This window comes from Clupea harengus, chromosome 10, assembly GCF_900700415.2.
Source record: "Clupea harengus chromosome 10, Ch_v2.0.2, whole genome shotgun sequence".
NCBI classification, from domain to species: Eukaryota; Metazoa; Chordata; class Actinopteri; order Clupeiformes; family Clupeidae; genus Clupea; species Clupea harengus.
The window spans coordinates 18,797,839-18,869,927 of NC_045161.1; the positions used below are offsets into that span (position 1 = coordinate 18,797,839).

At 44.6% G+C, this 72,089-nt stretch overlaps 3 protein-coding genes across 3 annotated transcripts; all 3 read right to left on the reverse strand.

Moving 5' to 3' along the window:
• Window positions 1–12,753: 12,753 nt before the first annotated feature.
• oma1 (OMA1 zinc metallopeptidase) lies at window positions 12,754–28,558 on the reverse strand. Its single transcript, XM_031574280.2, has 8 exons — window positions 27,496–28,558; window positions 26,707–26,935; window positions 26,201–26,374; window positions 25,760–25,867; window positions 21,948–22,076; window positions 20,348–20,422; window positions 18,423–18,572; window positions 12,754–14,269 (listed from the first exon to the last, which is right to left on the reverse strand). Exons 1-8 carry the CDS (start codon window positions 27,918–27,920, stop codon window positions 13,991–13,993), a joined length of 1,569 nt encoding a protein of 522 aa, XP_031430140.1. The 5' UTR covers window positions 27,921–28,558; the 3' UTR covers window positions 12,754–13,990.
• Window positions 28,559–28,649: 91 nt separating this feature from the next.
• On the reverse strand, window positions 28,650–37,136 carry mysm1 (Myb-like, SWIRM and MPN domains 1). Its single transcript, XM_012836136.3, has 20 exons — window positions 37,032–37,136; window positions 36,421–36,508; window positions 36,142–36,212; window positions 35,946–36,011; window positions 35,747–35,819; window positions 35,404–35,502; window positions 34,806–35,277; window positions 34,470–34,650; window positions 34,042–34,172; window positions 33,640–33,743; window positions 32,946–33,023; window positions 32,714–32,796; window positions 32,300–32,354; window positions 32,027–32,077; window positions 31,851–31,925; window positions 31,405–31,593; window positions 30,553–30,685; window positions 29,931–30,036; window positions 29,556–29,613; window positions 28,650–29,380 (listed from the first exon to the last, which is right to left on the reverse strand). The coding sequence occupies exons 1-20, from the start codon at window positions 37,100–37,102 to the stop codon at window positions 29,069–29,071; spliced, it is 2,496 nt and encodes an 831-aa protein (XP_012691590.1). The 5' UTR covers window positions 37,103–37,136; the 3' UTR covers window positions 28,650–29,068.
• A 14,544-nt stretch (window positions 37,137–51,680) lies between these two features.
• Window positions 51,681–60,012, reverse strand: LOC105907771 (paired mesoderm homeobox protein 1-like). Its single transcript, XM_012836150.3, has 4 exons — window positions 59,022–60,012; window positions 55,562–55,737; window positions 54,915–55,093; window positions 51,681–53,208 (listed from the first exon to the last, which is right to left on the reverse strand). The coding sequence occupies exons 1-4, from the start codon at window positions 59,266–59,268 to the stop codon at window positions 53,076–53,078; spliced, it is 735 nt and encodes a 244-aa protein (XP_012691604.1). The 5' UTR covers window positions 59,269–60,012; the 3' UTR covers window positions 51,681–53,075.
• Window positions 60,013–72,089: the final 12,077 nt, after the last annotated feature.

Genomic DNA, 72,089 nt, shown 5'->3' on the forward strand with positions numbered 1-72,089 from the left:
CAGTATAAGTAGGCCTTATTCTCAACCTTATTCTCAAGCTCAAGGTTATTATCGTAAATTGAAACTTAAACTAAAAACTTATATGAAAACAAATGGTTTTGAGACATTTTCTTAAACTGGTAGAAAATAATTTACCTGAAGAAAATGTTAAGCTTAATTAATCTGAATCCATGCAAAGGTGTCACACTCCCAACAATCTGTAGTCATAGCAACCTTAAGATGGTGATATGGTCAGTATAAGTAGGCCTTATTCTCAAGCGAAGAATTCAGATATATGTGAGTGTGTGTCCTAAATGGGACTATTTTAAATGTTATAGTGAAAGCGGTACAAGCGAATGCATGGTCAATTCAGATAACAGCATCTGTGGTGTAGGTGTCAAGCAGACACAACACTGTGATGGGCAGGGAACTGATTCTGATCTGTGCACCATTCTAGGACTGACAGTGGACATTCACCCAAACATTCACAGCATAATTAAAGTTCTGCTTACGATGCCTCAACCGCTTGGGTGGAAAGGTCATTCGGCCGCTTGAGACATTTAAAAACACGCCTGAGTATGACAGTATGACAGAGACATTGGCTCTAATAACAGGATTGGGTCTAATGAGCATTCATAAAGACTTTGAGATCAATACGGAGAGAGTTCTGAGGGAGGTTGACGTAACAGGGACCAGGAGAATCGATCTCCAAGTAGACCGAGTTTCATTCTTTTAACAAGAGCATGTCAAACCAGGGTTGGGTTACACTGTTGATGCAATTAAAGAGCAAGTGATCGAGAACCACATTTGCTTCAGTAGGCCTATCTATCTGATCAGCGTTTATTCTTTCTTTAAAATACATTTAAAATCCATGGATGCCAACCATCCATCATTGGGTTCAATGCTAGCAAGCAAGTTTATAAAAAAAATGTATGGAGTACATTCACTCCAAACTACGGCAAAATGAAAGCCAATTCATGTTTTGATGTCAAATATTGAATCATGTTCTTGCCTGTTATGTCTAGGCCTATTGGAGGTGCAGTCTGCAATTGTAAACACATACACTTTTTGTCAAATTCATCAAATTGCCCCTCACAGTCCTCTAGCGGTGCATTCAGTGTTTACGCTCAAAACAAACGCTGGTGTTCATACACAGTCCTGATTCTGTAAATGGAAAACAAACATGGCTCGCCCCAAGCCATAAACAATCCCAGCTAATCAACACAGTGCTTCAGAAAGAAAGGCAATTTTACAAGGAGAGCTTGAGGTAAGTATTTATACCGTACATAATGGTGCGTACAGGTTTGGCACCAGTTGATCAGTGCATCATTACATGCTGCATCCCTATTGGTTGGTTGGAGCACAGAAGGGAGGGGTGTCATTTGATTGGCTGTTGAGCACAAATATCAACAACCTTTCATGAAACCAAATTGCAAACTGCACCTTTTACGAGCGTTTTAGTCTGAAACAAATGTAATGCATATGTTAGTTACGTTTAGTCTTGAAATGCTGATATTGTTGCAAGCCACAAACTTGACAAATGGAACAACAAATCTGACAATGGAAAACTATTATAACTTTGCCTGTCGGACTTTGAATTTCTTGAAAAGGTTGGGAAGTTTGGCCAGGTTTGACGTGTTGTCTACCTTTACGAGACGCACTTTAAAACAGCTGTGTTTAGGGGCTCGCCTTTTCCGTCCACTTTATAGCTGTATAGATCTCCATATTCCACTTTGGCCCCCTCTTTGCCAATGGGGTCAGGTGGAGCTGAAGCTAAGTTCAATGGGGTCAGGTGAAGCTGAGGTCAATGGGGTCAGGTGATGCTGAAGCTGAGGTCAATGGGGTCAGGTGGTGCTGAAGCGGGGTGACAGTGGTACAGGAGGTAAAGAAGTCGTTTAGTAATCAGAAGGTTGCTAGTTCGATTCCCTGTCGAAGCGTCCTTGAGCAAGACACTGAACCCCTAATTGCTCCTGATGTGCAGTGTGCCGTAAATGTAAAATGTGTATACATTGTAAGTCGCACATATGTAAGTCGCTTTGGATAAAAGCGTCTGCTAAATGACTAAATGTAAATGTAATGAAGCTAAGGTCAATGAGGTCAGGTGATGCTGAAGCTGAGGTCAATGGGGTCAGGTGGTGTTGAAGCTGATGCCATCTCCTCAAGTCTAATCTCTGAACAAACAGTGGTCTGCTACCTTTACCGTTCTTCTCAACTCACTTCACGTTTGGTGCGGCTCATATCACAAACTCAGTCAGGGTTGTCAACGTCACACACACCACTAGCTCAATGCCACCGCTGTCAGCGTTGTGCTTAAATAGACAGATTCCTATTAGCCAGATCAAAAAGCTATTTGCATAATGAAAGCATCATTTTCTCCCAAATGCTGGTATCATACCGTTTTCAAAATACTTGCACTGCTGCACTTCTTTAGTGTCAGTATACTGTGTCAGTCAATCTAGTCATCCTTGGACAGGTCCATCCTTTCTTTTGTCTCCCCATATCCATAAAGAAATGCATCCACCCCCCCCGCCTCCTTTTCCCACTCTCCCACTCACTCCATCCCCCCCCCCCCCTCTAGGACAATGCAGTGGTGCTCTCCCAACCTACGGGGTAAGGTAAGGTCACTGACCCCCGCACCCCCCTGTCAGTGCGTAATGAAAAACAATTGTCCCCCAATGATGAAACCTGGACAGACTATCAGCCGGGATCAATGGAAGGGTCAGGGGGAGCATATTACCTCCCCAAGACCTGTTTGCCCCACACGCATACACTCAAACTCACACACACACACACACACACACACAAACACACATCGGCCAAACAAGCAGAACTTTCCATTACTGGACAAAACAAATGGGGTGGGGGTGAGAAGAGGTGGGGGTCAAAGAGGCTGGAAAAGGGCCAGAAGAGTGCAACCACGCCATCCCACCCACCCCACGCAATGAAACATGCTTAGATTAGACTTCACTGCTAGATCCCTCCACTGAAGAAGACAGCAAGCATGCCATCCATTCTATCAAGCAAGCCTGCCGCCAGGCAATCTTGCCAGCCACTGTATGGAAAGAGTGCAGTAAGCCATTGAGTGAGTAGGTCCACAGGTCCTTATAGAGTGTGTAAGTTCACAGTGTTCAGGGAGGTTTAGTGCAGTAACTCTTCAACTCCAGCATCTCTGGCTCCCGCTCCGGCTGGGGCTGTGTGGAGGAGAGTAGGGTGGGGCTGTCTGGCTATGGCTATGGCTGTGTGTGTGTGTGTGTGTGTGTGTGTGTGTGTGGGGTTGTCTGGCTATGGCCGTGTGTGTGTGTGGGGTTGTCTGGCAGTCTTTGTGTCTCTAGCTGAATGGAGGGACTGGTGTGGCTCTCTGGCATGTGTGTGTGTGTGTGTTGGGCTGGATGGGGTGACCTCGGGTGCTGACTACGAGGCATCACTCATTGCACACACACACACACACACACACACACACACACACTCCCCGCTGCCAGCTCCCCGGCCAAGAGCGATGTCTGAGTCAGCCTCTCCCGGCTTTGTGTGTGTGTCTGTCGGGTCTCTCTCTCTCTCACACACACACACACACACACACACACACACACACACACACACTCACACACACACACACACACATACTCTCTTTCTCTCCATCCTACATCCTACATCCTCACTCTATTACTCTCGCACACACACACGCACACACCTGCATACCTCCACGATCACTCATACACACGCACACAGCTCTCTTCTGCTCTCTGACTTATTCAGATACACTCACTCACTCTCACTTATATCCCCATACCAGGGCTCTGCACGGACATAAATTATAATATTAATTATATATATGTTATTTATAAAGACATAGTGGAAGGAGGAGATGTAGGAGGTAGAACTCTTTTCATTGGAGATTGATACCATGAGCCAAATTAGAAATAGTTTCAAAGTAGAATATTAAAATAGTTTAAAAGTAGAATATTAAAATCAGACTTAGACAAAAAGAAGTCCTACAAAAGGGACTTTAAGTCCGAGGGGATAAGGGGAGGGGCTTGAGCGTCACCTGGGGTCTATCTGTGCCTGGCCCATACACACACCTTCATTCTAACTTGACATCCCTGCCAAAAACCTGAGAACACACACACACACACACACACACACACTTCAAATAACTCCCTCCACTCACTGACTCACAGCACAGCTGGTCTGCTACAGTAAAACGCATTCTCCAGCCCCCTCCACTCTTTCTCACGTCACCATGCTTTTAACTCCATATCTCCTTATCTCACACCACACACACACACACACACCACACACACACACACACACACACACACACACACACACACACACACCATCCACATACTGAGAATCTCTCAAAACGGAGTGCAATTTGGGCCCATATTCACACTGGCGTACCGTATAGTTATGCATACTTTCAGATCATCTCAACATGAAACTCCACCGTGAATGCCGCTCAGTCTCTCAGAAACAGAGTGGATGACAAACGTAAAATGGCAAATCAACACAAGAGTTCACCAAACTGAGAGGCACAACAGAAATCACATCTGGCTTGTGGCTCTGTCGTGTAGGTGACGTGAACCCGATGAATAGTGAGTGTGTGAGTGCGTGTCTGTCTGTGTGTGTGTGTGTGTGTGTCTGTGTGTGAGTGTGTGTCTGTGTGTGTGTGTGGCACTGCGTTGATGACGTGAACCCGATGAATAGTGAGACTCACATAACAGCACTTATCATTGCTTTGTCCTTCACATTTGAGAAGACAGTAAGCATGCTGGAAACCATGGCAACGGAGCTGAACTCACACAGACAGTATTGACTGAGGGGTGTTTGTGATTTGTTAGCGACTTAATAAACACTTGCGGAGCCTCCACTGACAGCTCTCACTTTTAAATGCAAACCACCGGTGCTACATGTCATTGTGTGCGTCGCCGTATTGTTCCACACCTATAATCTATCGTGTTCTTCATCTAATGAATCTGAAGAACACATGGACACGCAGAGAGGATGGAGAGAGAGAGCACTCGACTTTCCCTTCAATTACACAGCCTTTGATTTTGGAAATGAATAACTCCTCACCGAAGGAACCGCCCTACCGCTTTACTGGAACAGGAAACTGATAGCACCCTCTCCACCCCACCCTCCCCTCTCCACCCTCTCCTCTCCTCCTTCCCCACCCTCTCCACCCCACCCTCTCCTCTCCACCCCACCCCACCCTCTCCACCCCAAACACGCACCCATGGCCCTCTCAGACACGCATTGATTCTCCATGGATCTGAGAAGTAATCTATCACACATTTACTTGTCACGCTTAGCTGTGGTGCCTGAATACGGACGACACAGACAACTTCAAGTGTCTTCAAATTGATTACACAAGCGATCAATGGTGCACTCGGAGATCCCAGTTTCACTATCGGGGGGGGGGGCCTTCGAATATCAATCCTGTCGTCTGCGGAGCCACAGTTCCTTGCAGAGTATTTCACTCTCGGCTGTATTTCATGCAACTCTCAGGCCATTAGCCAACTCATTTCCTAGCTGGATTTATATTGCGGTCCCTACTCCACCAGTGTCCGCACTCTCTGTACAGCCTACCACGGTGCTGTCTGTGTCTCATTTGGGAGTTTGTTCCATTTCCTCCGCAGAAAAGCACTGCAGCATCCGTCAGCAATGCCAGTCAGTGTGTGAGGCAGGTGTGTGTGTGTGTGTGTGTGAGGCAGGTGTGTGTGTGTGTGAGTGTGTGTGTGTGTGGTAGGCAGGTGTGTGTGAGTGTGTGTGTGTGAGTCAGGTGTGTGGTAGGCAGGTGTGTGTTTCTAGTGTGTCCCGCATGGCTCCTCTACAGTAGTCAGTATACAGGTACAACCTCACGTGCGTTCAGTGTTCAAAGTACACATATAGTCTTGCAGCCTTCTGTCTGTGGGTATTTGCTCTGCAGTGTTAAGCGTTTCAAGTCTGTGGCGTGGCTCTGCTGTGTCTCTGTGTAATTTAGTGTGGTGTGGTGTGGTGTGGTGCGGTGCGGTGTGGTGGTGTGGTGTGTTTTATGGTGTGGTGTGGTGGGGTGGGGTGTGGTGTGGTGGTGGGGTGCGGTGCGGTGTGGTGTGGTGTGGTGGGGTGTGTTGTGGTGTGGTGCGGTGCGGTGTGGTGTGGTGTGTTGTATGGTCTGCATCCAGTTGGCCCAGTTCTCTTAGCAGAGCGCCGTAATTAGAGGCAGGGGGATTTCAGAGGCTCTCCAGCAGCAGGAGGTCAGCCCTGCCTCATCCTGCCCATTAATGAGGGCTGCTTAATACCCAAATTAAAAATGAAATAAATGTCAAGACGTAGTTTCCTGCTCCTGCCGCCTGCCTCCTCAGGCCGAAGGCATTGCATAAATCAGCCACGAGTTGGAGATTAAATTTCCTCCACATGGAACTGCGGACTAAATTATTGTGAGTTGACGCAAGCTGAATTTTTAATCAAGCAGATGAAATGTATCGCTGCATGGTGGCATCTTTAATGCAAAGGATGTTTGGGCTCGGTGTTCTGTGAGCGTCAGACCAGCTTTTTTAGTTTTTTTTCTGCTGCATGCAACGTCGAATTGCAGTGTCAACACCACAATGCACGCACTAAACACGAGCAGAAGTTGTCAAAAGGTTAATGTGAAATTATTCAAATGTATTTCACCGTGTAAATCCTCAAGCCATTCCTCCGACATAGTTAACAACCCAGTGTGTATTCACAGGGCCCAGACCACAGCAATGCATCACCCAACTACTTCCTCCTCACATCCAACCCCGAGTCATGAAGAAAAAGAAAAAGAAAAGAAAGAAAGAGAGAGGGGAAGAAAATAAGTTTACTGAATAAAGATAAGGCCGTTATTATTGAGCTGGGAACCTGAACATGACTGATGATTATTATGGGATGCACAGTAGCCAACAGAGCCATGATGAAGTGACTGAGCGCAAAATCCATACGTGGGGCCGGACTCAGACTGCCAAAGCTACAGACACACATACACACAGAAATTACACAGATTTGGGGAAGAGGGGTGGCAGTAGAATAGACACACAGACACACACACACACACACACACACACACACACACACACACACAGAAATTACACAGATTTGGGGACGAGGGGTGGCAGAAGAATAGACACACACAGACACACAGACACACAGAAATGACACAGATTTGGGGAAGTGGGGTAGCAGAATGGGTAGAGACACACACACACACACACACACACACACACACACACACACACACACACACACACACACACACACACACACACACACACACACGCGCGCACACACACACACGCAAGACTGTGTTTAGACAATGCAAAAAGCTGTTACTGCATGCTGGCACAAGTCCAAGCACACCCACTGTTTCTTCAAATTATCAGCATCAATTTCCCTCCAGTTTGAAAGTGTGATAAGTAGATAAGCGCACTGTTTATGAGGCCCACGGAGGGGAGCGTCGCGTTTGTTTATTCAGTTTTAATTTTCTCCCACCCCAGAGCCTATTTCAGGCCGCCTGCAAATCTAACTCCCGATGGCAGAAAGAAGATTGATATCGCCGACACGATGAAAGCCAGCAACTGTTCTCGACTCGAGTAAATGAAGTGATGTGTATTCTGCACCAAGTTCCCTCTCTTTTTTAATCAGGAGGAAGCTCACATTACTACGTCTAGGACGGAGACATAAAGACGTTACAAGCACTTGTGTCCCGACAGGCGATGACAGACTATTCTTATTGCCGCCTCAGAGGAGCTGTTTTTTTTTTTTTTTTTCAACTTGGAGCAGTAGACCAGTGTGCCTTTTTTCCCATTTCAGACATCATCTCAGTGAACACAGCAAAACAGAATCACACGTAAACCCCGGCCACTGACCCAGGACTCGCTTTCACAAAATGGAGCCACCAAAGCAGAGAAACCATCGGGAGAATGGAAGGCTAGAGATTAGAGCCACAGATCATTTTGAGGATAGGCTGGTGTTGGAGTAAATAAAGAAGAGCTCGAAAAATGGAAACTCCGGGAGCTTGTGTTTCGAGTCGGAAACAGTGAAGTGAAACGGAGTTGCCTGAAGTGAGTTGATGTGTTCTGGAGAGCAGGGAGGAGGGCATTGGAGGCTTGACCGGAGAGCCCGGGTGTAAACATGGTTGAGTGGCCGTGTTTGGAAGTGATGGACGGCAGGTCTGAGTGGCTGTACCACGCTCGCCATGCGCTCGCCATGCCTCTGGCCAGCCGGCCCTGCAGTGTTCCGGAGAGTTCCACGCTGTGCTTCGCTGGCCAAGTGTGCTGGGATAAAAACAATAGATTCAAAATAAAAACAGGTGCCTCTCTAGTGTTGTTTTGTCCTCCAGCTTCACAATACAAAATCCTTCACCACCTCAGTGCACACACACGCACACACACACACACACACACACACACTCCCTCCCTCTTTTCATTGAAATGTTATAAGCAACATTATCCCCCCTTTCTCTCATTTCACAGTTTAATCCTCATGTCACATTTATACAATTCAAAATCTCACCAACATACTTCAGAGAGCGCATTTGAAATGATGTCATTAACTGAAAGTGCCGCCAAATAGTAGTTGAATTGGACGGTCAGTTATTGGCAACACACACCTGTCCCTCAGTTAAAGAGTGGAGTGAAATATGGCAGGAAACACTGCTAAAGCTCAAACTGTATCCACATCATTAAGCTTGCAAATAATGTATTCCCCCAGTAATCATTTGCCAGAATAAATACTCCAAACTCTTATCTGTGGTTGAATACCCAGATATTTCCATTTAAAACTCCATGGCCATTTACAGAAGATAAGAAGTCAAGTCTTTTTAAAAGAACCATGAACCATGGAACCATGCATGTTAGATATGTGTGTTAACCCATTTATCAGCCAGAGAGATTCTTCTTTTGACAACAAAATAGCAGGAGAGAAAATCTGATTAAATAATGAAACAGATAAAACGAGGCATAGAGAAGCTCTCTGGAGAATCAGCAAGAATAAGTAGAAGAAGACAATACAGAAGAAAGTCTCATAATACACGAATCACACAAATGACCTATTTTGGATGAAAAACGGTGAATTTCGCCGAAAGGTGACGAGTTTCACCCCTGATAATAGGCAGATAAATGATGCAAATCATAGCCACCCATGGCAGTTATTTCAGTGCCCTTACAGTAACACACATCTTTGAACTGGTTGTGATAAAACACACACACACACACACACACACACACACACACACACACACACACACACACCTCATGCCCTTACAGTAACACACATCTTTGAACTGGTTGTGATAAAACACACACACACACACACACACACACACACACACACACACACACACACACACACACACACACACACCTCATGCCCTTACAGTAACACACATCTTTGAACTGGTTGCGATAAAACACACCAAGCACAAGCACACACACACACACACACACACACACACACACACACACACACACCTCATGCCCTTACAGTAACACACATCTTTGAACTGGTTGCGATAAAACACACCAAGCACACACACACACACACACACACACACACACACACACCTCATGTCCTTACAGTAACACACATCTTTGAACTGGCCTCATGGGCGCAGCCTCTGAAGGAAAACCTGCACATCATGAATTTCACTCCACTGATGCAGAATTCATTGATTTGCCTGACGTGTAAATAAATAATCTGCTGAACTGGTCAAAATATCAGACTGAGAACAGCACAGGATGACTCATCTGGTTTCCCCAAAACCGTTTTTTTTTCTTTCCTCCCTCTGATGAAATTGTGTTCAAATCTTGTATTCGGTGTCCACCTTTTCCCACAAGGTAGCAGAAATAATAATTATGTTTCAAAGGATAACCACAGCGCATGGCTTTGCCGTGTGCATTGATTTCAATGCATGAGATGATTTGCAAGAACATTGCCTCAAGCTGCATGCTGCAAAAAAAAAAGAAAAAAGAAGAGGGAAAAAAACAACTAAATTCTCTTTTTCCACCTTTAGAGGCAGCTTTCTAGGGAGAGAGGAGTCTATTTATACGGCTCTAACTGGGTCACACTCCTGGCCTCCAGGCCACATCCAGGCTGTTTAATTACCTAGGTAACACACACACAGGAAGAGGCAAACTGCAGTGTAACAACAGAGAAGGACTCATCACATGCAGACCAACAGAGAGACCGCGAGTGTGGAATTGAGTGAGAGAGAAAAACGGAGAAAGAGAATTAGGAAAAGACATAGACAGACAGACAGAGATAAAGGGAGGAACACAGTGAGGGTTATGAAAGATTAGGGGGGAGAGACTGAAGAAGGGAGAGAGAGAGAGAGAGAGAGATAAACACTCTCAGATGAAAAGCCTCCCCCACCTCCTTTGGGTGGGATAACAGGATCTGTGAAACACACAGAAATGCTACATCAGCCTCCATTTTTCTCAGCCAGGGGACCGAAGGGGGAAGCCGCCACCAAATAACACATGAAGCCAGATAATCACCTCAGAATGGACAAAACACTGCGCGGAGGGGACCTGCTCTATACAACCACAGGTCGAGTCACATCACAACTATGACGGCCCGACATGGAACAAGAGAACTTTCATATGACTGTGAAGGTTTATTTATTCATATTATGTAGAAGGATAACAGTAATAGTAAATATAATAGAGAGCTCAAAACGATGAATGAAAAACCCTGGCACTTTCAAAGTTTCAGATGCCGGTCAGTACCAAACGTGTAATGGGCTCATCACCTCCCTGATTACCTGTGAAGAGTTCCATTAGACTGTTGGTCTGCACCGTCCGCCATGGCAGGAAACCAAACATGTTGTCACAGAGGCATTTAAACAGAAACATAATGGTTCTATTCAGAATAATGGAAAAGAAAAAACATCAAAAGCACCACTTCTCCTGTTTGCTGCTACTTCCATGGTATGCCAGGTGGGGCATCTGTTGTGTGGGTGCAACTGAAATAAGCTCACCTGGAGGGGTATCAGGGGTCAAAAGCAAATGCATTGTGGGTAAACAGCTCCACCCACGCACTGGCCCAAAACTCAATCCCATCAGCCCACACACACACACACACACACACACACAATCCCATCAGCCCACATGCATCGCTGCTGTGCTTTTTGTTGTGCAAATTACACTGAGCACTACATTTTCAGCACCCATTGAAATTCACAGGAACATTCACTCACACACACACACACACACACACACACACACATCCTTGAGCTCTACTCCTACCTGGCAGCTCTCAGCATGTCTCCTTCCATCGGCGCCGTGGAAACCGCCAGTGGGCGGGAGCGAACTCAAACACCGCCGTCTGCTCTGAGCATCAGAGGCCCTCCATGGCGGAGGATCTATCTCCCCTCTTCCTCCTCCTCCTCCTCCTCCTCCTCGGCGGTCCCGCGCCTCTCCCTAATTACTCGCAATTACACCCAGGCTGTGGGGGCCAGTGTGCGGGCAGGACAACGGTTTTGTCACAATTAACTTCCGCTGAGCTAAACACGCTCGTGCTCCCACACACACACACACACACACTCAAATTTGATTACTTTTGAAAAGTGCCGAAGCAGAAGATAGCAACAACTCCAACTGGATGGGGGGGGGGGGGGGGGGGGGGGGGGGGGGGGGGGGGGTCAGAGAAGAAAATGCCGGCCACATATCAGTGATGAGTCAGGCGGCCTAACGTAATGTTTGAACACTCCAATGACAGATATGAGTTCTGAGCCCATGAGTCCCAGGGCAGAGGGCCTGATCTGGGATCAGCTCTGTCCATTGACTGTGTAGAATGTGCTTCATGTCGATGCGAGTGGCCTGATCCCTGTACGGCGCTCTTACTTTCATTCTTCCGCTTTGTGCGAGCGGTTCTGATGTTGTCTCTACATGGCAGCTGTTCTAGTGGGCTTATTTCAAAGCCCATTTCAAACCCCATGCGTGCGACACTCTAATGCTTCCCCCATGCGTCCCACACTCTAATACCTCCCCACGCTGGGGAATACCTTCAGACAGTCTCACTGTCTGATTTCATTAGAAACTATGGGGGAAATAAGCTTTTCATATCCAATCATTTTCCCCCATTGAGCACCGAGAGACGACGGGGACACGTGCTCCTCTTCTCCACGACATGAGGACGGTGAGGCGTCTCCTCCATCCACTCCCTCGTTCTTCTAACCCACCCCGTTTTTTTCAGTTTTTTTTTAATTGGCCGGGAGAGTGATGCTGGGGAGCGTGAGCAGCTTGGTGTGTCTGTGAGAATCAGACCAATCTCACATCTGGTAATGAGTTTCTTCTGCTCACGTCCCAACGGACGACTCAGGGCAGGGAGAAGTGTGGCTACTGGAATACTGTGGAGGGAGACAGAGAAGACGGAGAGAGAGAGAGAGAGAGAGAGAGAGAGAGAGAGAGAGAGAGGAAATAAGGGTGAAAGAGGGAAGGAAACAAAGGAGGAAGGGCCAGAGAGCCAGTCAGGCAAGGAGAATGAGAGAGAGAGAGAGATAGATAGAGAGAGAGGCTCACGTGATCACAGAAAGACTGCAGCTCTGACCCCACTCAGGTCTTACTCCCACTTCACACAGACGACAGCAGCAGCCTAACTGCACATTACCAGGGGAAATGCAGTTTCACACACACACACACACACACACACACACACACACACACACACACACACACACACACACACACACACACACACACACACACACACACACACACACACACACACACACACACACACACACACACACACACACACTGCTCAGAGGCTACCAAGTTTCTTAAGGTAAAATATTTATTTATCTCCCTGATGTTACATCAGTACAATGACATTACACTTTTGAAAGACAGCAACATATTGCTCTTTGGTTCATAGAAAATACTTTACAGTTTACTATACAGCTTCTTATTCATAGTAAAACAAACTTTAACCATTAATGAAAATATGATGAAGCTCTTTCAGTTAAAGTCCCCTTAAAAGAATTCAAATCAGTAGTAAAAATCATTGTGCGTCCCTTTCCAAATCAAAAGTGTAAAAGTTTACATTCCCAAACCCATAGTGTGGGAAGGAGTGCGTCCCTTTCAAAATCAAAAGTGTAAAAGTTTACATTCACAAACCCAGTGTGTGAAGGAGTGAGCAGACCCTGACCTAAATACTCTTCTCCTCACACTCGTCTCCACTCAGCTTCGGACTACCGCAGCGTCTGCAAAAAAAAAAGCCTCAAAACGGCACACTGTAGCGCTCGAGTTCATCGCTTCCTGGAGGCTGAAGCGAGCCGAGCCGGGTTCGGAGAGAGCGGCGCTTGCTTGCGTCACCGCACCGGAGCCTATAGCACACATTAAAGCGAGCGCCAGGGCCCTTTGATGAATAATGCACATCATAATGCTACTCCCTGTATGGGGGCCATTATGCTAATCAGACGATTACAGCTAATCGCATCCACATTTAGAGCGGTTTCATTATTAACGTGATAATATTGCGCTGCGAAATGCAGCCGACGTTACAAGCGCATCCTGAATCATTTTACACTCTAATGAAATAGGCTTACACTTATGCCTCATCCATCTGACACAAAAGCACACACACATACACACAAACACACACGCACAATAACAGCTGGCTACATCAGTACCGGCACACTAGCACTGAAATGAAAGACTGCCCCATCACACATTATGTCAGGATATTACTGTCTCAGAGACTCCAGTCCCAGCGGCCACGCCTGCTTATGCGTATGAGGCTGAAGGCCAGACCCAGTTTAAGAGTCTTCTTGCAGAATACATGCAGAAACCAGAGCTCTACTTTAGCACTAGGCTAACTTGAGGATACAATGATACACTCTAAATGCACCTAAACATAATCTCTCATCAGACGAAAGGCGTATTTGACAGGTCCCTGGAGTGACAGTGGGGGAAGAAGGATGGTTAAGATAGATACTCTGGTACTGAGGGCCACTGGTGGGTGTTACTGTAGATCATATGGTTGAGGCAAAGCGCCCCGCCTCTCCTGAGCCTCACTTGCTGGCGAGGGCCTGAGGCGCAGGGGCCAGCACTCCACCCAGCTGCACAGGAGGCGCAGGGGCCGGGGAGGAGGGGCCCTGGGGAAGAGGCAGGAAGACACCACTACCGCGGCCACTGCCATCACCTCCAGACGCTTTCCCATCCTTGTCCTTCTGGGCACGCTCTCGCTCCTTCACACTGTCCAGCAGCAGACGCACGCTCTTGGAGAAGACGGCCCGTGGGTCAGTGGCGGGCAGCGCCGGGCAGTCGCAACTGGACCTCAGCTCCAGAGCCTGTGGGGAAGGGGGGGAGCACACAGATAACCTTTCACCTCTGACCTCTCACCTGAAGCAGACACATTTATATGTGCTCAATTACCCAACAAGGATATTCACATGAATTTGAGAAGTGAAAGCTTTCATCCAAAGCAAGCCGTGTCATTTTGCACAGGCACATGATGACACATGCTATCTCCCACTCTCCTTTAAATGACATACTGCACAATGTATTTCTTTCCCACGGCAACATTTTCCATTACATTTGCCCATGCTGAAAGTGCTGTTGCTCCTTGTAAATTGTGCTCCATGCTAATGCATAATGTGGTCCGTACATTCAAGTTGCTTTCACCCCTCAATTATAACATTACAGCAAGCCAGCCTTGAAACCTCTTATCAGCTTGTCTAATGTGTAGCCAAAGGCAGGTTTGCACGTGTGCAGAAGGCAGATGGTATGCTGCTCAGGTAAAGGCAAGCGCTTGATCATCCAGTGAGCTGCTTGGGGGATGAACCCAGTCCTCCTTGGTAGTACCAGCATCATGCTTCTCCCAGCTATGCTGCATGGAAGTCCTTTCTAACGCCCCTATAGTATGGTGGAATGCACTCTGGAAATCCGGGTGTCCATTTGGTCATTTTCAAAGTCTGGCCAGAGGAACAAATGGCTGTTTAAAGCAACACCATGCAACAATTTGACACTTTTTGTGTTATGGTTTTATAGGCAACTAGTTGTGGTACCATCCTCAAATTCATTTTGATAGCATATGGTCATGTGAAGGACAGATAAACACCTGTGTTTTTCCCACTATCCATCCAGGATATGCACTATGCAGTTCTGTGTACCGGGCTGGGACACCCGGCAAAAATGGAAGAAAAGCTTTCACAGCATGGCATTGCCAGCTATACTGCCAAAAGACACCAGTTAGTGTGTTGGCAAGCTTCTATCAGTGTCAAAGAGATGCTGAAGTGATGTTGAGTGACTGTATCAGTATGGTGATGTAGTGATCACAATAGAGATGTATCTATTCATCCATGTGTGTGTGTGTGTGTTCTTTTATAGTTTGTTCAACATAAGGCTTCAATTCCCATGGCTAATCCGTGCGGTTACAGTTAGCGGACTGCTACTGAGCAATCACACTTTGCATTTTCCTGCTCAAATGCATCTCTACTTAAAGCTACTCTCGTTCAAATGCATCTCTACTTAAAGCTCCTCTCCTTCAAATGCATCTCTACTTAAAGCTACTCTCGTTCAAATGCATCTCTACTTAAAGCTCCTCTCCTTCAAATGCATCTCTACTTAAAGCTCCTCTCGTTCAAATGCATCTCTACTTAAAGCTCCTCTCCTTCAAATGCATCTCTACTTAAAGCTCCTCTCCTTCAAATGCATCTCTACTTAAAGCTCCTCTCGTTCAAATGCATCTCTACTTAAAGCTCCTCTCGTTCAAATGTATCTCTACTTAAAGCTCCTCTCGTTCAAATGTATCTCTACTTAAAGCTACTCTCGTTCCACTATTATTAAAACAAATCACCCTGAGGGACTGCAGTGCAGGAGGAGCCTTCAGCTATTCCACTTCAACACGGCCGTGCTGAAACACACATCCACGCAGAGACAGAATCACACACACACACACACACACACACAGTGACACACAAACTCATATACACAGACATACATATATATATACACACAAATGCGAAGAGAGAGACTGGCGCACACACACACAGACACTTTCTAAATGCATCATCACCACCACTCTCGGGTAAAAACAGATTACGAAACATACAGAGATGTTGTTTTTTTTCTTTTTAAACTTTTCAGGCTTTAGCGGCATCCACTCCTCCCTCTTCCTTCTCCCTCTCCCTGTCCATCCTCCCTCTCCCTCTGCCTCTCTCCGCCAGCTCACACACATCAACTCCACTTCAGCACACCGCAGGCCACCACGCACTACAGCCCCTCTCAACGCCGGGCCCTTCCCTTGGTCTTTCCACCCTTAAACTCCATTTGCACATCGATACGTGCGAGGTTTCCGGAGAGATCCGTCCAGCTGATGCAAAGGCCTGAAACCTTGCATTCCTGCCTGCAGAAGCCGACAAGGATGGTTTGAGTCAAGGTCAAAGAAGCCCCCTCTGGGAGGAGTGTGTGTGTGTGTGTGTGTGTGTGTGTGTGTGATGGCTGAGCAGTAGCCATGTTGTTAATTGGCACTACTAAACAGAGGCATGCCCTGGGTTAAAGAGGCTTTCAGAAATTAGACAGTCAAAGTGTCTCACAGTGGAATGAGAAAAGTTGTCCTAAGGGTGTATGCTGACAAACTGACAACAAGCACATACATAAACACATGAGCACATGCCCACACACACACACACACCGGGCTCAGTCACACACACAGATACACAGTTGATGAACAATTAGTTCCTTCACCATCTGTTCCCTCTGCGTTTGACGCACCTAACTGCCAGTAAGGATGCAGGATTCCTCTCTGCAGCTTAAAGTTCACGCTCAAGGTTAAGTGAGCCCCTGTGTGTGACAAACCTACACACACACACAGTGTGTGAGAGGAGAGAGAGAGAGAGAGAGAGAGAGAGAGAGAGAGAGAGAGAGAAATAGAGAGAGAGAGAGAGAAATGACAGCTATTTTGGAGGGTGGCCATGTTCTCCCCTCCTGCCCTTCAGTCTTGATGTTAGCCAAGTAAGGTTTTGGTGATTTGTTTTTTTTCCAGAGACAAAAAGCTACCTTTAAATAATGATGTATGCTGCAGTAAAAGGAAATCTGCTGAAGGCATCCGAAGAAAGAAAGTACACCATAAGAAAAGAGTGTAAAAGCAGAGAAAGCCTGTGGGCTCGTACGTGCAATCACAGTAAAAGCTTTACGCAGAGGGCCAGAACGAGGAAAGAGAAGGAGGTGGAGGAAAGGAGGAGGAGGAGGAGGAGGAGGAGGGAGGGAGAAGAGGAGAGGAGGAGGGAGGGAGAGGAGGATGAGAGGAGGAGAGGAGGAGGAGGGAGGGAACGAGAGGGGGAGGGGGAGAGGAGGAGGGAGGGAACGAGAGGAGGAGGGAACAAAAGAGAAGAATATTGCAGCCATGGAGATCAACCCAAGCATCATAAACGCAGAAACTTTTAGAAGAGTACAGACAGATCTGAGAAGCTGAAAGAGCAAATGTTCAGCCTAATTAGCGCTAGCCGGGAGATGATTCCATCTGAGGAAATGTCTTCTTCAACAAGAGTCTGCAAGTACAGTCTGGATGATGCAACCACACCGACGAGTACGTTAAGCAGAAGAAAAAAAAAAATCACATTTGAGGAGCGCTTAGTGCAGTCTGCCGACAAAAATACCATTAGGCCATCTGGACTGGTCTGGTCTGGTCTGGTCTGGTCTGGTCTGGTCTGGTCTGGTCTGGTCTGGTCTGGTCTGTGCTGGAGGCAACTGAGCACGCTCCGTAGAGAGGGGTGTTGGAGTGGGGGGGGCCACGACCTTCCCTACCTTAAAGCCTCCAGCATCTCCTTAGATGGGTTACTGACTCCAGAGGTGCTTCTTTGTACTCTGACAATTTACCTGCAAGGAATGTCTGTATCTGTGTGTGTGTGTGTGTGTGTATTTGTTTGTTTGTATGTTAGCATATGTGCACCTTTCTGTGTGTAAGTTTGTGTGTGTGTGAGTGTGAGTGTGAGTGTGAGTGTGTGTGTGAGTGTGTGTGTGTGTCTGTGTGTGTGTGCGTGAGTATATACCATTCTACCCTCACAGCCACAGGTCTCCATTAGCAGTAAAATCTGGCAGTCTCCTGGCGTCTCGTTAAGCTAAGCCTTCCTCTGCAGCGCTAATCTAACAGCTGCTCTTTAAAACGCTGCCGTCTCTCCTCCTCCGTCTACCACTCTCCACTTCCCCCTCTCACCGTCTCTCCTCCTCCGTCTACCACTCTCCACTTTCCCCCTCAGTCAAAACAGAATCCCACGGATAGCCCAACTACCTCACTGAGCCGGGCTGCCAACATCTCAACGAGCATCCCCTCCTGACTCAAGAGTGAGTGTTTGGGGTGTGCGTGTGTGTGTGTGCGGGTTCAGGTGGCTGGTTGCTCAGCTGAAGGTTTGAGTTGGTTGCTGTTCCAGGGGGAGTGGGGTTAATGGACTGCAGCAGGCCTGTGGGGAATGAGGAGGAGGAGGGAGGTGTGTGTGTGTGTACCTGAGGGATGAGGCGGTCCAGCTGGTTGACCCGGTTCCGGTGGGACGGGTGGGTGGAGAGCCACTCGGGCACGGTGGGTTCGCCCCGCAGCTGATCCGAGATCTCCATCTGCTGCCAGAACACGGGCCCGGCCCTCACGTCCGCACACGCCTACGAGAGAGAGAGAGAGAGAGAGGGAGGGAGAGAGAGAGAGATTATATATTAGGGATGGAAAAATTGGGAGCATAAAAGAGGAGTAAAGGGAAACATTGAGGGAGAGAGATGTGTGGAGAGAGAGGGAGATAGAGAGGGAGGCACAGGGGGAAAGAATAGACAGATAGGCATACTGAAATAAAATAGCCAATGGGAGAGTCATTCGGGATGCATGATAACGGATTTTTTCAAATATCTGAAATGCAGACACTGATATATACGGTTTCATCGAAGAGAACACCAAATCTCTCCTGTACCACAATGAACCCATTACTCTTGTTGTAATGGACTACTTGTTGTGAAAACAGATATAAAACGTTTCCTTTGATTCTACCACACATGTATACTTTAATAAATGTAGACATTCACCCATGAAAATGAAGGAAATCATTCCAACCTAGACGAGATGTGAAATATGGCACATTTATTTTTGAACTAACCTTTTCAAACTAAAATGTAATTCTCATCCTGGTTCGAACAGGTTTGTGTGATGCTTCCCAAAGACAGATATTCTTCTATCTGCCGATGCTAATAATTATCATCATTTCCACAGCCGATCCTGATGTCATGCTGATGCCATCCTGCATCCCCAATAGGAACATAATTCACCTGAGCGGACATCCTGATACGGACGAGGCACTTATGCTGTCATATTTCCCATAGTCTCCTGGGGCTGTTTGTGGGTCTCTTTGTGTGTAAACAGACATTAGACTGAACAGACTTACACAGTTCTGGTAAATACCTCCTTTTGTCCCAGGTTTGACTGCTATCCAGGAGCACAGTCTACATCTACTGAAACCCCCAGGCTGCACACATCTCACACAGGAGAGGCCTGCTCAGGAGAGGCCTGCTCGCTCCAGCACCAGAAATTAGGCCAAAATACTCCAATTTAATTGAGCTTAAACTGGGCTTTCTCCAAAACGGGTCACATTCCACTGTGCCACTTATGAGTGCTGCTGCAGGTCTCCGGAACCGTTGTCTAGGTAACCGGCTCTGTGTCCTTCACTCCGCTCCACATGTAATGTGGGCTTTTCCAAGCATGTGTTATAGCAGGAGCTCTATCTCTCACACACACACACACACACACACACACACACAGCTACGAGAGTGACTGAAAATGGCCATCTCTCTCTCCACCAGACACGTTTGAAAACACTGACCAGCTACACACACCCCCCCGTCTTTGCATCACCTCATGCCAAGCAGAGGAGGAACGCCGGTCAGGATGTCTGGAAGCAGAGGAGGAACGCCGGGCAGGATGTCTGGAAGTGCTTGTCAACATTGCCACCTAGTGGCACTTCTGGCACATGACCATGGAAGTAAATGGAACGCTGGCAGAATGAGGCATTTGAGCAGTGTGTGTATGTGCAAAGATCCATGACCCTTTTTTTGTGTACGAAATGCAAATAAACAAATAAACAAATAAACATAGCTTGTCTTGATCTAACACAGGGGTTCCCAATCTTGCTCCTGTCCAACCCCCAATGCCCCCCCCACCCCGGCCCCCCCGCCAGTCATACATGGAGATGTGATCACATAGAGGACAGCCCCACTGTGGTTCTTCCCCAAACAATAGCATGGACTAACAGTGTGGGAGTGAGTCATCAGTAAAAGGGAGCGCTGCCAGTTGAAATCGGCCCTGAGAGATGAAGACAGTGCTGGGGCGGCTTTGAAGGCGCCGGAAACAGCTACTTGAGACATCACCGCGGCGACGGCAGACGCAGCAGCGTTACCTTGGCAGCCAGCTGCAGTCCGACCTGGTCCGCCTCCGCCTCCAGCTTCCTGCTGTAGGGCCGATCAAACATGAACTGGAACACAGAGGCAGAAGAACACACACACACGCACACACACACACACACACACACACACACACACACACACACACACACACAGGCGCACACGCACACGCGCACGAGCACACAGACACCCCATCACACACACACACACACACACACACACGTGGGCGTCAGGACGACAAGGACTCAAGACATCACTGAGGAAGACAAGAGGGTTAAACAATGGAATAGACTTTTACAATAGAGTCCCATTTCAAAAACTCACTTCCTGGGAACATAAAAAAACTGTTCTGTTGCCAATGCATTTAACAATTCATTTAAAAACCTGTCTATTCCCCACACTCCTAATTCGACTCTTGTGAAAAGGAATAAAAACTATTTTTAAAAAGAATTTGCGACAGCAAGGCAGTTCTTCTTGGAAAGGATATCTGCTGGCTTGAACAGCCTTATAAGAATGTTTTGTTTGTTTGTTTTTAACAGTGAGGGCTTTCTTATTCGTAGTCTTTGCTGTGGAGGAATCGGAGAGTTTTGCAGGAGGAGGCGGAATAACTCAATTTTACTGAGTGAAATACTCAATAACAGATCAATATCAGAAAGTGTTGGTTGCTGCAGGATTAACACAAAAACAATAATAAGACTCTGCTGTACTGTCTCACGCACTCCACAGCCACTCTGCACTGAACGCCAAACACAACCCACACCTGGAGAAACACAACACACACACACACACACACACCTGCATAAACAAACACAACACACACCTGGAGAAACACAACACACACACACACACACACACACACACACACACACACACACACACACCTGCATAAACAAACACAACACACACCTGCATAAACACATCACACACCTGCATAAACACAACCCACACCTGCATAAACACAACCCACACCTGCATAAACACAACACACACCTGCATAAACACAACACACACCTGCATAAACAAACACAACCCACGCCCAGACCTCCCACAATACCTTTCTGAATGCAGGTGGAGAACGTTCTAGAAGCGCAAACAGGGCTGAGGTTATGTGAGCCTTCTTTAAGCCGCTTCCATTAAAAAAGGCACAAGGCTGATAATGACTATCTACACATGCTTAGACAGCATTCCACGAAGTGGGGCCATTTGCAGGGATCACATTAGAGGGTTGAAGGGTCACCACACCCCATTTCTGCGCCCCACTCCAGATTAACCTCACACAATAGGACCTGCTGCTTTAAAGGCAGACCCTCACAGACCCATAACACTCTTGTAATTAGAAAAAGTGCATGGTCATCTTCTTTTTTTTTATTATAGCCCTCCACCATTAGCAGCCAGGTCATTTCAGGAAAAGGAAAGTGGCCATGAGAGATGGTCATCTATAAAGGAGCATGCGGAACCGTGCGCTCTGGGTCACTCCTCTTAAAGGCAATGTGCCCAGTGAAAACAGAGCGTTCAGCACACACATATATTCACGTGGCGTGGTGCCATTTCCCGGGGCGAGGCCCTGATGTTCTGGTTCTGAGTCGGCGGGCTCACCTGCACCAGTTTGCCCTGGATCCAGTGGCCCAGCGCCGCCAGGCTGTCCCGCGGACACACGGCCCAGATGGCCGTCAGGAGGATCAGCGACAGGAAGTCCACCACATGGGACATGCTAGCCTGCTCAGCCTGGGAGAGAGAGAGAGACAGAGAGAGAGAAAGAAAGAAAGAGAGAGAGAAAGAGAGAGAGAGAAAGAAAGAAAGAAAGAAAGAAAGAAAGAGAGAGAGAGAGAGACAGAGAGAGAAAGAGAGAGAGAGAGAAAGAGAGAGAAAGAGAGAGAGGAATAGAAACATATAATACAAATACATGTTGTATAAATTGCCTTGTTTTTCACGTGCTTCAGCAATGCAATACAGTGCTGAGAAAGAGAATATGTGCATATAACACAAATACATTTTGTATAAATTGCCCTCCTTTCACATGGTTTGTGTACAGTGTTGTGGTCATATTGGTAAAGCTTCTTTGGGTATGAGAGAGAGGGGGAGGGGGAGTGAGGGAGGCGGAGGAAAGAAAGAAGGAGATCCATAGAGAAAATAAGGGGGAGGGGTGTGAGGTAAGAGTATTGCCATGGCCAGATGCAATCTCGTCTGTCCTACTAACCTCAGACTTGCTTCTCTACGTACGCTTTAAGGAACGAGAGTTTTCAAATCCCAAAGGCTATCTTTGAAAAGTGCTTCATCAAAATGAAAATATTACATAAATCATTAGAGACCACTGGTGCTCCTAACTACCCGTGGTCATATATCCTGCCTTGAACATCACAACAGGTACGTTGCACAGTCCATCCTCTGGGAAAGCCACGCACAACACCAAAGTGCTCTAACACACTGAAATGCAAGTGATCTGGCACTAAATGTACCTCAGTAAGGAGGTTTTTCTCATCAAACATGAACCCCCAGCTGCATTAAAGCATCCATCACACAAGGCGCACACACACACACACACACACACACACACACACACACACACGGCAGATACAGACTGCTCCACACACTGACACACACACACAAACACACACACACACACACACACACAAGGCAGATACAGACTGCTCTCGACACTGACACACACACACACACACACACACACACAAGGCCGATACAGACTGCTCCATTCACTGACACACACAGCCCAATCAGTTCCAATCTAATATAATATAGTCAGCCTATTGTTGAAATCTCATCCACTAGATTGTGAATTCTGATATTCTGTCAGCCTTGATTAAATTACAGATGAATGTGGCAGCTCCTTCATGAAGCTCTAAACCCACAACATCCTTCAGTTGGCATGCCTCAGGCCAAGCCACGCAGCGCTTCGACACCATGTGACATTAATGTCTGCGCAGTCAATCTCTATAGCAGTCTCTTGATGTCTGAAGTGTTTGCTCCTAATGACATCTCCATCCTCCGCACATGAATATGACATATAAGAGTGTGTGTGTGTGTGTGAGAGAGTTAGTTATTTTATGCGGTTTGTATTCACTGCACATACCCTTTCTATCACCCCAGTGCACTAGGACACATGCAAAGCTGGCATGTTGTGCATGTGTCACACTTACTGGATGGTACTGGAATGAACGCAGCACCAAACGGTCCAAAATGACTTTAGCCTAGGCTGGTCACAAGAAAGCTCCCGAAAATACCTAAACTTAATGTCAAGGGGAATCACTTTGCTACTTCTGTCTACATGGAGCCTGACTCAAGTCCTTATTTCCATAGACAGCAACCATCGCAGCGTCCTACCCTCCCAGGAGAGGGGGAACAGCAGGGGGTGGAGGGGGCGGAGGGGCTGATGAGCACACCTGACATAAGGTGCACGGGATGAAACGAAGAACGACACGAGCAGCCCTGGGATGGGAGCGGATGGGAGCTGCTGCCTTAGCCCAAAGCCAACATCAGCGATCAGCGCGAGAGAGAGAGAGAGAGAGAGAGAGACACAGAGAGAGAGAGAGAGAGAGAGAGAGAGCTGAGGGCTGCCTCAGCCCAAACCCAACATCAGCGATCAGAGAGAGAGAGAGAGCTGAGGGCTGCCTCAGCCCAAAGCCAACATCAGCGATCCCCCAACCATGCGGTGGGGCCCCTGGGTTGACACCCCTGGGTTGACACCCGATGGCCCCCCGTGGATCGAAGCTGACTGATGCAATGAGTCTGCAATTAATGACACCCTCCTTTAAAATTCACCAGCAGCATGCCCCCCTTCCTCCACCCCTGTCTGAATGCTGGTGTCATCTTTATTTTAATTCAAACCAGCCTCTGATATGCAAGCTGACGGCAGACATCAACAGAGATGAAACGGTTTTAAAGGGCCGCTTAGGAGACACGCTTTCACTCGCATGAATAGCCGATGCCAGGAAGACGGGGTGGCCGTCCTTCATTAGATGAAAACGCCTGCCAAACGGAAGAATCTAGAAATTCCTTGACATCTCAGTTCAGCAGAGGGAGCAGAGGATTACCAGTTCCCACCGCGTTTCAAGAGTCCACATGAAAACTGAACAAACAAGACGGCCTCGGAGACGGAGACCTCACAGCACCCTTAAAAGCAGACACCCCCGCCCCCGCCTCGCTGAGGTGAAGCAGACACCCCGGCCTCGCCCCGCCGAGGTGAATTACAAACAAGCCACCAACAGAACTGTGGGAAATGACTGACTGTCATTTCTTTCCCGGTCTGCTGGAAGAACATTCAAGCCATTTCACTTTTATTGCGCTGGTGGAGGACACTGAAATGTGCTCTCTTGTGACCGCTCTGTGAGGCATTTTAAATTAAACATGTAGACATTCCAATACTTTTCAGTCTGTGCAAGATAAACTCTAGCACATCCCTTGAAGGCCAAAAGGAGAATAATAAAGGCAAGGAGAATAACAAAGACAATGAGAATGTCTCCCAAGGAACCCTGGTCTCTCCACAGCACACATCCAGCAGTCCACAGGCAATCAGCCAGGGTGAGCACTGACTCTCTTCCCCATGGTTCCTCAAGAACATGCCTAGGAGAGACAATATCCTCCGCGTTTGCCCCACTTGCCAATGGGAAATAGGCCTCATGGGAAATGTAGTCCTGACATGAGCCCTCTTCTCATTTCACCTCAAGCCCTCCTCTAATACAATAACCAACTGGACCAACTTTATACCAATTTTGATATATTGAGGTTACAATATATTGGGAATTTGTATTTCACGTTATAAAAATGAAACTCAAAGTCCAAAACATTAAGCCATAAAAACAATGACTGTCAATAGGTTCAATTTTCATTTAATATACACATTCTTTAAATTTTTTAAATGACAGGGCTCTCACTATGCAATAAATCATCAAGCCTCAATTTCAGAATTGTCAACAGACATGACACACTCCCCTTGAGTCACCCAGCACACCCTGGCACAACACCAGACTCCAAGACTATGGTTTCAGCACAATTAGCACAACCCGTTGGCCCAAATACTAAACAATGATGTGCACATGAGGACAGGACCATACTGTAACTGAAACCTATTTATGTGATATGTCACTATCAATTCACAGTAAAACATGTCTTTAATCCACTGCCAATATAGAGAGAGGTAGCTTAGCTTCAATTTCAGCGCCTCTCCTCAGAGCCCTAATATAAAGGCTGAAATGAAACAGGCTGGACACAACATTAAAGATCACTGAAGTGGATTCAATTAGGTGTGGGCACAGTATGCCCTGGACCAGTGGTTTTTAACATGTTCATCAGTACGTTTTGAAAGACCCATCTCCCACGCCAGATTTGATTTAATATGTCTACATGACATAACATGCTTGAATTGTTCAGTCTCAGTGTGTAGCTGTACTCACTGAGTGTCCGATGAGGGCGTGGGCCATCTCATGTCCCAGAATAAAGGTCAGCTGATGAACGTCCGCCACAGCCTCCAGCATTCCCGTGAAGATGAACACCTTCCCATTCTGTTTCACACATATCACAGGACAGTAGTGTCTAAGAATTGTTGAGACGTGTCATTTCATGTTCACTAAACTATTCTCAACTTCTGAATTTGACAACAATTTCCTCTCAACTCTGTCTGTTGCCTCAATTTCACAATGAACGGAACATATTATACCATTTTGACTGTGTGAACTCACAAAAATGTCAGCATATTTCTTACACATGGCATATAGCATTCTCTTAGCAGGAATAGAAGGCACCGTTCTGACTTGACAAGCCTGTAGGTCGTACCGGTAGCACAAAGGCATTGAATAGAAGGTAGAGTTCTGACTTGACAAGCCTGTAGGTCGTACCGGTAGCACAAAGGCGTTGATGACGGGACTGTCCACCACATGGACGCTCCAGGGCACGGTGGAGATCTCAGCGATGTCCTGGTTCCTCTGGGCCAGGTGCTGCACCACCTGTTCCACCACCTGCTGCCGGGGGTCTTTTGGGGAGATAAAGGAGTCTTTAAACTCCTCCATGTACTGAGGGGGGCGGAAGGAGGTGACGCAGGCAGGGTGGGGGGGGGGGGGGGGAGAGATAAAGATTCACAAGTGAGTTAAAGACCATTGTGAGTTAAAGAGCATTGTCAAACTTGTTTGATTTAAATTGGAAGATTGTTTGGACTGAAAGGACCCACAGTCTTACGCTATGGAATAAACTGACATACAGTAACAGAATAAACTAATTTAGCGATGTCCTAGCTCATGACGAAACTAAAAGATCTACATCAGTGTCCGACCTAACAATGAGATATGTCATAGATATGTACAGAGCACCTAGATCTTCCCCTACTGTATTTCTTAGACAATCTCACCCCCTTTGCGGTTATGTCGGCCAGCTCCAAGAAGTTCTCCCTGCTGAACACAAGCAATCTGGTGCGGCCAGTCACCGGCGATTCATCCAGGTGGGTAAGCAGGAAGACCGCCATGACAACCAGCAGCCCCGCCGCTCCGCCTGCCAGGTGCCACCTTCGTCGCCACGCAGCCTCGCGCAGAAGCAGCTGCTTGTTGGGAGGAAGTGCTATCCACCATTTCCTGATGCTCCTGAATGAGTAGCGAGACAGTTTCACCTGTGTGGAACTTGACCAAGCTTAAACTAGAGGGCCCGTATACATCCAGATAGGGAAGATTCTCTTAAACTAGAGGGCCCGTATACATCCAAATAGAATCACCCTTCATGGTACTTCACAATAAACCCTTCAGTGGAGACAAAGAGAGACAAAAACTCTCCAAAGCACGGCACTCCTCAGGTTAAAATGTATTAATTAGCCTGCATGGATAAAGACTTTTGTAACCAATGGAGTGCCTTGGTTTGGAGAGGTTTTTTTCTCCTTTTTTTCACTGGATTTTTTTTACACCAAACAGCACCCGACTTGAACAACATTTAAAAGAAATATATTTTAATATAGAGCATGTCTACAACTATCTTTCCAAAGGATTGCCCTTTGCCAGAGCTCCATACACTGCGTAACAGTAAGATAATCCTTCATGAGTAAAAAATATTTCACATGTTTTTCTCAGAGTGAGCGTTGGTAAATTGGGAATACCACTAATGTCTATACAATACAAACACGGGCAATATAACCCTTCACTCATAGTCTTACCTGCCTAGTACAATAGCCAGGAGCTTTTGAATTGGCTTCAAGAGAAGCCACAGCAGGGGAGCAGGTAAAGCTTGCAGACGCCCAGAGGTATGGAAATGCTGTTTATGTAAAGTGACAGCTGAGAGGATGTTGTCTTTCCTTTTGAACTGATGGCTGCCCAAGGTTTTGAGGTTTGTCCTTATATTCTGACACGTGTTGGGACGAATCAAGAACAGCGCTCTTGAAGGTTGACCTGTTTCGTTTATCCTCTCAAACCCCCGGATGCTTCGAGACGTGTAAACACTCTGTAAACAAGGTATGCTGCGTTCCTGTTGATGACTTCTACCGACGCCATACCATCTAAGCAACCTAACATTCAGACTAAAACTTTGTCTGTTCGTTGGAATTGAACGCAAAAAATTGAGACGCACACACATCAACTCCATTCTAGTTCTCCAGACGACTAAAATGTTAGGGGACGGTACTGACAAAGTAAGATTCTTGGCAAACACCAAACATAAGAGTTATCTATGGTCTGAGGACAAAAATTCGATCTGGTCAATTTACCTTGCTGTCAAAAAACGAGTTTGCACAGCTCAGTGTTCCCGTCGTTTTAACAAAACATATCGATAAAAAAAGAGGTATTCATTTAAGCGTTATCCTGGGTAACATTTACATTTAGTCATTTAGCAGACGCTTTTGTCCAAAGCGACGTACAAGGCTATTGAGAGTTCACGTGTCTGATGCTGTGCCCAGTAGAGCTCCGTTCAGCATAGCAAGACATGTCAGGACAGACTCAGACGCAATCACATGCAACTTCTCTCAACACGTACGCTACGACGCTAGCTAGGTAGTACATTAGAGCAAAGGTTACCCAATCTCGACATCTTCCTGTCCATAAATACTCCTTACTACGATCTAAAAACGTGCACGGTCATTTCCATTGTGACCTTATCAAAACTTGTTCGGCAAACTGTCCGAAGCGGCTCAAGTATGGATGTGGGTGCCTCCACAATAACATTCCCCTGCAATCAAGACCGGCAACATTTGTTCCGGACATCTCTCGCTGTTTCGCCGTCTTCACTGACTTTTTCATAAAAAAAATATATTAACGACTGTTCTTACCTGGCCATCACACGTGCTATTGAAACAATTAAGTTCAAACAGTCAAAATATGATGGACTATTCCAGTTTTATTTCATACAGTGTAAATATTACATTCTTTAAGTATAGCTATAAGATCTATTATATTTGTTATACACCACATTCATTTATAAGGTTGATATCACTTAAAAAACAACAACATACTTTGCATACGTATTTTATCTGCTACCAATTTTTAAATTTCAGACGTTTATTAGACATCTTCGTAATATCAACTCTATGAACTCTAATGTCATAAGAGTAGTTTTTTGTTTAATTTACAGTGATGTTTTGAGGGATACAAAAACCTCTGTTTTAATAACAGTTCCATACTGAACTGAGCTGCTGCATGAGAATGTGATCTGGAGGCTGGTCCTGCGGTAATGGAAGACAGTGACAGGCTTCAACATGAGTGTTTTTCTGACAGAGCCTGCTGCCCTGCACATGATGGTCAAGACGTCCCTGTATTGCATTGGCTATCAAAGTCAGTAGGTTTTGGGCTTGATTCTTCCTCCGTGTACACTTCCTGGGTATCGGACATCTCGTTGTCATTGACTCGCCGAGGGGAGGCGAGGGTGTAGCCGTGGTCCAGCATAACTGGTTCATCCAGGAAGACAGCCGAGCCGCCGCCATCTTCTCCTCCGTCGGTCCCCTCCGTTCCACTGGTGAACTGAGTAACGAAGAGAGTCTCTATCTGGACTAAGAACGTGTTGACTTCGACATCTGGTAAGAGTTCTAGATAGGTCTTCATTGACGCAAGCATCTGAGGGAGGGGCAAATAACCAATTTAAAGACTGAACATGAGGCAAACCACATGACATATTGTTGGGGGGGATGACTGTATACTGACAACAACAAAAACAACATTGCTATTCATTCACCCGTCATCAAGTAATACACAGTGTTAAAGATGATATTTGAAATTCTCACTCGCTTACCTTTTCTAAGCAAGTAAGCTGAGAGTCTCTGCGGAAGATCCTCTCTAAAGGTACAGCTCTGCAGACCAGAAATAAATAGTGATTATGTATGCGTACCATGCCATAGCATTTATTGAGTAACATGCATTTTGAAAATGGAAAAGTCCTGTGAAAACAAATGCATACACACATTTTGGAAATGAAATAAAAAAACATTAATGCAACATCCAAACTAAACAAGCTGTCTATCTCACAGTCACACATGGGTATAGTTATGATGACAGTGACTCATGTTATGACCCTCATCCCTCCCTCTGCAGTATGTCACTGACTGACCCGTGGGTTTGCCCCTCATCCCCCTGTGTGTGTGTATGTGTGTGTGTGTCACTGACTGACCCGTGGGTTTGCCGGTACTTCTGCACGACCCACTCGGCTCTCCTCATCACCTCCTTCCAGTCCGGTCTCTCAGAGCACTGCTGCAGCTCAAACCTGTAAGGCAGCTCTGCAACACACAGCAATGATATCAACACACATCACAGTGTTGCTACAAGACATTTACATTTAATCATTTAGCAGACGCTTTTATTCAAAGCGACGTACAAAGGACAAAAAAAAATCAAGCTACGCATGCAAGCAGCACTAAATGGAGTTATGTATTTTGTTGGTTGTAAATTATAAACACATATATTTAGAGGTTAATACTTCAGGTAAACCTACGATGCACGTCTTGCTGCGAATACAACAATGTCTCATGTGGTCAATGCGAGCTTTAACACTCAACGGTAACGTAAGCTACGCTTTTTGGAACAGCCAAAAGGTTTTATATTCCGATAGCCAGCACACCTACACTCTCCTAGGCTCTAGGACTAGCATCCCTACCTGCCAATTCACCATCGTGCATCCCTACCTGCCAATTCTTTCGTTTGAGTGTACTCTCTTCACGAAGAGGAAACAAGTCTTTTTTTAGCAGTAAACGTGTCTTTCAGCATGGCGGATGAGATGAATGATGTATACATACTCTGAGTGCCTGATGGTCCCTCCTCTTCGCTCACCACCAGACAGGTGGTCTGGGACACGGGGGAGGGGTTGCTTGGGTTGTAGGGGCTCACAATCATCCCAATGAACGGAGCTCCACCTCGGGAGAAGTAGCTCTGAAAGAGCCGAGAGCAGATTAGAAATGAGCGAGAGCGCCCTCGTTCCCTGGAGATCACCGCTCACTGAACAGGTGAACATGAGCCTACCATCTCCCTGACTGGGTAAGAGAGTGAGTAGACAGCAGTGAGAGAGTGAGAGAGTGAGTAGACAGGAGTGAGAGAGTGAGAGTGAGTAGACAGGAGTGAGAGAGTGAGGAGACAGGAGTGAGAGAGTGAGGAGACAGGAGTAAGAGAGTGAGATAGTGAGAGAGTAAGAGAGTGAGTAGACAGGGGTGAGAGAGTGAGAGAGTGAGTAGACAGGAGTAAGAGAGTGAGAGAGTGAGTAGACAGGAGTGAGTAGACATGGCGCAGAGGCCAGAAGCCAAGAGTTTCAATCATTAAGAGAGTCAGACAGAGGAGGGCAAAAATCCACAGAGGGGGCAGAAGGGGGTGAATAATCCTGTGGAATCCGATCTCTCTGCTTTGATCTGTTCAAATATACAGCTTCGAAAGATGTTAAAATGATACCACTTCACTCATATTTAACTTTGCTCTCAAGGATTTTGTGGAGCAAGTCTATATTTGATAAGAGGCTAAATGATTTATTTTCACTTTTCAAGTAAAATTCACACACACATGGTCCTTCTTTCTTTGTGTGCTGTAAGTAAACAGGGAGGGCTATCCTAAGGAAACACATCATTCCAAAAGCTAAAATACGACAATGTGTTCGTTCTTACCTGGTATTTGGCCTGCGTGTCAATATCCCGCACCGAGGGGTTGGGGTCGAAGGCCGGGTGGGAGTGGTACCAGCCCACCACGCTGAGCCCCTTGGCTGCCAGCCGCTCGGAGGCCTGGGTCTGGGAGACCGGGTCCATCTCACACTGCATGCCTGTGCTCAGGCTGTTACAGGGCTCTGCTGCGCTGATCTGAAGCACACAGGGGACGTCACGTCACGTCAAGCAAGTCAGTCACAGTTTGATGTTTTATGAAAGCACCCTCACAGGTACAACTGACATCTGTATGCGTCGACTGTGCTGTACTTCAACAGACTTTGGACGAAGCCATTTGATTCAACGCAAACGGAAAACGTTAACAGTGGCGTCAACCCAAACGGCAGGGACAGTACAGCCTACGGCCTACGGCCAGTGTCCGAAGAGTCCGCTTTTGCACACCGCTCGCTCACCTTCAACACTTTCTCCTCCTCGAGGTAAGCCCCGCCCAGCAGACCAATCACCTCGGCCATGGACACATGAGCATGCTGGGTAAAGAGGCAAAAACAAAACACAGATCAGTTAGAGACGCCTCTTAAGAATATAGTGGGGATGATGCACTAATCTGCCGGAGAATGTGTACGCTTACCATATCCATGACAACCAATGCTTCAGCACTGACGATCACCTGGAAAGGTTCCTGTAGAAAAGAGAGAAAAAAAAAAAAAGGTTCTTTTAAAATTAAATTAAATTAAATTAAATTAAATTAAATTAAATTCTTACTGTGTTAAATGTACTATTGACTCATTATTGACTCATAAACCACTGGAACTTTAAAATATTATTATTATTACACTGAAACAAGCCATACACTTTATCTTGGGAGTTCTGCATCATGGAGGACCAAATAAACCAAACCAACCTGTTTGTCTTCACCAAAAGGTTTACATGGGATGAGCTGGAAGGGATCAATAGACCTGAAAGGAAATTATCAATCAATCAATCAATTCGATCTTATATAGCGCTTCTCTAAATACCCGAAGTCGCTTTACACCGGTGGTGGTAAGCTACATCAGTAGCCACAGCTGCCCTGGGGCAGACTGACAGTGTGATGAGTGCTGACAAATGATGAGTGCAGTGATCATTAGAAACGCCATCCAGTCCATCATAGTGAAGAAATAACCTGAGCCCAATGTCGACACATACAGGTCTACCAGTAATACGGTCAACATCTGGATCTAGCGGTCCAGAACAGCAACCCAAATGTGGAGGTGATGAGATGTTCTGGAGCGAGGCTCATGATGAGTAAGGCAGTCAGCTAGAGGAACTCACTCACCCCTTTAGTCTGGCCTGTTTAAAGGGTCTGGGGTGCTTCTTCAACTCTTCTCTTCTCAGGGCCAGCTCTTCAGCACTGAGATGCTGATGGAAATGAACACACAGACACACACACACACACACACACACACACACACACCACCTCATAAATAAAGCATATCACACAGCCACGCTTCCTCCGCATGTCTGATCGGCCCACAGTGGTGCTGTGTGAGCGTCTCTCTCTTCATTACCTCGTATGTCTGCCCTTCAAGGTCTTTGGCGTCACACCAGTTTCCCCAAACGTCCCGAACTCTGCGTTTCCTCGTGCGCTGCGGCACAGAAAGAAAGCAATGTCAGCAATACATGACTACATTTAAATGAATGCCAGTTAATGACTGATGGAGATAATTTCCAAACACTGTTAATGACTTAAGAATATAATTAATCAAGTGCCTTGTATTATTAATTACCTTATATGAATCATGTACTTATGTAAGCAGGAACATGGCTTTTCTGTGTTTCTGCGTGTGTGTAACTTAGAATATTAGGTGCCACTTAGTCTGCATATGTACTAGACCAGAAGTGATAAGAAGGGACAAACTGTGCTTCTTCCGACCTTGCAAAACTTCCATCCTTGCCTCGGACATCAGAAATCCACCACGTGGTTTCCCTGCTGAATGCTCAACTTCTGTCTATATAAACCTTGCGCGATGTGTTTATCATTGCTTCACTTTCAGCCTTGTGCTGGGAGTGAGCCCGATTGCAATTGTTGTCTGTCTAATAAATATACTTATATGCAGCTCCGGAGTCCTGAGGTAACTAGGGTGAATTTTCACCTAACAATGACTATTACACATTACACAGTTCTAACAGAGAGAGAAAAACTTGCAAAGTTTTAGGTATCAACGAAGAGGGCACCAGGAAATAAAAGGCGCTCTATCTTACCATAGACTGCAGCCGATGGGCCAGCTGATAGGCCTCCAGTGTGTCCTTGCCCTCCTTCAGCCGCGAGCGGTCCGCCGGCCGGGGTCTGTTGTAGATGGCCTGGTCTGGAAGACGAGATTAGAACGAGACTGATGAGGGAGTGGTAGACACACAGATTAAGAGAGTGAGAAAAGAAAGGGTAGATGGTTGTGGTAGTGGTAAGGGAATGAGAAAGTACAGAGACTGATATGATGTCAGAGATTAACTTGAAGACAGAGCATCTGAAAGGAAGGTAAAGTGGGGTAAACAAATCTAAAGACAGCCAAGGCCGAGAGATGGAAAGGCAGAGACCAGAGAGAGAGAGAGAGAAAGAAAGAAAGAAAGAAAGAAAGAAAGAAAGAAAGAGAGATCAGGGATATTTACCACAGTTGAAGTTGACAGCACCGATGAGTTCCAAGTAAGTGTGCACTCTGCCGATGCAGTTGACATCTCCACAGTTCTTCAGACCAGGCCTCACCGACGTCTTGTTCAGATATTTGGGTTTACATTTCTCCCTGGTGGAAAAATACAGTCATGTCACGACATCATCACAGGGGGGAGGGGAGGGGGGAGTAGGAGGAGGAAGATAGTAACATTACATTTAAGAATGAAAAAAGACTGCAGACCTTTCCTACCACCAGTAAGGTAATTAAGCAAATCTCACCAGACAAAGACACTGGGAACACACATACACACACACATACACATACACACACACACACACACACACACACATATATACATCACTGCCTACATTCACAGGACCCCCAAACCAATAGAATATCATTTCAGCCAAACATGTTAAATCTCACCATTGCTCCAGGATGTGGTTCCGTATTTTAAGGTATCTCTCTGGGGTCTTTGCCGGTCGTCCCTCAAAGAACTCTGGGATAGCCTGCTTCTCTTCCTCAGTGATTTCATCTTTGTCTAAGGTCACTTCCTGTTCAGGAGCCCTGATCTCATCATCCTCTTCCTCCTCCTGGTCCTCCTCATCTGTACCCATTACCACAAACTTACATCAGCTCTCTGTAAACACTTATCTAGGGAGAACGCTGCATTCATATTTACAAGCAGGCATAATCAAATTAGCTAAAAGAGTTGAATCCATTTTTCTTCCACTAATGAAGGAGAAAGAAAATACACATTACCTGTGTCATAATGTTTCTCCTCTTCTTCTTGAGGCGTCCTCCCAAGGCTTGCTGATTCAAGGTCAGTTTTACCTTCCTCTTCAGAGACACTAGGATCAAACTGGACTGCACTGCTTGGACCACTGTCCACTTCCAGTGTCCCACCATAGGCGCTTGCCTCTGCTAGTCTGGGTGGTGAGGCTTTGGGGCTGGGTGGTGTTGGGGGAGACTGGGGACTGTGGCTGGCCTCTCCCTGGCTATCCTGCTCCTCTACTCCCTCCTGACCTCCACCCATCTCTGGTGGTTGGTCAGTCTGCGAGCCTTCATCGCTGAGGTCGTCTGTGATGTCCACATCCTCGTCATCGGACAGCGTCTCGATCCGCACTGCGTTGGTCAGTGCAGTGATGTGGTTCTTCACTAGTTTTTGCGGAGTAGTGGGCTGGAGATCTGGGGGCTTGTTGGAGGATGCAGGAGGAGGAGGCTCAGATTTAGCCTGGGGTCAAAGGTCAAACACAACAGTCAAGATTGTTCATTGATTTGGCTGACAAAGGAGGAGGACGACCTCATCTTCAATTCGGTAGCTGTAAAAACATAAAGAACCAGCAGGGGGCAGCCTTACCTTGTTCCGAAAGTACTGCCTGGCATAGCTCTTCACCTGCAGGACCGTGCGGCTGCCAATAAGCTTGGCAATTTTTGTCCATCTACGGCCATACTGGGCCTACGGTCAGGACACAAAAAAAGAAAATAAAGAACAATTATAGAAAAAACATCCTCCACAGAGACAGAAGTCAATGTACGGTGAATTTCAAGATGGGGTCTCAGATATGGCTTGCAGCAATGGTAAGAACCTTTACAAATTCTCAATTTAATACGGTTTATTGTGAAAAGACTAGTCTTATCCTTATCTACTAACATCCAAATCAAGTTTGTGCAGTTCTGCACAGTTGGTATGAAGGTCGTACCAGTCCTTTCTCAAAGAGCTCCTTCTCCTCCTGAGCCCAGCGCGCTGGTGGTGCAGACGTCTTCACAGGGGACCTAGTGAGCAGAGAGCAAAATCAAATGTGTTTCCCTCCATTGTGCAGAGAGCATTTATTTCCAACTGTGTCAGTCCTGTTTAAAAACCAGAGCTGCAGGTTCAGTTATTGAGAAAATAAGACTTACTTTTTAGCTTTAGGCTTCTCATTGGTCCAAGCAGTCTTCGGTGCTGCTTTACCAGTGAGATAATACCTGGACCCAGTCAAGGTCGACATAAACATTTGGATATTTTCTTTACATAATAAATATCAGAGCAACCCCCACTTCTAAAGGTTGAATTTAATATTCAGGGATTTTTCCGCAGGTTCGTTTTAAAGGATACTGTTCCTCGAGAAGCATGTTCTCAATGACCTCCCTGTTCTCGGCACTGATGGAGCTGTCTAAGGTCCAAGGCTGAAACAATTAGTAGCAGTATTAATTCAACAGATTGGAATATTTTGGCAAGATTACAAAAGCAGCGCCCTTTATATGCAACTAAGCAAACGGTTATTCATTCGGTGCCCTGCGGTCGACATAAAAAGTATTACCAGTACAAAAAGATTTTAAGTGACGTTATGAAAAGAATAAAAGAAGAATTCTGATTAACTGTGCTGTGCGTTACCAATACACTGCTGTTGTTCTTCCACGCCGATTGCAAATATTGATCTTGAAGGATACCACCATCTCCTCCACCATCTCCTGCAAAGTCACTGTGATAGAGCCAGAACCAATAACATATTTAAGACCACACAGCTCAAAGCCAGGCAGGTCTCTAAACAAAACACACAGCTTAACATAGCCTACTCTGCATTAGGGTGTTTTAACTTCTCATTTTCAATAGACTTGATGTTTTTCAAGTGCCTGCGGAGGTGTCGACCGTCAGAAAGAGCACATGGGGCATGTATTTCTAGTGATGTGTCAAACTATATTCCATAAATATAAGAGGATCTCAATGCGACAATCGAGTTGTTTTATGCTTTACAATTTACCACACAGTGTCACAACTTCTCTAGAGTTGTTCAACGAGCATTAATCGCGCAATATTTCCTTGTTGTAACGACAAGCTAGCTGGCTAGCTAACGTCTTGCGATCGGACTATCACTTAACAACTGTGAACAGTGGGTCTTCCGTAGCCTCTTATTCGCTCATTAACAACGTTGACCAGGCCACGCCATTTTAAAACGATCTCCCTGATCATATGACATCAAAGAAACGTGAAACAACAATATTTACCTTAAAGTTCCGTCGTTTTCATCTCCTTCGATATCGACAACATCAACTTCGTCCGCCATGTTGCTCATCATAGATTCAAGAGCAAGTAAATACTACCAAGAGGTATGACAACACTCCAAATATGCCCTATTTTTGTATAGCGACCCCTATAGGATCGCTACACTGACTCCAAATTACTTGTAAATTGATGATAATTTTATGTCCTGATGTCTGTTTTGACAAAGCGTAGTCTGCTGATGTGTAGCCAAACATGTGGCAGGACAATTCACCCTCCTGCCATCTGGCAGACAGTAGGCTACAGAAGCATACGGACCCGTACCAGCAGATTCAGAGACAGTTTCTACCCTGATGCTATCAGGATGCTGAACTATCCTACATCCACTAAATGTGGTCAACCTCATGCGACTTGCACTTGGCACTTTAATTGATATCTTCTTCATCCTGTCTTTCTTACTTTCTTTCTAGCATTTAAATTCTAGGAATTCTAGAATTTATTCTTTTAAGTTGAGCAGACACTTATTTAATTACTGATAAATGCCCTTTTTATGAGTACATGATAATACACTTGAACTTGAATTGTCCAACTTTAAAAGTTAGAGGATTTAGCTTTCGGCTATGTCTATAATGCAAGAAATTGTCTTAATAATGCCAAATGAAAAGGTGGTCGTGTCCAGTAGCCTATTGTGTCAGATCTTTAATGGAATCAAAATAGAACCTGGCAAAATTCGAAAGAAATCGTTTCCCCAGAGCAAAGAGTCGAATATTCAAATATATACAGACGCAAAGATATTCGCAGCTTTGATAGCCCACAAGGCGCATAGTTTTCTACACAAAGAAGAATAGCCCTAGTCTAGATCCAGGAGAAAAAAATAATGATGTTCTTATAGCGTGTATCTATAGGCCTTGCCAACTGTTTTCTTCGCCATTGATAGGCTATATCAATTCTGAGAATAACAAGCCTATCCTACGCTACATAAACTCCAGACCAGAACATTTGTGGTGAGTAGCTTACCCTATTTGCTAGACTGAGTACAGTTGAGACATGTGTACAGTTGATACACCCGAAATAACTTGCGTACGCAGCAATCCTGAGACGTGATTTTTAGTTTGCACATTCATACTAATGTCTTCTTTGATCCCGGGAAATTTGAGCACCTAACCCATCTCCCGTACGGAGATATTGGCGAAAAATGTTTTTACCAACGTAAGATCTTGATTGTATCATGTCCCTTCTATGAATATGTTATTAACCATACCCGATCAACAAACGCAACTTACATCATTGCAAACGTTATTCTGTGCATTCTGTACCAAGCAAATTCATGTTTTATATATATATTGTTGATATTAGAACTGTCCTATATTAATAGGTGTCTTTTCAAACATGAAAGTAATAAGAATGATTTATCTTGGGGTCTAAATAAGCAAGGTGGGAGATCGGGTACAGTTGATAGAGCTTGATTGTGATATAGCCTATGCTACCTCATAGTAGAAATTAAAAAGGCATGCAGTGTGTGTGTATATGTGTATGTGTATATGTGTATGTGTATATGTGTGAGTGTTTGCTGGCCATGTTTTGTAGCCTGTATGGATTTATGTTTGTGCTATATTTTGTCCAGTTGTCTTTTAAAAGAAAGTTTAATGTATTTTCAATGCTTGGTCAGTCACCATCAATGGGTGTCTCAACTGTACTAGGGTACAGTTGAGACAAAATCATGTTTATGAGCCAATTAAAAAAAAACAAAAATAAGTTATGGACATTATTGATTGATACTATTTTAGTATACAATCAAAGGAAACGGCATATAAAATATCACTTCTTTAAAGTGTCTAGTTTTTGTGCAGTAGTGAAAAAAGCAAAAACTGTAGTTTACCAGATTAACTAATTATTCATACAATCTTCATTCAGTAACCTATATTTAGGTTACCTGTTGACGGGGTGCTGGGACAAACATATAGGCTACATTCAAAATACAATTATAACGTAAAGGTAGTCTTTCTTTCCCCAGCCATGACATCACTTCGGCGTAGGCAGATTCGTTCAGCTGCAGATGATGAAGACTTTCTCACGACGATCCGAAACTTGCATTATGAAATTTGTGCCCTGGTAAACAGTGACTTTTGTGGCCTTACAAAGTTATTTAAAATGCAACAGCATCATACATCAAGACATACAAGACATTTCGGTAAGGGAAAAACTAGCATATGTAGCTAGAAGTTGATTATTTTGTATACTGTTGCTTTGTTGTGCAGGAGATGGAAAACAGAGAACTGACTGAGAGAAGAGCACAGCTGCATCAGCAGGTAAAACTCTTGAATGGAAAGACCAACATTAAAACAACAAATACGGAAGGGGTCTCTGACATGACAAGTGCGTGTGTGTTTCTGTGTTTAAGCTGTTTGGAGCGGAAAGAACTGAGGACTGCTCCCCTGTGAATGAGAATAATCGCCCCATGTTTGAGGTGTGTGTTCAGTAAGATCAAAATCTCTTGGATACACACAAACCATAGAGCAGTTTGAGGGGGTTGGGAGTCGAAGGTGTCTTCTTTTTGAAAGCGATTGTACATCCAAAAGAGCGAGACAGCCGGCTCACATAAAACACTGAAACACACACACACACACACACACACACACACACACACACACACCACACACACACACGTTTGCGTGAGTACACCTTCCGCAGAGTTGGGATGAAGAGTTACTTCTTTCCTTCCCCTCCACAGCTCCGAGCCCAGACCAGTCAGTTCCTGACTGCACTAGCCGTAGAGGAATCATCACAGGTAGGAGTCACCAACCAACAGCTGCCTTTGGCCTATGTATGGCAGTAACACAGAATGGAGGACAGCCTGTTATGTTTAGAAGTAATATTTGAAGAGCAGTGAAAATGGTAATATAGTAAGTCCTGTGGCGGGGTATAGTTCAGCTTCTGGTTTTGATTGAGCACGGGTCTGATGGAGGTCGTTCCTCTGCTGGTACCCCAGCGTTTGCGAGACACTCTGAGTCGCCTGCACTGGAGACTGATACGCGAAGAAGAGTCAGAGGATTCAAACTCGCCCGAAGAGATGGAGACAGAGGAGGTGACCAGCCAGGAGCCAGACGGTGAAGGGAACCCTCAGGAGGGCCCTAAGGATGACGAAACACATTCAGGTAACGCACCGTGGCTTCAGACCGACACAGAATAGACTACAACGCTCACTAAAAACAACAGCATACTGGGGCTGTCCCGGTATTGTGCCTTTGGTACTACATATTTTAGCTTTCATCAATTCAGTGTCTTATTTCCTCTTTAAACAGAGTCTGGTCAGGATGCAACAGGGAAAGGGAGTGGCAAGTGAGTCATTTTTAATCAACTGTTCATTAAAGCTTTTTTTAATTTATTGTTTACTTTGATTTAGCATGGTGAACAGAATCAAATATTTGAAAACTGAATTGAACCCAGTATTTCTCCTTCCCAAAGGATCTGTGGCTGTTTCGCTGCTGTGTGGAGATGTGCGTGGGATTAGAGAGGTGTCTGTCAGGACAGCAATGTCCCTTCTCTTAATTTTCCTCTACATATTTGATATAATTTGTTACTATCATTATACTAACCCAAACATTGTGGATCCACTAGTTATTACATCCTTATTAGCCAATAACGTTTTTAGTTGTCATAATGGGGAATGGCAATGACAAGTTTTTCTGTGCATTTATTATTAGGTTTTGTTCGATGGGACACAATATACGTGTTGATTAGATTACATTCATTTTAATAGCATGTCTTTGTGGTAAATGTAGTCTTACATTTTTTTCCAGACCCTAAGAGCAATTAGCTGTCAATTGTGACTGTGAGATGTATTAAATCATCAACAACTTTGCATACTCCCAGATCAACCTTGTGTGCAGCTCTAGCTGAAGACATCACTATGTACTGCCATGGCTCACCATCACATTAAAACAGACCTATTTACATTTACATTTAGTCATTTAGCAGACGCTTTTGTCCAAAGCGACGTACAATGGAGAGAACAGTCAAGCTAAGAGCAATAAAGAACATGGTGTAACAATAAATACTACTTTACATAAGAATTAGAAAAACGACCTAGAAAGGAAAAAGAAGTGCAGGAATGTAACTGCTGAAGTGCAAGTTAAGCGCAAGTTAAGCTATACTTCCAGTTTATGGAGAAGCCCATTCATCAGGGATTTGCCTATTCTTCTACAGGATCACTGAGAGGGAGACCTTACAGTGGCATGACAATATACACAGATGCAGAGGACATCACAAGATATCCATGGGCAGAGAGGGGGAGGGGCATTTATCCTGAGGTAAGATTTACTAATAGAATCCTACTAAAACTCCTTCCCTTGTCAGGCACAGGTATTATGTATATTAATGGGGTTTTTTGGAGGAGAGACCAGTGGCCACAAAAACAGAAAAAACAAACAACAGTTATGAGTGAGAGAACATTAGAGTAGAACATAAAGCTGCTCTTTTATTGTTACAGGTTGGGTGGACATAATGACAGCCCATGAAGAACAGGGCAGAAGAACTAGAGACCCAGGGAGGTAAAAGTGTTTATTTGCATTTTCATAAAATAGTAATGCAACTAGACGTTAAATTACATTCAGAATAAGCAATGGAATAATGGGATGCGCTTTCCTATCTGGAGGATCTGATTAAGTGTATGTGCTTGCTACAAGTTTTGGAGTTTGTGACTAGCAGACCACTGTAAAATCATTGGGACAGGAGAGGAACATCAGAAGAAAAGGATCAGTGCTGTTTCTGACAAAAACATGCACAACCAAAAGTTCATTTTGAAATTGAAATGATTTGGAATGCATTGTCCATTACCCTAGTAATATTGTATTAATATGTTGTCCATTACACTAATATTGTATTATTGTATTAATATGTTGTATTTTATAAAACTGAACTTTCCATGTCATGAATATTGTGCAGTGAGGGGTGGACATTGAAGATGTGTATTTGACATCAAATAAAATACAGCTTCTATTAAACATAATAAATATTGAATAGAAACAGAGTGAAACGTGCCATTCTCAGTTTCATAGTGGTGTGAGCTGTTCTTTGAGCTGGTCTCTGCGGGGACAGGAAACAGAAGAGAACACATGTAGATTTCAATGAACAACTCAAGCATAACTCACTTCATGTCATGTTCATATGCAGGCAGGGCACCGAGGACTTGAAATATGGAGTACATCATATTACACCATGGCCAGATCTCGTCTTGGGATGGATAGAGAGTAGGATGTCCTTATAAAATACATTATTTTGTCATAATAAACTATCTGATAAATCATTCATATGTCTGTTTTATATTTATGCATTAAAACCATGAATATATAAAAGATCTAGGAGTAAAAAAACTTGCAACAATTGCAGAGAGTGCTGCTATACCTGTTCACAGTCATGTGTGTGCCAGGCTTGTTGCAAAGTGCTTTGAGGTAGATATTTATATATCCATAATAATATTATTAATATATAAATAATATTTAGATATATTTAGATATAATTTGCACCATGCGTTTGTCCTGTAACAAATAATTCAGGATAGTTATGGACCTGTTTGATAACTAGCATGGAACAAATATGGTTTAGGCTGAATCTTTTGTTGGTTTTTTATGTGAAATTAGAAAGGTGTGAACGTTATGGTTCAGCCATTTTTTAAATGTACACCTTTCATTTTTAAGCTGTTGTTAAAGATAAGGGGCATCCGCAGGATTCTTGTCCATGGTACGCACACTCAAGAAAGTTGTGCCACCATAGTGTGCCACCATAGAGTGTGCCACGCACAACATTATTAGTGGCAGCAGCTCATTTTCAGTAAACGCAGAGAAACCATCTATTGACGTAAACAGAAGTGTATGAGAGCGCATGGGAGAGTGTGTCAAAGACTGCACTGCAAAACAAACTTCCTTTGATGAGAAATCAGTTCATTGTAACATTATAGGCCTATAAATATAGAACTTAACCTTAAGATAGTTTAAAGGACTGCTCCAGCCAAAAACATGATTTGGCTCTCATTTTGCCGCAATTTTGAAGTAATAAACTCAGCCGTATATTTGTTATAAAAACGTTTTCTTTCCATTTTAGGTCACTCAGATGCCAGCTACCTAACTTCCTAGCACTGAAGCCAACGACGGAGGGGCTAGCATCCAGGCTAGCATCCATTTTAAATGCATTTTGAAGGAAAGAATAAACGACGACCAGATAAATACTGAAGCAAATGTGTATCTTGGACGCTCGCTCATCACGTGTACCGACAGTAACCCACCCTGGTTTTACATGCGCTTGTTAAAAAGAATGAAACACAGCCTACCTTACAGTGAAAGGTAAGCCAATTTCTCTGTCATACCATTCCTCAGGTATGTCTTTAAATGTCTCAAGCAACTGAATGACCTTTCCTCCAAAGCAGTCGAGACAGGCATCGTCATAGTCTCTCTTCTCTTGGGATGGTGCACAGATCAGAATCAGTTCCCTGCAGCATCGTTATGTTATGCCAGCTGGAGTTACAGCTCCATATCTGCCAGACTGCCAGACCGAGTTCAGACCGGGCACCACTGTGCCAATTCAATGACGGCTAAACTGCTTGTTTTATTTGTTTGTTTGTTTTTTGTTTTTTTGCATTAAAACGTTCAATTTATCTACATTACTAATCCGTTCCTTTTTTAAACTTTAAACTTTCACGTCATTACATTTCACTTGCACCAATTCCAAGTTCTATGTACTTCTGTGCCTTCAGTAGGCCTATCTATGCTACCAATCAAAACTGCCAGCCCGCCCCATGCCACTGCTGGGGTATGCCGTGTGCATATTTTGTGTACAGGTGGGGGCGCCACTGCCAATGTTTTCAAGCATTTATTGAAAACATCTTTTTTTCCCACCCCCTCAAAGCTTAATGGAAAACACACTTTCAGCTGCCTCATATTAAAATGCAGTCACTGCTCATTGTGAGAGAACTGATTGTATTCTGCATCACATTGGTCCATACAGCCACCTTGAGTGTGTGAGTCAGTTGGTTATTCATGTGCTCTCGAAACAGAGTGCAGCCCATGACCACGACCTCTGTAAGGAGTCAGTAGAAGTATCCTGAGAGGTTTGGGGATATTTGGATAGAAACTCTTTCAAAGTTCCTCAGCAACTGAAGAATAACAAACATCAGAAAGTGGCTAGGTTTTTTAAAGGACAATACAGACAGCACTAGCGTGGTGCATTAGCGTGCGCTTACAAGGACTTACCAGCATGTTCATGTCAGCTAACATGTAGCGAACACGTGTGTGTGGTTTCCCTGCAACCTCTAACCTCGCCATGGACCTTTTTAAAAGCCTCTAATTCAGAGCAGAAGCATCTTCTGCTCCTTGTTAAGCTCCTAATCTGTTTTCAATGTGAACAGTATATAAAAGGATCCCATGATCCCATTATTTACTTTCCTCGTGGAGTATTCGGCAGGCGGCCGCCGTGTTCTGGTTCCCCCGGGAGATCTGGCAAACACGAGAGAATAAACCACGGCACGATAATGAAGCCATTAGTCCGTACTTTCCTCCGAACTGTAATAATTCCATAAAAAGTATCTGGCATCGCATTGTGTTATTCTGGCGTGTTGGCAGTCTCTCTGAGAACACCGAAACCTCACTAAATATTTTAATACATTACTTGAGCCATCATTTAACGTTGCTCAACCATTTATTTAACTTTATACAGCATTTAACAGCCAGCGTAGCCTTAATTTTATTCACCAAATGAATCCCCCTGTGAATAAAAAATAACCTCAAAATTCTCTTAGATCGGCAGAAAAAAACAAACAAAACAAATTATACACCTACTTTAAAAAAAAAAATTGGAGTGAATAGCCTCTAAACACAGATACACACACATACTGGATGCATTCCATAATTGCCTCTGTCCGTGGCTGCCTGCAGGTGGCGCTGCAGATACTCAGCTACATGGGATGTGTGTTCGGGGTTAGGGTTAGGGTGTGTTTGGGGTAAAAGATGTAGACTAGAGCTGTTGCTTGAGTAAGTCCCGTGTGTATGCATCTGTTTGCTAGTGTCATTTCAGGCCAATTCATCTGCACTGCATCTGTAGTCAGTACACACTGCATCTGTAGTCAGTACACACTGCTTTTGTCCCCAGACTCGGACTGAGCTTGGCCCTACGGTGTATGCATGGCTTTGTCTGTTTGAGTTTGACTCTGGATGGCAGCTGACTGTATTATGGTTGGGCTGGGTTTGGGTCGGGTCTGTCTCGGCGTCCCCTGTCATCTGGGACGTGACCCTTCAGACTTCTGTCCCCTGTCATCTGGGACGTGACCCTTCAGACTTCTGTCCCCAACTCAGCTCTGCTCTTCTTTGCTCTGGCGCTCGCCTTTCCAGGAGCCTTTGGTGGGACGTTCTGGGCAGAAAAACTCCACACAATTTTATCACTTCGTTACACGCTCTTGGATCTCTCGTCCCTGACATAGACACGTCAATCCCCCTCCTCAAAAATGGCCCTCCATCTGGCAAAAAGTTAGTTCCAGTATGTCTGGTTGTGATCTGTTAGTTCCAGTATGTCTGGTTGTGATCTGTGCTCAAGAAGGCCTAAGGAAAAAAAGGTTCCTTTCCGAGTAGAGTGGAGAGAATAAGCCTTTCTTGTTCCAGGCAGACTTCTCAGATATAGTTCAGTTATTCATAGCCAGGGCAATGAGTGCTTCTCAGCGCTCTGAAAGACTTTGATCAGTTCCATTACGGAGTTGGCCCATTACATACAGTTGGCATTTCCAAAAGTGAATGTTTAGTTGAGAGTAAGGCACTCTCCCACACACACACACAGAGAGAGAGAGAGAGAGAGAGAGAGAAAGAGAAAGAAAGAGAGAGAGAGAGAGACTCGGAACTGTACAACAGTGTTCAATGTTCAGTGGCTCCTATGGAAATCACTGGAGACACACTGTGTGTGTTTGCCTCCGCGTGTCACCATGAAGATGATCCTGTGGTTGTTGATAGCAGCTCACCAATCATTGTGTGGGGAAAAAATAAAGCCCGTCGTCGTGCCTTTTTCACTCTGTGGTGAAGTCGAATTACAAGGCCTTCCCCTATTCACTCTGGGACTGGCACCATAATGAAAAACAAGACGGAGCCAGGGATTCTTTCCACTTTGAGTCAGAGGGCCCTTTGACTTCCTCAGCACTTTTAATTGAAACTGAAAAAAGGAGGCGATGAGAAGGGTAAAGGCCCAATAATGGCAGAGTTGGTGCCACAGGCAGTCTTTTTGAATAACCGTGATTCTTTTTTTCTCTCTCTCTGTGGGATCAAACCTCCCCCCTGGCCACACAATGGCCGACCTCAGCTACCCTCCCATGGCGTCACTTCTGGTCACCACAATGCGCAAGGAAAAGGTCACTGCTCTCATTTATGAAATCTGAGACGAGGTCGCTTGGTATGTGTCCACAGGCCACATCCGAAAGGCTCCATCTCACTCCTCACGACTCTTCCCTTCCCCGAGCTGTGGAGCTGTTGAAGCCGTGACACTCTTCCCCGAGCTGTGGAGCTGTTGAAGCCGTGACACTGTCATCACTACTCGACTGGGAGCAGACCCAACAACACTATCTGTTATTTGGAAAGCCTGTCAGCAGATGTCTGCCTCTTTTGTCTGGCATTATGTTTTGCCAGTCATGATGGACATGTGGACACGACCTGTATGTCTGGGTGTCCTCTTGGCAAATGAATGAAGACGTTTTGGAAACGCTCATTTGCAAACGCAAGAGATACGTATATTTGCTCTGAGAGTAGTGCATGTGGGAAACTGCTGCCTGGCTATGGGAGGCCTGCGCTGCGCTGCGCTGGAGTCTGACAGGAGAAGATGCTTGTGGTTTGGTGGCTGATGTGTCTGAAATGTGCTGGCAGAAGTCCTGGATCAGCCCTAATCAGAACCATGCCACGGCCCAGAGGAGGGGAGAACATCATTAAAATACTATCCAGAGCAATTACGGCCTGATTCAAAGCAGATGACTCAAATATGTTTCTTGTGTTCCTGGGACTATGTGCACTCTCTCTCTCTCTCTCTCTCTCTCTTTCTCTCTTTCTCTCTCTGCACAGGCAGGATCCAGTGCAATGTAGTGAGAGTGATTATTTCTGTGGTGTTTTTTAATATTCTGGGTGAGATTGTAGGGTTTTCAGGCATGAGAGAGGCAGGGTGAGTGATGTCACGGTTACCATGGTGACAGATTAAACAGCACAACGCCCGGGTCTATCAGCACTTCATCGGCCGCAGGCTGCATGGTTAGGACCCTAAAAATACTTGCTATGAAAGGCCCGTGGAAATAAGCATTACATTTCTGGCAAGCAGGCCATGTTTTGACTTGATTGATATTCCGTCTAAAGTTGTAATGTTTGTGAGCGGTCCTGCTGAATTGGAGTGACAGCAATCGTTTGGTAGTCCCTTCTGGGATTCCCCGGGCCTTCCCATTTTCCAAAGAACTTCAACACTCCATGATCATGAAAAAACAACAGATGAAAGCTCTTTTGAAAGCAACCCATGTGTCCAGCAGTTCAGTTTCAAGTGACAAAAAAAACAAGAGCTGAAGGAAATCCCATAATTGGAAGGCCACACTAAATAAATAAAAACCAAATTTGTTCAGCAAACAGCATTAGGTTTCCCAAATGAATTGAGTTATGAAGAGATTAGAGATTTGGGACATGCAAGCTAGTCACACAAAATAGCTTTAAATTGTGTGTATTGTTAAGCCTTTATAGATCTTAGCAGACAGTATTATAGGGTACTAAGAAAAGAGTGCATGTTAGTGCAGTATACGTTACTACAAGATCAATGTTTTTAGTTATGTGCTTTATTATGGGATTATTAAGGCATTACAATGTGTTGAATGAATGAATGCATGAATGAATGAATGAATGAATGAATGAACACCAGGGAAGGTGTTTGTCTGGAGATGAGGGTAGAGCTGCGATAAGGCAGCACAATGGCGGAGCTGTTTCTGCCCACGACAGCGCCGGGACCTCTTCATCAGCCCAGAGGAAGACGAGGAGCCCGGGGGGAGAGGCGCAGAATATCACTGCTTCCCCCCCGCCAGCCAACCGCTGGAGATTTATGGTGTGACTACTTTGTTAGAAAAACTCTCTCATGGCTCTCTTCCGTCTCTGCCTGTTTTCCTTCTCCTGGTGTTTTATGGTAGATTGGGTTCCTGTACGCAGGGAAAGGGGGTGGTTGTGCTGCGATCCAGTTGAGGGGTAATGCCCTGAGAAGAACTGTCCATATCTGCACACACATGTTCCAGCACATGTCCTGCTGGTGGATACATCCCATAGTAACATTGTTTACATTAATAATAATAATGCATTTTATTGGTGTAATGTATCTTTCATTGGGTTCAAATGCACTAAATTACAGAAAACACCATGTAAAATGTATTATATTAAATCTGAAGTCAAATGAAAAGGATTAAGTCTTTTGAAGTGATTTTAATTTGAGATTAGTTATTATTTCTCTCTTTGTCCCTACCTCTCCCATATAACTGTAACTGTCTCTGTTAGTGAGTGTGATAACCTGAGTGAGCTGAGCACGAGGATCTAATTCATGTAGGCTGGTTTGAAAGCTAATAGCTCCGAATAGGTGTGTTACCTTAGGAGTGTCATGTACAGATGTGAAGTTTCCCACTAGAGGGCAGTGGTGAGCCCATACCCAGCTGATTCGACATCTGCACCAAGGCAGAATTTAGCTAATAACTGTAAGTAAACGATTTTTTTCCCTCCAGTGTCATTTTTCTCGTTCCTCATAAATGCTCTAAGTCCTCCATAGAGTTCTAACTCGACCTAATAAGAGCAGTGGTGATTGGGAAGGTAGTAAAACAGTCCCTTTATTATGAGGTAATATTATGAGTCGCAAAGCACATGTGCTTGGCAGAGGTCCTCACTGCATTTTATAAAAGGCTGGAGTCTTGAGAACCTCTCTCATTTCACACATGTGTAGTAATATAATTCACAGGCTCAAGTAGAATTAAGAATGCTTTGGTTAGAAACCCACTGTTTTCTTTTGTTTTAAACACCACTTCCTCCTTCTCAGAACTTCAAGGATAACGTTTCTTCTATTACTTTTGTTTTGTAATCACTGGCCTGAAGATCCTCTCAACACAATGCTTTCTATGTACAACATATAGTATAGAGTAGTATATATGGACGTACAGTGTATGTTTCATATACCACTGAGCGTGATGGATATTGTTGTATATCTGTACGTTGCTTATCATGGGAGATGACTGTTCTTCAGTAAACTCTGCCCAATTCCAAACTTTGACCTTTGTGCTCAGGTTCAAATGAGAGATATTTAATAATAATAATAATAATTAATTTGATTTGTAATGCACTCTTCATTCAGAAGAATCTCAGAGTGACAAGTATTTGACTTTCGGAGAGGGGATACAGTGACACCTTTCCTGATTGTTAGTTCCTTCAGTATGATTGGCTGTAAACGAGTTGTCAATGTAAAAGGAATTAAATCTTCAGCCTTGTCTCCCCTATGGACCCCTCCTTCAACTTTTCTTTTCTTTTTTGCTCATTCTTCCTCACTCTTACTCCCCTGTTTTCTCTCTCTCTCTCCCTCTCTCTCTCCCTCCACCCCCCTCCTTGCTTCCCTCCCTCTCTCGCAGACTGTCTCCCTCCTAATGAGCTCCAGATGTTGAGGTTGACGGGGGTGAGCGGCTCGCTTGTCATCCATGGAGCCATGTGTCCGTGAGGGGCTGGGGCTGTGGCGGGGTGGGGTGGGGTGGAGTGGGTGGGGTGGGGTGGGGTGGGGTGGAGTGGGGTGGAGTGGCTGGGTGCTGGGGCTCGGGTCATCTGGAAGCACTTGAGGTCAGAGGATCCAGCCTGTGAAAGGTGAGATGGATGCCCAGCCAGAGAAATGCACCAAAGAGACCGTTACTCCCCCCTCGTCCTCTTCCTCCTCCTCCTCCTCCTTCTACTCCTTCATGCCTCCTTACCTCCCCTACTCCTCAACCATAGCTCAAAACTGACTTTACAGTCCTAAAACCTTCAGGGGTTTTTCTCCATCCTGGCATCAACAAACTTGAACATTCACAAAAGAAAAAAAAGATGAAACGAAACACACACAATAAAAGGAATGAAACGGCACAACACCCCCTCCAAGTGTAGCGTCACCGTCTTCGTCGACTAACGGAGCGATGACAAATTCATCACTCGCAAGCGTCGGCTTCTGTGACAGATCACCTAGCTGACTGACGGCCAGTGACATGTTTGCGCCAAGGCACTCACTCGGACTGAGGAAACAGTCAGCGGCTCAGCGAGGGGGGACGGGGGGGGGGGGGGGGCGGTGGCCCCCCTCCAGCAGGAGCCTCCAGTTCCAGCTCCCCCCAGGTCTCTTCTCAGGCTGACTCACGGGGCTGTGCGAGCCATAAAGGTTGGCCGCGCAGCGCACGAGATGGCGCTGGGTCAGAGCCCCGTGGGGAGAGGCCACATGAAAGAACGCTGCTGTTGGAAAAGACAACTGGAATTTTAATGTGAGAGGTTGAGTTTCAATGCAGGAAGGGAGAATTGTTTTTTTTTCAAATGCGGCTCATTACAGAAAACGTCAGCATTTCCTCTCGTGCCCCCCTCTCACACCCCTCTCACCCCCCTCCTCAACACGACTCTCGCTCTCTGTGCTTGCCAGGCTCCGTTTTATTTACTTTACCAGGTCTGCCCATGACCCTGATGTCAACCTCTAATGGTAAACCACAAAAAAAACAGCTGAACCTTGGCACAAACATCCGATAAAATTGCTCAAAGGCCACGAAGCATCAACTACGCTACCAAAACTTGACAGTGGAAATATTCACCGAGAGAATTACTACGGAAAGTCCAGCGCGGACTTGAGCGAGCGCATCACCTCCACATGCTGTGGCTAACCCTTAGCTTCATAGGTCACGCCAGGTCACATGCAACCAGATGACCATCAGCCATTCAGAAAGGCAGCTTGTGGCCACTTAGGGGCCAGGAGGGATACTGAGTCCAAGGCACACACACACACACACACACACACACACACACACACACATACTGAGTCCAAGGCACACACACACACACACACACACACACACACACTGAGTCCAAGGCACACACACACACACACACACACACACTGAGTCCAAGGCACACACACACACACACACACACACTGAGTCCAAGGCACACGCTGCTTTTGAAGGGAGGCACAGCGGAGAGAAGAAATGAACACCTCCATGCTCTCCAGCTGCTCGGGGGAGTCAGAAATGAGTCCATCATGAGCACACAACACACACACACTTCCATCATGAGCACATAACACACACACTTCCACCACGAAAACATTACACACACACTTCCACCCCACATAACACACACATCTCCATCATGAGCACATAACACACACACTTCCATCATGAGCACATAACACACACACTTCCACCCCACATAACACACACATCTCCATCACGAGCACATTACACACACACTTCCATCATGAGCACATAACACACACACTTCCACCACGACAACATTACACACACACTTCCATCATGAGCACATAACACACACACTTCCACCCCACATAACACACACATCTCCATCACGAGCACATAACACACAGACTTCCACCCCACATTACACACACACTTCCATCACGAGCACATTAGACACACACTTCCACCACACTTCCAACTGGAGCTTCAACCACAAGCTCTTCCAGCAGCACATTCTGCAGCTGTTTGTTTCTCTGGTCAGGCTGTCCTACAGCCCAATGTCGCTGTTATTTTGTTTTGTATTTTCTTTATATTCTTGTTGGTTAAAGGTGACTAATTGACTTGGGATGGATGGAGTGCCTGTAATAAAATGAGTATCTGAAGTTGTAGTAGGCCTGTAATTGTGGTTTTGACTGTGCTGGTTAATTTCAGTCATGCTTAAGGTAATTAAAAAAGAACAATTGTGAGTCACTGAACCCGGCACCTATATCTCTCCTAAAATGCCTTTTTGAAGTGCGTATGTATTAGTAGCTGTGTTAGTGTTTCAAAGTCAAAGTCTGAAATGTGTTGGTGCCGTTGCCTGCAATAGTGAGGATGATGAAAGTAAAGGCAGCATTAACATGAGCTGGTGAATCCATCCTGCGACTGTGCTTTAAACCACATCTTTTTTTATTGCAAATGAATATTACACGTTTGGATATAATCAGGTAATATACAAAAGGGAATATGACTTTAGAGCATTAACTGAAGAAAAAGGTTGAATGGTTAAAGGCTCCAATGGTTAAAAAATGACAAACAGGAGTCGAGTCTAGTGTTCTTTCCGAGGCACTTCAGATAAGCACCTCCTGGGTTTCATGCACCCTCAGTCCCATGCTAAACCCCAGAGGCCACAAGACTCCAATGCTACTAGCCTCTGGAAGTCCATGGGCGTCCCCCAGACGACTGAGGACCATAGCAGGAACATGTCCATAGCCTCTTCATCATCAGAGACTCGTGATGTGATAAAGCCTGTGAGCTGAGTGTATTTTGATCCCTTTTCTTTATGAACTTTAAAATAGTGTGGCAGAAGAATGAAACACTCGAAGTGCACTGAAGTAGTCGGATAGGAGCCATTTTCCGCTTCGTGTTCCGTTACAAAACAAAGTCTGTACTCCGGTTCCGTATTCTGCAGAGTATCTGTATCTTCTCGTAATGGTGGTAGTGTTGTTTTTGGGCTGAAGTTAGAGCTATGCCGTTTGAGTGCGGAGCAGAAGAGTCTTATTCTTTTGACAGAGTCGGAGCTGTTGTCTTCAGCTAGCTGAAGCGCTACTAAGCAGATGTTATTAAGATGAAAAGCGAAAGGAGTTCTCTCGGCCTGAGAGAAGCTTGGTTTTGCGTTGGGTAATAGTGTTGTTTTGGGTGCTGGGCGTGTCTTTGTTATGCTGTCTTCTTGGCGCAATAGGCCTTGAGATGGAATGCTTATTGGGGTGCCCCTAAGGACTGCAGTCTCAGTCGACTAACTGAAACCATATGCTCCCAGCTGGAAGTGTGTGTGCGTTGGGGTAGGGGGTGTGGGGTCCAGTCAGTTGACAGTGGGCACCTGGTTCAGGCTGTACTCCTTTGCTTTGAGTCTCAAGTTGGCAATGCTGTTGGCCATGTTCATTCCCTGAGTTGTCGTTGTGTTGGCACATGTGGGCGGGTAAGTGGCCATGGCACTGGAGAACACAAAATACAGAAAGAATAGAGAGAAAGAACATTAATAATCAAGTCTACAAGAGAAGCTTGACCACAATCAAAAATGGCAAACGTGCTAGGGCCAGGTTTTAAAAAGCCACTCCATTCCAACTTTAATGTATGATTATTTCGTCAGGTACGACGAGATATATTTTATTTTGTCAGAGAAAGCTTCCACTATTGAACAATTCAGGATTACTTGGCTATCAGGAAAAAGAACTATTGCATTATCAACTGTTCTAAGAGCCCCAGTTGGGGATGCTCTGCTCTAGTCGTTGAGGTAACAACATGCACACAGCACAGATGTTTAGTTATGAGACAAATAAACATTTCAGAGAGCTCAGCATGGACTCCTAACGCAGATCTCAGGAGGAGTTGTTTTCATAATCAGAGTGGCTATTGAACCAGATGCTGGCAAACCCCCATAACGTCTACCTCACCAGATGCTGGGAAATTCACAGCACATATATTTGACCCGCTTGTCTTTGACAGCTTGAAATACAGAAAATGCCAGAACTGTATCTTTCTTGTACGTTGGATGGTTTGTGGTATAGTTTGCTCTATGGAGATCACTTCAGTATAGAGGTGCAGAATCGGTACGTAACCAGGCGGAGATATGCGGTTTCGAATCGGCACCTAACCAGGCGGAGATATGCTGTTTCGAATCGGTACCTAACCAGGCGGAGATATGCTGTTTCGAATCGGTACCTAACCAGGCGGAGATTTGCTGTTTCGAATCGGTACCTAACCAGGCGGAGATTTGCTGTTTCGAATCGGTACCTAACCAGGCGGAGATTTGCTGTTTCGAATCGGTACCTAACCAGGCGGAGATTTGCTGTTTCGAATCGGTACTTAGCCAGGCGGAGATTTGTTGTCTCGTTCATTCAAATTTATGTTATTGATGTCACAGGAGGGATATATTTCAGGAGCTGAAGGTCTTTGCCGGAGGACTAGTTTAATCTCTTTCAAATTCAGGAGAGGCAATTGGCAGCTCGTTATGAAATAGTATCTCCCTTCATATAAACCATTGTAGCGCAGTACAGTAGGCTATAATTATCTGGTATGCTAGGCAACCGTGCCAAATTTTGATTAAAGACACACACCCAAATGCAGCTGATAAAATACACTGACCTTGACAGTCACCCTGTTAATCATTTGGCAGTGTGCTGTTCACCTCAACCTCATCTAATCCAAAGCTAGTGAAATGGCAGGATTTATTTTCCCCAGCACATGGTCCAAGAGTAAATGTAATTATTTCACCAGAAGTTCAGTCAAAAACTACAAATATCATTTTACCTGCATCTGGGCCAATGGCCACTGCTTTTCATTAGCGAAGCAGTAGGAATCGATAAATCTATGGTTTATTGTGTACACTTAGAAGAAAGGGAACTGTGCTGAACCAAGCTTTTCTTTGGAGAATATTCCTTAAAAGGTTCCATTTGTCATCATCTGATGAAGAAGTCTTTCAAGAACCTCTCGGAGAGTTATTTGGCAGTTGGCTTCAGAGAATATCCCCGCCACTGGGAACCCTACAGAGGTAAAAAGATATCCTCCTAAGCCAATTAATGATTTTTCATGTGGAAAACGATCTGTGCAAAGCTCCTAAATGTTTTAAACAGACCCTTTAGCTTTTGAAAGGGCCATGAAGAAGCTTTTAACCTAGGAGTATATGAAAGGAAGTCAGTACCTGTATGGGGCAGAGGACCCCCAGGACATGTAGTCGTTGGGTCTGGGAGCGGGGCGAGGCACCATTGGCTGCTCCACGTTCACATCGCTGGAGAACGACTTGAGAAGAGACGAATTCTTACTGGCTAGCATGGCTCGTTCATTCCGTCGGAACTTCGCCCGTCTGTTCTGGAACCACACCTGAGCAGGAGGAGAAAGTCACCGATGAGCAGCCGCATCCCTAACCCTCTCAGACTCACGAGGGCGTTACCGCTACACTCTTTGCTTTCATCGAATCATGAAATGAAACAGACAGTCACCAGCGAGACGGAGCCAGACCGATGAGGCTGAGAGGTAGGTGTGTGCCTTAGAACACCTTTAGTCACACCTTTCACTATATTTCAAGTCACTAAAATTGAGTGATCTTTAATGAAATAAAAAATGTAATCTCCATGTTTTTCCAAACTGAATGGATGAATCAGCACTTCACAGCATAAAGTGGAGTTACACGTGTCTTGTTAGACCCAGTGAATCAGTAATGACGGTCTATCAGCATTACATCAAAACCAACCGCACAGAAGCAAACAATCTTGCAACTTGAGGATTGTATCCACATAAACACAAATAGACAGCGATTAAGTAAGACAGGACGAGACGCGGGCGGCCCACCTGCACTCGGGCTTCTGTGAGATTGACTCGCCGTGCCAGGTCCTCCCGGACAAAAGCGTCGGGGTAGTGTGTGCGCTCGAAGACGCGCTCCAGGGCCTGCAGTTGGCTGCTGTTGAAGGTGGTCCTGTTCCTCCGCTGCTTCCTCTTCTTCTTCTCCTCCGTAGTCAAGCGTTCATCTGACACACAGGCAATGACACAAACACACACAGAGATGATTACATTCTGATCTTCTTCTTCTTCTTCTCGTCCGTAGTCAAGCGCTCATCTGACACACAGGCAATGACACAAACACACACAGAGATGATTACATTCTGATCTTCCTCTTCTTCTTCTCGTCCGTAGTCAAGCGTTCATCTGACACACAGGCAATGACACAAACACACACAGAGATGATCGTCTGTAGTCAAGCGTTCATCTGACACACAGGCAATGACACAAACACACACAGAGATGATCGTCCGTAGTCAAGCGTTCATCTGACACACAGGCAATGACACAAACACACACAGAGATGATCGTCCGTAGTCAAGCGTTCATCTGACACACAGGCAATGACACAAACACACAGAGATGATTACATTCTGATTTTTTTTGTTGTTTGGGTATAATCCACTTTAGCAAGCGGTTGTGCCTCAAATCACGAAAAGCTTTTGTGCCGAGTGGTAATCACAGGTTTCCTTCCATTCAAGACTAAGCGTCGAGTTATTGCCTAAAGAGCGCCATTTTGTCCATAATGCCTGAATTAGGTTGTGTGAGTGTGTGTGTGTGTGTGTGTGTGTGTGTTTGTGTGTGTGAGTGTGAGTGTGAGTGTGTGTGTGTGAGAGAGAGAGAGAGAGAGAGAGAGAGAGAGAGTGCAAAAATACAATTGGACAAACAGATATCTGAATAGAGCAAACATTTAAGTGTAACTTCTGGTATTAAATCATTAACCTGATATTAGCAATGAAGATGTCAGATGTTAGTAATGTTAGTTAAGAGTAAGAGATTCCAAACACAGTCCTGGGTGGGCCTAGTCTACTAAACAACAGTAGTGATTCTGAATGCATTTTACACTGCTATAAAAACAGGCTTTTTGTTTGAAGTAGCTCAATCCTAAATCGAATTATTAAAGGTCTTTCAGGGAGAATGACTGTTGTGTAAAGGATATAAGGATTGGCTTCAGACTGCAGAGTCGGAGCGACCTCGGGAGCTAGAGAGTGCCCCCGTGGTTTCAGAGTCTCGTGCTGATGTTGGTCTTTTCAAGCGATACTCGCAGACAGTCTTGGCATTATTTTGTGAGTCTTTCCTGATCCCATCGTTATTATTTGAGCAAGCATAATCTGGCGGTAATTAATGAGCAAAGAGCCAAAAGAGACTTGGTCGATGAAATCGTGACCACATGCACGGTTTTTTCCACCACTGTAATAACTATCATGATCCTTCCCCCACATAATTCATAATACATTGATACTCATCCAAGAAAAAAAGAATGCTTAATTAATTAACTCTTATGATCCCGTTTGTTTTATTAAAAGAAGTGTGCTATTCTTTTAAAATAGGTGTGTATTTCTCAGATCTTAGGTTAATGTAATTAGTTGGCTGGCTCTAAAATACGGCGTTTGGCGATTTGAGCATTCTTGTTGTAGCACCATCAAACATTAGCCTATTTCATCCCACACGGGAATTCTGTTATTATCAGAATCAATGTTTTAAAATGGTGATATATGCTAGTCAAACCATATGTTTCATAATGAACACATAAATACTCTATAATTTGCATAGGCCTAGCCTACATACTTTTTCTTTGTAGGCCTAGTAAAAATGTAAAACTAGGCCTTTGCTTAAGTGAACACACAATATATTGATATTTCACAAAATGGTAAAGTTAACCTAAACGGCTAAGAGGCAACAAGCTATTACCAAACCGGATAAAACAAATCCTTTCAAAACGGTGAGTGTCAGGACGGAGGGGAGGGGTACACTCCCATGAGACTGGGTCCGCTCATTCCAAACACTCACATCAATCAGCACCGAGATCAGCTCATAAAACTGCGCACGAGGAAAAACAGTTCGGTGACCAATCGATTCGCCCGGAAAGTCCCCCATGTTATAAGTGCTCGAGGGCGATGGAAGAACACAGATTCCACCTGGATGTCATTTGGTCTTTAAAAAGTAACTTGACACCTAATAACTACCATGGTAGTATTAGCTGTTTTTGTGGCTTTACGAGACTTTACTTTTGATAACTGAGTTCAATGTAGTATCGTTTTTTTTTTTTTTAATAATCCTTAAAACAAACATAACTGTATGGCACCTACGCTTGACTATTAAATCCAAAATTAAATATGCTTTTCATACTTATACTTTAAATAAATATTACAAAATATAGGCATAGGTATGCATTGACCTTAGAAATGTAATGGACATTTATTCGTTTCCGTTGGTCTGAGAAAAATATGATGGAATAAATTCGCTTTTTTGAAGAGTGAGGAGAGGTGGGCCCCGCAAAAAAAAAAAAATAAACAAACGAAAATGCTTTGAATTAGGTACCCCTAACAGTCTCTATGCTGTGGTAGGCTACGTGGTGAAGCAGCAATTAACTCATATTCCATTACGCAAGTAAATCAATAAGCAACAAGATCACAGGAATAGCTCACATGAACAGCATGGACTGATTGGTGTTTTCAAAATGATCCTTTCTTAAAAGTAATCTAAGTTGCAGCTGTCATATTAAGTGTTAATATCAATATGGTAATTCATGTTTTTCATCAGGAAATGTGCTAATTCTCATTGACCCTCCATGATAAGATGACAAGATAGGTAACAGCCAAGGCACTGAGAACAGATCTCTAGTTAATTATTCTACCACTGCCACGTGTGTTAAAGTAATTTGAGTCATGATAATTGCTAGCCTATGTTGTTGGCTGTCAAGTAGCTGGGCTGCGGCAACTGATGGATGGAATCGTCTTGTCTCCACGGCCTTCGTCAAGCTCTACAAAGGGCCCTGGGTCCGTGAGCCGTGTTGTAGGCAGGACTCTTACTTTAATATTTAAATGTGATGTGTAACCCCCATGAATAACGTTTAGTTGTCAGTTGTGTGTTATAAAAGTGACGTAACCTTCCCAGTATGGACAACCTATGGTGTCAGACCATTTGTTGTAAATACTGCCCACGATTGTGTGTGAGAGAATTATCTGTTGATCTTTTCACGCCGCCATTCGCTAAAATATGCCATTACTAGAATGGGTTGTTCGCCATGTGAACGTTCATCAGTAGACTGAGAAAAACGTCGAGGGCCGCATACATGTCTATTCTCAAACATAATTATAATAACAAGAAGGCAAAAACATATGGGATATGACTACTTTACATAACAAAACTACATATGGCATTGACATTTACATTAACTTCTTATACCATATCAGTGTATATCGCTATCATCAGCCCGGGCGAATCCCTAAATGACATTCCCCAAACTCACTTTCTTGTTGTGCTGTGTCGCTGCCGCTTGTCAAACCGGGAGACTCCAGCATATTCCGCCCCGACTCCCCCGTGTTGTCCTCCGTCTGAGTTCCCACCATCTCTCGCGCTTCCTCTAGATCCAACAGGTGACTTACCGAGAAGTTTTTTTTCGCCTGTAAATGTTCCAGGTTAGCAATGATCGGACTCTCGGTGCGACCGGGCAGCGTGGCTTGTCTGTCCACTACAGACGCATAGCTAGAAGTCATGACGCAGACTACACCGACAAAAATGATATTATATAATACTTGATCCAGCCAAATTGTATTTCAGCAACAAGGCATTTCCACTCTGAACAAGGGGGGAAAAAAGTCCGAATGCAACTTCAACTACGACTTCTCAAGACCCAAGCATCCTTAGTCCAGTTTGGCTCAGATGTTACAAGCAAGTTGTTGACATTTTAAAACGGCATATTCTGAAGTCTTAAATTCTGCGTTCTCGGTTCTGGCATACTGTTCGTTGTTGCTTTAGTAGAAAAGATTGTGTAATAACTCAACGCAAACCTCGAAAATGTCTCTGTTAGCGTGAGCCTCGCCCTTACGAGTTCGTAATTACGGAGTGCTCTCGTGTGTTCATTGCGAACAGTACTCGAGAGGGTGATGAGTGTGTTCGGCTGCGGAAGTGATGAAGTCCGGGAGACGCGCGTGTAGCGAGAGGCCGGACCCTCTGGGTTCTCCTCGCGCCTGTGCTGTTGAACACGCGCGAGCTATTAGGTCCCCTGGGGAAGTAATCGCCATGCATGAAACTTTCATTACGCGCCCTAGCTTTTGAGCTCTTCTTGCCGCTTTACAGGCGCCCGGTTTCATGCCCACAGAATCCCACCCTCACGCAAAACACCACTAATAAAGCACACTTTTTCTTCCACACAAGGCATTCATCAGCGGAGCATTGGGGGGTGTCGACTTAACATTCTCTGTATAGTAAATTGACAGTAAGGTTAAGTGGTACATTAGAGCCTCGATTACTGAATAACGACACAGCACTCGCATAGCCAAACAATGTGGAAGTTCAAGACTCAACCTTCACGTAGCCTATTAGGCTAATTTAAACAAACATTAACCTTGGCTAACTGGTTTGCTGAAAACAATCTTTAGCATTTCAGTGTGTGCTTGACATTTTTGTTTTAGTCCTGAGAGATGACATGGTGTAGGCCCATACAATACAGCGATTGAATGCACTGTCGTTCTGACAGGAAATTTCTCACTGGAGTCCGACGGGTCGAGCAACACCCCCATTTCAATCTGCGAAATGAACCCATTGATGTCGTCAAAGGGCCGCAGATTGAAAACAGATGTGCTGGCCCGCTCCCGTCTTCTGCGTATTTTTAATTAAGGTCGGATTCGGTTTACTTTTGGTCATTACCTTTCTCTCATGTTCTGGCCGTTTTATGCAGGAATATAAATCTTAACCAGAATCAATGTCGCCATGTGGCACTAGCAGAACGTTCTCTACAGACTACTATTGACACAAATCTGCAGATTCAGGCTGAAATGGAAGGGATATTTTACCACCAGGAAGGCAGTTTATGTTTAAAAGTTAAATGCAGGCTATAGCTGGACTGATTTGGAAAGTTGGGTATGGGCTTCAGTTTTGTTTCTTTTGTTACACGCCAAGTCCGATGCATACTGTCAAAACATGTATCAATATATTGTCGTGGGCCTAATTTCTCCCCCAAACTCATTTGATATAAATAGTCAGAGTTTACTGATATATGTAATAGGTCTACCCAAACATACACGATTTCATTAAACGGACAAATCCCCATGTTCGACTATCCTTTCGCAGTAGCTTATCTTAATTGTTTTATGACTCAGCATAGGTTTTCCCTTTCTAAATAAAAATTGAGATTCTATGTTCTTACATTCTGTCAGTATAGTCATGGTTTATTTCACCACGACCAAAAGCTACATTCAAAATCGAAGAAGAATGTATAGGCTATTATAAGATATAGGACTGTAAGCCTACATACATATATACGCTAGGTATAGGCCAGTGAATGAGGAAGGATGCTGCACGAAACACGCCATTTCAACAGGTTCGGCAGCAACACGAGGACACATTAAGCTGTTTGGCCAAAACATTATTTATACATTATTTATATCTAAATCGTCTGTCAGTAGATAATTTCGCACTGCATCTCAGGCTACCACGGAAGTCTTCTGCGCTGACAGGAGCGTCTTGAACGGCATACCGTTGTATGAAATGTGATATACTCATATTTGGTCTCTGGGCTAATCTTAGAAGGGGTATGTAATTAAAGAGTAGGCTGTGTTTTCAGTAGGTTAACTCTCATGCATTGGAGAAATGGTGAGTCTACATTTTGTGTAGGCCTATTGCGTCAATATAGAGAGCATTAGTTTTCCATATCTATGGCATGAATGGGCAAAACAAGTTTAAAAAAAAAATAGATTCCCTATTTCGTTAAGCCTAGGTCGAGAGATTCAAGAAGTTCCTCAAGAAAATAACAGTCAAATCTAGGATTTACGTCGTTGTAGTTGTCCTGGCAGATACTGATGCAAAAATAAATAATATTAAATAGCCTATTGCGCCTATTAAAACAATATGTTTGATCGTAATGATGTCTTCACGACTCCTATAATCGCATGGGGTTAGCTCATTAATAATTGCAGCCATAATAATTGTGTCGCCGACCGAATGGTGATTTGAGATTTCCAATATTTCAATAGCACTATGAACCACGTTGTTTTTATAGCCTGGTCTTAAATACTTCGATAGAAATACTCTGAATTGAACCTAATAAATCAAAGCAACTGTGGAAAATGTTAAGGATGTAATCCAAAAATTAACAACCAAATACATGTATGACATCTTTATTTTTTAGCCTGTATAATTTAAATGAATAATTTTGACATCTCAGAAAGTGCTCCCCCTGCTTAGTCTATTTGACAGGTACTTCATTTTTATGTTGATATTACTCTTTGTTTCTACATTCAACATTGATATACTTGTAAAGCGTACCCCTGACATGCATTACAGCAGTGTTTTGCATGATTGAATCGATAGGTGGCGCTACAACAGGTCCAGATGTTCAAAGATTAAAGTAAAAGCAGCTTCAATGTGTTTTCCCATGTGAACCAATTACACAAGTGTATATGTCCTATATAATGTAATGCACTCACAAGCCTCGGAAATCTATCCCTTTAAATGTATTTAATATCACATAAACACTCAGGAACTGTCATCCAAAAGGATAGAGCTGATTAGTAAATTTAGTTAAAGAGTAAAACTAATTATTGTATGGGATTTTATAAAACGTCTGATCCTCAGTGGGTGATTACATGAATGGTGAAGTACGTTAAGATCTTAGATAGTTCTGATGTGCGAATCCAGGCAAAATTCTGTCAGCATAAATAATCTGAATACACATATTTGAATACACTTCCCCTTTTTTACCCCTGGAAACTATGCAAGCCCTGTATTTATATTAAGGTGTTCTTCATTTGCAAACATACTGTCTTAATTTTACCTTGAATTTAGCCAGGCTAAATGATTGATTATGGTCTTTTCCAGAGTTCATAAAAAATGTAAGGGATTATGAGGGAGTTTTTACGTGTTTACAGATTGTAGTCAATCTCTACATTTTCCTTTATGACAGATACATTAAATGTAAAGTTCAAAGTTTATTTTTTAAGACTCTACTCAAAAGGTCAGTGTTGATTATGAATAGTCTACTCAGTGTGGCCCCTTCTGTATACAAACATAAGAGTGAACATTAGAGAAAGAGTATTGTTGGAAAGTGATTTTCAAATACACCTATACCACTGAAACACACCAGTTAGCACATTAGCAAGCTTTTATCAGTACCAACTCAGCTGTTGGAGGTATTTGCAAGGTTTTTGCATGCTTTTTAAATTCCTAACAAACTAGTTTTTAGCACTGTTTCTTGTGTCTTGCTTATACAAACAATTAAAACAGGAGCTGTGAAATGTTGAGATAAGAATGCGGTCACGTTGTGTCTGTTTGGAAACAGTGGACACTCAAGAGTCACTATGTATAGGTTAGTGACAGTTAATGTAAAAGTAGAGCCAATAACACACAAACGATTGTGTTCATACTTTGATCACTGCTGGTATACATTCAGGAGTATTATACGGTATGTGTAAAAGTACCATAACCTCCTGAGAGCCAACCCATCTGTGTCATCTGTAGTTGACATTAGTTTTTCATGCATACTCTCTTACTCTTTCGAGCTATTCTGTTCATTGTTCTTGGTTCCCAGGAGGATAATGCAATATTTGGAATTTAATGGACAAATTAAGGGGTTTGCGCCCTTTCATCTGTGCACTAATCTACTTAATTTTCCCACTGAAAAATCAGTATTATTTTTAAAGATAATTTAAGTTATAAATTAAGGGGTTCTGTTTTGTAGTAAATCTCTTTTATACATCCGTGTCAGCAAATTAAATTGTACAAACATTAGGCAGATCTATGACGTTGACAGAGGCAGGCAAAAAGGGCAGAATTAAGACAAGTTGCAGTCATTTATTTAAATAGTCTTGTAAAGTGTGGCCACAGTGTTGAGATATGATGGCTTTAAGAATAAAGAGCTTGAGAAAGTGTCTCATTATGTTAACCAGGGAATACAGGATCGAACCGGGTCAAACATTAAAAATTCACATTCTAATTCTAATATCAGGGTTGTATATGTTTTGTGTGGTTCTATTTGTGTGTGTGTGTGTGTGTGTGTATGTGTGTGTGTGTGTGTGTGTGTGTGTCTGGTGTGGTGTGCATGTATTTGTGTTATAGAGTGTGTTGTGTGCATTATTTGTGTTTTAGAGTAGGAGAAGGAGGATTGTGGTGGTCAGCCTTTGATACTGCAGCATCTGAGAAAGGAACTGCGTCGTGAACTGTGATTTATGCTCTCTTAAACACTTCCACAGTTTTCGGGGTGAAAATCAGCCCCCTTTTCAACAAACGGCTCACAAATAATATCACTTTGGCTTTTCCGCTTGACCAGGAGACGGACGGGTGAGAGACTCTCGGCGGTTCCATCAGGGCCGGCTGACCCGGGATCATCCCCAGTGACGTGGCCGGCCCACATTCCTCCGTTCCCACCGGGGCCTCACTTGTTGAAGATTGGGCTCATTCTTATATTAACCTCATGACCCCTCGACCCCTGCTGCACTAAAGCGCTCGGGGACTAATTGATGAGCGCCGCCAGGAGGAACGGGGGGAGAGCACTAAAGATAAACACGAGGAGGGGGAACGGGGACGGGAGAGCGTCAACGCAGAGGGAAACGAGATGGGACTCGGGACGAGTCATTTCTTAATGCAGAGAGGCAGGCAATTAAGTCAACTGCTGAGTGTGTTGATACAGAGAGGGGATGGGGTCAAGGAGGCTAAGACGGAAATGAGGGACAGAGAGATAATAAATGAGAGAATCAGAATGAGAGACAGAGAGAAAGAGAGAGAGAGTGTGTGTGTCTGTGTGTGAGAGAGGGAGAGAGAGAGAGAGTGTGTGTGTCTGTGTGAGAGAGAGAGAGAGAGAGTGTGTCTGTGTGTGAGAGAGGGAGAGAGAGAGAGAGAGAGGCTGAACATGAATTCAACCTATTAATGTTAGCATCTAATCAAGTATGAAGTTGAGACATAATATCACACACACACACACACACACACACACACACACACACACACACACACAGTGGAGCTGATGGGAAACATCTGAACACAGCAGTGGGAGGAGGCTTTCTCACCATGAAAATATGATAATAATGTTTTTCACACTGAATACATTATGGAAATGTCAAGACACAGCCATCTGTTTCTGCCAAATCCTGCAAGTCTGAAAGCATTCAAAAAAAGAATCTTTCTAAAATGTGTCATGGCAATTTGCCACAGAGAAATGAGACGAGCCAAAATGTTGGTTAAAACTAAAATTTCCATCATTCAAACTCTGTTTTCACTAAACTGATTTCAACTTTTCCTTCTAAGTCTTATTGATTTAATGAATTCACTTCAATGTCAAAGCAACATTATTTATTTTGAATGACATTAATTACACTCTGCTTTAGCCAGTGCTGTAGTTCTGTGGGTTTTGTTGTTGTTTGAACCCAAATTTCATAATTGATAAACATGTTTAAATGGCATTTACCCTCTTGCACACATCTGCTGAGAAAACTACTGTATTTAAGTATGTGTGGGAGACTCCAGTTCCTCTAGACCGCTGGGCCTCCGAGAGATCCATTACAGTTTCATCTGTGAGTGTATGAAGCTGTAGATGAGATCCTGTACGGTTTCATCTGTGGGGCTAGAACTTTATGCATTAGCGTGTACAGCTGTAAAGTTCAGGCTGTTTCTCCTTGGATTAGTCAGTGTATAGACTCATGGAAAAAATGAAGCTTTGAATTTCACCATGAAATCTAATATATGACAATGCAATGTATGACTAAGGGACAATGTATAATGGATTCATGACATTAGAATGTATAGTTCTATGCTTCATTGGTAAGAGTCAATATGTTCCTCTCTGAATGTCCGCAGCACAATGTATGGGAGTTAAGCATGTCAGACACTGTTTCAAAAAGCAATAATCTCCATCGGCAGCTACACTTCTATGTGTTATTTATTTCAACACCATCAGCCATTCGTACATAAACAAAGAGAAGATGAGGTTGAGGGCACACATTCCTCCCCCCCCCCCCCCCCCCCTGAAAATGACTCGGATTTGAGCAAAGCATCTCAGTTAGGAGCAGTTTGAAAGGTTTCATATTTTCCGCTCTGCGTGTCCCGGACATTTACAGTTGGCGTTGCAATATGAGTGGGTCTGAAGGGAGGTGCTTTGAAGTGCCTGCGGTGTGGCCACATCTGCACGCAACATGTTCTTGCAGGAAAGGAAGGGAGGTGCGGGGGGGGGGGGGGGATAAGGGGGGCATGTCACGTGACAATGAACAACATTCCTTAACTCTTTGCAGAATAAATGCAGAAAGAATAAATCCCCATTTTGAGCACCAGAACTCACTGGGATACGGTTCCGTTCATTTGTGTTGACAAACAGGATCATCTTGGCTCATTCCCGTCCCATATCTGAAGTTTGGAGACTTGTGGTTTTGCATGAAAAAAGAGTTTAAATGAGACGCTGTAGTATTATTTTGCTGTCGAATGAAATAATGAACTGACCCATTCATGCCGACGGTAACTTCAGTGCACTCATTGTGAGTCAAGCTCAAAGCTGGGCTCAACACAAAGCCCAGTTCCCAGAGCCAAAGCTCTAACCCAATATCCAATGGCTGATTGAAACTTTCTGTTCCCCGAGAAAAATAGAAAAAAAAAATGGAAACAAATTCCATTCCAAATTCCAAAGAAGATACTTGCCAAAAGAGGCAATGTGCATAAAATACACGGGCAATACTTGTATGTTTGATATCATGACTCAAGATTCTTACTACTGTATGCTACACAATAAACACAACAATATGTAAAAACTATAGGCTACAATACAGTCGGCTCCTGTTATCAGGAAAGGGTAAGTAAGTGGCTATGCTACAGACCATTTCCCTAGTGAAACTGTATAGATGGAGACAATGATTGCATGACCACATTAGCCACACATATAGGAGACAATGATTACATTTTTACATATAGCCACATATAGGAGGCAATGATTACATTAGCCACACATATAGGAGGCAATGATTAAATGATTACATTAGCCACACATATAGGAGGCAATGATTACATTTTTACATATAGGAGGCAATGATTACATTAGCCACACATATAGGAGACAATGATTACATTTTTACATATAGCCACATATAGGAGGAAATGATTACATTAGCCACATATAGGAGGCAATGATTACATTAGCCACACATATAGGAGACAATGATTACATTTTTACATATAGCCACATATAGGAGGAAATGATTACATTAGCCACATATAGGAGGCAATGATTACATTAGCCACACACATAGGAGACAATGATTACATTTTTACATATAGCCACATATAGGAGGAAATGATTACATTAGCCACATATAGGAGGCAATGATTACATTAGCCACACATATAGGAGGCAATGATTACATTATTACATTAACATTAGCCACACAAAGCAGGCAATGATTATATTAATAAATTATTACATTAGCCACACATATAGGAGGCAATGATTACATTAGCCACACATATAGGAGGCAATGATTACATTAGTACATTAACATTAGCCACACATAAAGCAGGCAATGATTATATTAATAAATGATTACATTAGCCACACATATAGGAGGCAATGATTACATTAGCCACACATATAGGAAGCAATGATCACATTAGCCACACATATAGGAGGCAATGATTACATTAGCCACACATATAGAAGGCAATGATTACATTAGCCACACACATAGGAGGCAATGATCACATTAACCACACATATAGGAGGCAATGATTACATTAGCCACACATATAGGAGGCAATGATCACATTAACCACACATATAGGAGGCAATGATTACATTAGCCACACATATAGGAGGCAATGATTACATTAACCACACATATAGGAGGCAATGATTACATTAGCCACACATATAGGAGGCAATGATTACATTATTACATTAACCACACATATAGCAGGCTATGATTACATTAGCCACACATATAGGAGGCAATGATGACATTAGCCACACATATAGGAGGCAACTGCATTATAGATGGACATCATTTTGCTTTGCAAGACCAACAGTCATCTCAAATGCGTACCGAGACCGAGCTGTCAGAATAACCAACGATGCTAACCTGACTACCTGTGCCATGGATAGTGTCATGTCGACTGGTCATGGATAAAGAGGAGCAGTCAGTAGGCCTCCCATGTTGGAGAGCAGGGTTTCTGTTCAGTGACCTGTTAACTCTTCTTGCAGCTCCTACATCACGTGTGGTGCTTAAGACCTTCTAAAAGGAGAGAACACATTAGTCCTGTCCTAGCTTCTTTACACTGGCTTCCTGTTACCTTTAGAATTGACTTCAAGGTCCTACTCCTCACATACAAAGCTCTAAATGGACAAGGACCTAGCTACATTGCTCACTCTCTTACTAACTACACACCAGCTAGAACACTGCGATCATCAGATACAGATCTATTACAGGTCACCAGAAGCAGTCATAAGAAGATTGGCGATGCAGCCTTTGTCAACTACGCCCCAAAATTATGGAACACATTACCCATTAATATTAGGGAAGCAAACACGCTAGACACTTTCAAAAAGCAGTTTAAAACCTATCTTTTTACCAAAGCATTTCATTAATTTTCTGTGGGGTTGATACTAACTGTAACTTTCACTATTTTTACTATTTCAGAAGGGTTTTATTACTTTTATTCCTTTTATTCCTTTTATCATGATTTTAGTAATTCAAGAAGCCTATCGGAACATCAGGTTCTGATACGATATTGATCATTATTTAACTCCATGTATTGCTCTTGCTGCTTGCTTTTATTGATTTTATGTAAAGCACTTTGAACTGCAACTCTTGTACGAAATGTGCTATATAGATAAAGTCTTACTTACTTACTTCTCTCCAGCTGGGAAATGAATGGCTTATAGAATAGGCCACACTGCTTCATAAATGAATGGCTTATAGAATAGGCCACACTGCTTCAAAGTTCTGTTAACATGCAACATGTATTTGGATAGGTCGCTTATTTATTCAGCAGAAATGCAGAGGGATACAAAACCTCTCTCTCTCATTTTAAATGCCAGGTTTGAAATCACTATACGTTAAATAATATAATATAATATATAATACGGTGTTGAGAGACTTACTGGTCCGTTGCCAAGACATGTACTGCATAAATGCGCAATCTCACATATGGGGTTGTTAGGTTGTACATTCCCTTGTCGTGTTTTGTCAGTGCGCGCACACACACACACACACACACACACACACACACACACACACACACACACACAGTGCTACAAAGAAAATAAATCCTGACAGGTATTTGGTTGTGTTAACACCACACACTAATAACTTCAGCCAATGGAATTCCTGTCCTGCCCCATGGTGACTGATAAAGGTTGATGACATTTGCTGGATTTCAAACGACACATCAGTTTGAATCCCTTTTACCGCAAAAGCTGAATGGCACGTCTAGTGTGCCCCGCCCATGGAATTCCCCTTTCGCCCGTCATGTCTGGATACTTAAAGAGGGTATATGGTGGTGGGGGGCAGGGGGGAGGGGTGGGGGGTCGCTCACACAGATGACTTTTGACAGACCTGGGTGCAAGCCAGGCTGGTGTGGAGCCGCACAGCACTCTGGGAGAAAGGCCCAAAACCCCTCCTCTCGTCATCCCTCCACCACAATTCTCCCTCTTCCTCCTCCTACTCCTCTTCCCATCCCTCTTTCCTTCGCCTGATCCATCTGTAAGCAATTTATTTCCCATGTGTCTTGCAATCGGCTCTTTGGAAACACCAATGATCCTGTCCCCCAAGCGATCCGAGGCTCTCTCAGAGGATAGGAAGACTCGTCGTGGCGTAGAGATGAGTCAGCAGGATGTTTGAGTATCACTCTGAAACTTGGTTCCCACAACCTCCATCTTATGCCATCATTCCTACTTCCACACCCTCCGTCCTCCCAGAGTAGCCTCCAAGTTCTCTGGTCACACAGGTCAAAGGTCGAGTGTCTTCTCTCAGACTGAAGGCGCAGTGTGTTCATAACAGTGTCTTCTTCTCTCAGATTGAAGGCGCAGTGTGTTCATAACAGTGTCTTTTCTCAGATTGAAGGCGCAGTGTGTTCATAACAGTGTCTTTTCAAATGCTGAAAAATATGTGCTATTGTTGTTTATAGGAAGTGAATGAGGAGTGAGGAATCCATTAACAGTTGGCTAAATTGAAGTCAGTGTAGAAAAACGTATCAAATAATCTCCGAATTGTGCATAGCACTGTAAGTCTGAGGTAATTTCAATAAAGTGCAGCAATGTAAAGTGAGAGCTCAGACTTCAATGAAAGTCAGTTTTGGCAAAGTTTGGCCGGTTCCATCAAAAGCTTTTCACAAGAGGATGTTTGTCTTGTGTGGAGAGGTCACATGATGCAGGATCTTCCCAGCTCCAGGCTGCTTGGAGTCATATAGCTCTGGGTCCTATTAATGATGTCGTCAGTCACAATTCAAATCAGTGTCTGAATTTAATATTACAACATCAGCTTGTTGTTCCAGACTCCCACTCACGCATGCACACACACACACACACACACACACACACACACACCACACACACACACATGCACGCACACACACACAAAGGGCCTTTTCCAAAACTGACCCTCCCCACTCCCTCTCCGTCACAGAGTGAGCTCTGTTTTGTAATCCCAGTCGCAGCTGCGAAGGGCCACTCTTAATGAAGGGGTTGTGTGTGTGTGTGTGTGTGTGGTGGGCACTCTTAATGAAGGTGTGGTGTGTGGGTGGTGAGGTGGGCACTCTTAATGAAGGGGTTGGTGTGGTGTGGTGTGGTGTGGTGAGGTGGGCACTCTTAATGAAGGGGTGTGGTGTGGTGTGGTGTGGTGTGGTGAGGTGGGCACTCTTAATGAAGGGGTGTGGTGTGGTGTGGTGTGGTGTGGTGAGGTGGGCACTCTTAATGAAGGTGGGTTGTGTGTGGTGTGGTGTGGTGTGGTGAGGTGGGCACTCTTAATGAAGGGGTGTGGTGGTGTGTGGTGTGTGTGTGAGGTGGGCACTCTTAATGAAGGGGTGTGGTGTGGTGTGGTGTGGTGTGGTGTGTGGGCACTCTTAATGAAGGGGTGTGTGTGTGTGTGGTGTGGTGTGGTGTGGTGGGCACTCTTAATGAAGGGGTGTGGTGTGGTGTGGTGAGGTGGGCACTCTTAATGAAGGGTGTGGTGTGGTGTGTGTGGTGTGTGTGGGCACTCTTAATGAAGGGGTGTGGTGTGTGGTGTGGTGAGGTGGGCACTCTTAATGAAGGGGTGTGGTGTGGTGTGGTGAGGTGGGCACTCTTAATGAAGGGGGTGTGGTGAGGTGGGCACTCTTAATGAAGGGGTGTGTGTGTGTGTGGTGGTGTGGTGAGGTGGGCACTCTTAATGAAGGGTGTGTGGTGTGGTGGTGGTGTGAGGTGGGCACTCTTAATGAAGGGGGTGGTGTGTGTGGTGTGTGGTGAGGTGGGCACTCTTAATGAAGGGGTGTGGTGTGGTGTGGTGTGGTGGGCACTCTTAATGAAGGGGTGTGGTGTGGTGGTGGTGAGGTGTGGTGTGGTGTGGTGAGGTGGGCACTCTTAATGAAGGGGTGTGGTGTGGTGTGGTGAGGTGGGCACTCTTAATGAAGGGGTGTGGTGGGTGTGTGTGGTGTGGTGAGGTGGGCACTCTTAATGAAGGGGTGTGGTGTGGTGTGGTGTGGTGTGGTGTGGTGAGGTGTGGTGAGGTGGGCACTCTTAATGAAGGGGTGTGGTGTGGTGTGGTGTGGTGAGGTGGGCACTCTTAATGAAGTGGTGTGAGTTGTGGTGTGGTGTGTGAGGTGGGCACTCTTAATGAAGGGGTTGTGGTGTGGTGTGGTGAGGGCACTCTTAATGAAGGGGTGTGGTGTGTGTGTGGTGTGGTGGGCACTCTTAATGAAGGGGGTGGTGTTGTGGTGTGGTGTGGTGGGCACTCTTAATGAAGGGTGGTGTGGTGAGGTGGGCACTCTTAATGAAGGGGTGTGGTGTGTGTGGTGAGGATGGGCACTCTTAATGAAGGGTGTGTGGTGTGGTGTGGTGTGGTGTGTGTGAGTGTGGGCACTCTTAATGAAGGGTGTGGTGTGGTGTGGTGTGTGTTGGTGGTGGGCACTCTTAATGAAGGGGTGGGTGGTGAGGTGGGCACTCTTAATGAAGGGGTGTGGTGTGTGTGTGTGTGTGGGTGGGCACTCTTAATGAAGGGGTGTGTTGTGGTGTGGTGTGTGGTGTGGGTGTGTGGTGGGCACTCTTAATGAAGGGGTGTGGTGTGGTGTGGTGTGGAGTGGTGAGGTGGGCACTCTTAATGAAGGGGTGGTGTGTGTGGGTGTGTGAGGTGGGCACTCTTAATGAAGGGGTGTG

Coding starts and splice junctions, on each gene's coding strand:
- oma1 (XM_031574280.2), bottom strand. CDS start 27,920: ATGGAGTTGATGTGTGTGCGTCTCAATTTTTTGCGTTCAATTCCAACG. Junction 20,423..21,947: donor TCCAGGGCAAACTGGTGCAG/GTGAGCCCGCCG, acceptor TCTGTGTTCCAG/TTCATGTTTGATCGGCCCTA. Junction 18,573..20,347: donor GACTGCAGCTGGCTGCCAAG/GTAACGCTGCTG, acceptor TCTCTCTCGTAG/GCGTGTGCGGACGTGAGGGC.
- mysm1 (XM_012836136.3), bottom strand. CDS start 37,102: ATGATGAGCAACATGGCGGACGAAGTTGATGTTGTCGATATCGAAGGA. Junction 32,797..32,945: donor TTGAAGGGCAGACATACGAG/GTAATGAAGAGA, acceptor CATTTCCATCAG/CATCTCAGTGCTGAAGAGCT. Junction 31,594..31,850: donor AGGAGGAGAAAGTGTTGAAG/GTGAGCGAGCGG, acceptor TGTGTGCTTCAG/ATCAGCGCAGCAGAGCCCTG.
- LOC105907771 (XM_012836150.3), bottom strand. CDS start 59,268: ATGACTTCTAGCTATGCGTCTGTAGTGGACAGACAAGCCACGCTGCCC. Junction 55,738..59,021: donor CGACACAGCACAACAAGAAA/GTGAGTTTGGGG, acceptor CCTGTGTGTCAG/ATGAACGCTTGACTACGGAG. Junction 53,209..54,914: donor GGGTCCTCTGCCCCATACAG/GTACTGACTTCC, acceptor TGTGTTCTCCAG/TGCCATGGCCACTTACCCGC.